Source organism: Oncorhynchus masou, chromosome 16, assembly GCF_036934945.1.
Source record: "Oncorhynchus masou masou isolate Uvic2021 chromosome 16, UVic_Omas_1.1, whole genome shotgun sequence".
In the NCBI taxonomy this organism is placed as follows: domain Eukaryota; kingdom Metazoa; phylum Chordata; class Actinopteri; order Salmoniformes; family Salmonidae; genus Oncorhynchus; species Oncorhynchus masou.
The window spans coordinates 34,493,442-34,565,530 of NC_088227.1; the positions used below are offsets into that span (position 1 = coordinate 34,493,442).

A 72,089-nucleotide genomic window follows, 5' to 3' on the forward strand; every position below is an offset into this window, starting at 1 on the left:
AAAAGTTCATTTGTGGAATTCCGTTCCTTCTTAATGCGTTTGAAACAATCAGCTGTGTTGTGACAAGGTAAGGTTGTTATACAGAAGATAGCCCTATTTGATAAAAGACCAAGTCCATTTTATGGCAAGAACAGCTCAAATAAGCAAAGAGAAACAACAGTCCATCATTACTTTTAAGATACAAACATCAGTCAATACGGAAAATTTCAAGAACTTTGAAAGTTTCTTCAGGTGCAGTCGCCACAGGAAAGGAAGACCAAGAGTCACCTCTGTTGCAGAGGATGAGTTCATTAGCATTACCAGCCTCAGCAATTGCAGCCCAAATGAATGCTTCACATAGTTTAAGTAACAGACACATCTCAACATCAACTGTTCAGAGTAGACTGTGTGAATCAGGCCTTCATGGTTGAATTGCTTTAAGGAAATTACTACTAAAGGACACCAGTATTAAGAAGAGACTTGCTTGGACCAAGAAACACGAGCAATGGACATCAGACTGGTGGAAATCTGTCCTTTGGTCTGATGAGTCCAAATTAGAGATTTTTGGTTCCAACCGCCGTGTCTTTGTGAGATGTGGGTGAACGGATGATCTCTGCATGTGTATTTCCCACCATGAAGTATGGAGGAGGAGGTGTTATGGTGTGGAGATGCTTTGCTGGTGACACTGTCTGGGATTTATTTAGAATTCAAGGCACACTTAACCAGCAAGGCTACCATAGCATTCTGCAGCAATACGCCATCCCATCTGGTTTGAGCTTAATTGGACAATCATTTGTTTTTCAACAGGACAATGACCCAACACACCTCCAGGCTGTGTAAGGGCTATTTGACAAAGAAGAGTGATGGAGTGCTGCATCAGATGACCTGGCCTCCACAATCCCCCAACCTTAACCAAATTGAGATGGTTTGGGATGAGACGGACTGCAGAGTCAAGAAAAAGCAGCCAGCAAGTGCTCAGCATATGTGGGAACTCCTTCAAGACCGTTTGAAAAGCATTCCAGGTGAAGCTGGTTGAAAGAATGCTAAGAGTGTGCAAAGCGGACATCAAGGCAAAGGGTGGCTATTAAAGAATCTCAATTATATTTTTTTTTTCTTTTGTTCAACACTTGTTTTGGTTACTACATGATTTCATATGTGCAATTTCATAGTTTTGATGTCTTCACAATTGTAGGAAAATATAGTACAAATAAAGAAAAATCCTTGAGTGAGTATTCTAAAACTTTTGACCGGTAGTGTATATTTCAGCAATTACAATTACTTTTGACATTTAAGTATATTTAAACCAAGTACTTTTAGACTTTTACTCAAGTAGTATTTTACTGGGTGACTTTCACTTTTACTTGAGGCATTTTCTATTAAGGAATCTTAACTTTCACTCTGTATGACGATTGGGTACTTTTTCCTTTGATTCATTATTATGTAACTGGCAGTTAACATAAAACAAGTACATCATAACCTTCCAAAGATACCCAAGGCTTCAATTGTGAATGCAGTGATTCAGCACACACACAAAGTACACACACAAAGTACACACACAAAGCCACGCTGCAGAGGCAGTTGTGTGAACCATCTTTTTTATACTCCTGTGTGAATTAATGTGCTTTTAGCCACAGGCAGGAATTAGTTGCTCTTTTCAACAGTTGGTCTTTTTATAATCTGGTTTGGAGGCAGACAGTGGAGAAAAAAACGTTCTCATTCGCATGGCTAAACTCTAAATGACGCTCAACTTTGACCCAGGAGTGAGTGAGTTGGGGGGGGGGCTGATCTGCGGCAGACAATGTCAACTTCAACGTATACTGGTGTCATGGGTATAGTAGGATTTGGCTGAGCTCATAAATTATATTCTATAATACGTTTGAGTCGTCTCTGTGTTACATTAAACCTACTGTGGGTCTGGTGGATTGTAATGAAGTTGTTTCTATGTATTTGGTTAGTAATGCTAAAATGTTACATTTGGCTCTATAGTTTGGTCAAAAGCCTGGGTTTTCATTCATTGATAATAATACTGTTCATTCAGTTTTAGAAATTCCTCCAACGTCAAGATGTCACCTCATATAAAACATTTGATCTCAAATCCAAAATGCTGGAGTACACAGCCACATTTGACATTTTAGGGCCACTGCCAAAATACATACATAGGGGAGTGTGCGTGTGCGTGTCTGTTTCTTTTTTTAATCTGTCAAATAGCTTTTAAACCCTTGACAGCTTTCAAATATTTTACCACAAGAAACCAAAACATCAACATTTCATTAGCACCTTCTTTAATATACCTGACCACCATCCCTGTCTCTTACTCTGACCACCTCCCATCTTAGGCCATCTGCACTGCTCCAATATTCCACTGTTGTCAGGGATAATATTCTATCAACTGTCATGTCAATGATATGACACGGGCATCTCTGCCTGGCAGCTTTGAGCCACAGGCCCTGATCTCTCCGTTCTCCTATTTAAATGACTGCAGTGTATTCCTCAGCCCTTCTTCTCATCGGAACACTTGATTCTTTTTTATTTGAATCCCTTTCTTGGTCCAACTGTAAAAGGACCCATGGTATTAGTATTCATAGCTGACACATCACAACATCTATTTCTCTTTCAGGTGGAAAGTGTTAGTTTTCAATTTGAATAGAGATAGCTAAGACACTTGTGCAGAAATATAGCAAAAATAAAAACCCTCTTTTGAGTCAAGAAGAAAATAATGTATTGTAATGAATAATGTAATGAAAAAAGAAATGAATGAGTGAAACAGCTTGCCACTACCTGCCTTAAAAACTCATCCCAATAAACCAAATGACACATAACAATACACTCTTTTTAAAATGTATTTCCTGGGTGAAAAGTAAGGTTTGAGAATACGGTTTATAATGCAGTGTGTCACCCCATGAAAATATACTGACAAAATATGTTTATGGTAGGCGTGTAATTCAGTGGGGATGTTAACTGAAATAAGCTTGTGTGTCACGTTCTACTTCTAACACTTCTATGTGTAACACTGTGGTTGGTTTCATATCAGTGGTACATGGTGACATGTTGAAAAGGAATGTCTCTTTTATGGTGCCATAATCATAACATGCTTTATAAAGTTCCAGATCATGTTAATGCCAACCTTACTGTATGAAAGTATTATGACAAAACATTCACATTTGTAGTGGTTCCCTTTCAAAGACTTGTTTTGACGTACAGTATCACATTTATACTGTATTTTTTTCACTCTTTATGTGATGCGTAATGCAGAGATTGCGGGAAAAATAATGATCATGTCACGGCTTTCGTTGTGGGAAGGAGGAGCAGACCAATATGCAGCGTAGTTGTGATTCATATTATTTAATAAGGAAACTATACACGATGAAACTAACAAAATAACAAACGTACGAAAACAGCCCTATCTGGTGCAAAACACAGAGACAGGAACAATCACCCACAAACACACAGTGAAACCCAGGCTACCTAAATATGGTTCCCAATCAGAGACAATGACTAACACCTGCCTCTGATTGAGAGCCATATCAGGCCAGACATAGAAATAGACAAACAAGACGTCCAACATAGAATGCCCACTCAGATCACACCCTGACCAACCAAAACATAGGAACATACAAATAAACTATGGTCAGGGTGTGACAGATCATTTAATTACCATAGTGAATTATTGTAATGTTTGTTAATGTGCCAATTAATCCCATAAGGTATGGGTTGCCAATTGGCGATTTGACATGAAAATGCAATCTCATTCATTCATTCATTCATGCACAGAGATGAGTTCGGATTGGTCTGCCGTGTAGGACGCTTCTGTCCATTAGAGCTGGTCAGTATGTGTAGGTAATCCTGTTTAACACAGCTTGTATTTCAAAATATATATATATTTCACGCAGTAGAATTGCATAGGTGTTGCTCTCCACTTTCTGGAGGACCGAGTTTTGAAATCAGTGGAATTAGAGTATGATAGCTAAGGAGAACAAAAAACATCAATTTCAACATGCAACAATTTCCACAGAAAAATCTCAAAAACTAAATTAGTGGAGGAACTGTGCAGAAGCAAACTTTGGTAAGGAATTACATTAAAATTTCCCTCTGGTTTTTATACAACCATGTTTTCCCAAAAACGCTCATAAATATCTGCTCCCAATGAAGACTCAAAGATGTCTGCAGAAAGAATGGGGTGTCAGCTATGACATGACATCTTGAATTTGAAAAAAAATGATTTTGGCTGTTCAACTACAGAAAGGGAATAGGATTTACACCCGGTAATGGAATCACGATAACAAAATTACATCATGGATTCCTGATCTGTACTACAAAAAAATGCACAATTATGGATATGAATATCATTCTCATGTTTCACAAGTTTGGACATCGCAGTAGAGTACAGTAGCGTACTGTATAGTACAGTACAATATATTGTACTTTACTATACTTTTTTTTACTGTACTCTACTCACTTTACAGTACTGTACAATCCGAACTTGTGAAACATACATCTATGATAGGTTAAGATTTGGTCCCGTCCGGTCTGTGGATGTTAACATCAAGGCCAGGGTGGACTAACCACATTTCAACTACTGTTCAACGTCCATGGACATCCGGTGTTGGTTGGTGCTCAGTGAGCAATGATGCTGGTTAGAGTAAATGGAGGGAGCGAGGGAGAGCGAGAGCGAGAGAGAGAGAGAGAGAGAGAGAGAGAGAGAGAGAGAGAGAGAGAGAGAGAAAACAGTAATGAGCTGAACATAACAGTATGACAGTATCTGTTTGATTTAGATTTTTAGGACCCATTTAGGTATAAAATATATAAATAATTATTTGGTAAAATATTGAATTTGGCCTTTACCACTATAGCCCATAGAAACACATTGAGTAACATTCATAAATGGCAAAACAGACAATCCAAAACATAAACCATAAGGAATAAGGTTTTGAAGTGTGTCCTATATCTAGGAGATATACTGTTAGAAAGTTTGTTTGAGGGGGACACATTCAACCCCTTATTTTTGTTGGCACAAAACTACCTCCGTACATCCATTCATTTGTATGGGATACCTTCAGACAAGTCTTGTGACACTTGTAGGGGTCATAGACCAAAACAGAGAACACCATCGTGATTTTGAGTCTCCCCTTTCTACAATTTGTAGCCCAAACGGTTCGGACGCTACAGACAGAAGTTGGCACATCAGCATTACTGACTTCAGATGAGTCCCACCGCAAATGCGGAAGGCCGAAAGAGGTGGATGTGGTGGATTGGGATGCAGCCCATGCAAACAATGGATGTCTCTAACTGATGGATTTCATTACTATGTTACTTAGACTGATGTTCCAGGGTTTCAATAGACTCTTAATGATTATGATTTCCCATCGTAGCCAATTCAGTTGCAGGAATTCAGAAAGAAATTAGAAAATATCTTCAAGATATGCGGGTTTTTGGTAACGGAATTACAGGGCAATGATTTTTAAACTTACTGAATGTAAACCCGTTCTCCAAAACCAAATGAGTGTTGATATTAGTTGGCAGGGGTCTTTACATCAACATTATTATGTTTTGATGTATTTATGATCCTTTTTAAGACTTTTTCCGTTTGATGTTTCCATCTGTTCATCCAGATATCAAAGCCTATATTTATGCCGAATTTATAAGATAAAAAATGGTTGAAAAATGTATCTATGCCTTAATTTCACAAAGAATATAGACTCCTAGCTTACATTTGACACCAAATTTGATATGCTCCTATGGACTTCACATGTTGGTGCTCATGGGTCCTTTTTACATGGAAATGCCCAGAACTACATGCACTAAAGTACAATGGCAATTCATGGCTAATTTATGGAATACTCAATTTGACCTCAAAGCATTACCAAAGTTGTCTGAATTGATTAGAAGGGCCCAGAGGTTATCTTGGCAAGGTAATTATATCAAAGTGGACCAAAATGACCTTCATCTATTATTTTGACAGTACTAGAGAAGACTGCAAAACCTATTGCGACGTTTTTATACTCACACAATTGCAGACAACTGATGAAATTGAATTATACTGACAGTGACATTAGTCCATTGTTGCAGTCTGTTTTTCCTCGATGGCCCCTTCAGTTAGTTCCTCTGTTAGAGATTATAGGAGTCCATGTTGCTTTGATGACAGTGAATCCATGCTGCTTTAATGCAAGTGTAATGCCAGTCTAATGACTGCCTCCTTGTTGATTAATACATCTGAATATGATATTTAATCTTGAGCTTGAGAAGCACAGGTAGGCCGTTAATGAGGTTTGAGACTTGAACGTTTCTGCATCTCTGCTATAAACACAATGTTCATGTTTATATGGTCAAATAACCTCTTACATTTTGAGTACAAAAAGAATCAGAAATGTCAGTCAGAAAAGATATATCTGACCGACTGACTCAAAAGCCAAACATTTGTGGCCAAAGAGTAGACATTTTAGATCAACCCATAAAATAGAAATGCAATTCTGCAAGTCAATGAAACAGTAAAAAGCTTAGCTCATATCAAATATCACAGTCAAATTTAAGATTATGCAAACTTCATTGCCAACTTCATTCACAGCCCTCTTCCAACTGTTTGGAGACAGGGATGACAGTTGGGTTCATAGCAGTGACACATTGGTGGGAAAGGAATAATTCAAACGACTTTCGTGTTCATAAGCGCTGCCAGCTGCCATCACCGAATGATGAACGATGGTGGTTTAATTGACAGGGCAACCACCACTCTCCTAAGTTGAACTTGACAGATGTGAGTGAGGCCTACTTATTTCAATGCAATCCAGTTTCCAACCTCTGTCTGGCGCTTCTGTTACAGAAGACGTGTAATGGTAAAAATGTATGACAACAATGATCAATTTATCAAACTTTTTGTAATCAATCATTTGGACAAGTATCAGCTGCTGAAAGCTCTTTGTTTTTGTACCAATACTGCACAATGCGAATGAATTACAGTACTAGGTATAACAAATAAAACCAGTTAACAATAAGAATTATTTTATAGTGCTCGCCCTGGATTAGTTTCTGATTACTGTACAAGTAAGTGACAAGAATAGTGGATTATACATTTCTGTATCATTGCCTTGTATCGCCCTCCCGTATGACTGGACTGACACGTATGACTGGGATGACACGTATGACTGGACTGACACGTATGACTGGACTGACACGTATGACTGGGCTGACACAAATGACTGGGATGACACGTATGACTGGGATGACACGTATGACTGGGATGACACGTATGACTGGGATGACACGTATGACTGGACTGACACGTATGACTGGGATGACACGTATGACTGGACTGACACGTATGACTGGACTGACACGTATGACTGGACTGACACGTATGACTGGGATGACACGTATGACTGGGATGACACGTATGACTGGGATGACACGCATGACTGGACTGACACGTATGACTGGGATGACACGTATGACTGGGATGACACGTATGACTGGACTGACACGTATGACTGGACTGACACGTATGACTGGGATGACACGTATGACTGGGATGACACGTATGACTGGACTGACACGTATGACTGGACTGACACGTATGACTGGGCTGACTGACACGTATGACTGGACTGACACGTATGACTGGACTGACACGTATGACTGGGATGACACCTATGACTTGGCTGACACGTATGACTGGGATGACACGTATGACTGGACTGACACGTATGACTGGGATGACACGTATGACTGGACTGACACGTATGACTGGACTGACACGTATGACTGGACTGACACGTATGACTGGGATGACACGTATGACTGGACTGACACATATGACTGGGCTGACTGACACGTATGACTGGACTGACACATATGACTGGGCTGACTGACACGTATGACTGGACTGACACGTATGACTGGGATGACACGTATGACTGGACTGACACGTATGACTGGACTGACACGTATGACTGGCCTGACAAGTATGACTGGACTGACTGACACGTATGACTGGACTGACACGTATGACTGGGATGACACGTATGACTGGGATGACACGTATGACTGGACTGACACGTATGACTGGACTGACACGTATGACTGGGCTGACTGACACGTATGACTGGACTGACACGTATGACTGGACTGACACGTATGACTGGGATGACACCTATGACTTGGCTGACACGTATGACTGGGATGACACGTATGACTGGACTGACACGTATGACTGGGATGACACGTATGACTGGACTGACACGTATGACTGGACTGACACGTATGACTGGACTGACACATATGACTGGGCTGACTGACACGTATGACTGGACTGACACGTATGACTGGACTGACACGTATGACTGGACTGACACGTATGAATGGGCTGACATGTATGACTGGCCTGACACTAGGTGTGTGAGTGACAAGGAATTTTGCTGAACAGAACAATTACTCAATGTTAATTAACTTCCGTGTGGAAAGCCATCTCCTTATCCCGTGCTAATGGGATGATAAATGGAATCCCTGGTGGCGGAGCGGGGGCACCTCTCGGGCTACTGTACCGCGAGACACTACTGTACTCCCCTGAGGATGACCTTTTCAACCTTTCACCAACTAATCCCCTTTTGCAGCTTTGAAGGAGGTTAGAATAATCCTGGGAAACCCACTGGGCCTAGGTGCAGGATTATCTACATCCCCATCTTCAACACTTTAATCCCACCCAGATGAAACAAAAACATACTTCAGAAAGAACTGGTCTTTTCACGCTGGCGGCAGCCTGTGTCAAATCACCGTGTCAAAACGTGCATGAGTGTTGGGCACGCACAGACGCACGTACATACACATGTACACATAAACGCGCACACCCACACAAGCTGTGTAGAGAGGCCAGCGTTGGCTCCTTAGGAGGACTCTGCTGACAGTGGACTGGATTTGAGATATCGATTTCGAGAGTAGAGAACCCAGACTGATTGGCACTGACTAAAGCTATTGTTCTCAAATGATGTGAACCTGTTCTCTCCTAAAATTTGTAGATGACGGACTGTAATGATTTTGTTTGTTTGCCTGTATTTGCATTATCTAACAGTGTCACCATAATGTTTTCACCAAACAGAGCACTTCTTTGTATAAACAGAGGAGTCACTCTGCTACAACTAACGGTGTTGTATAGACAGATTCTCCTGTAGGGATGGTATGTCACTCTGCTACAACTAACGGTGTTGTATAGACAGATTCTCCTGTAGGGATGGTAAGTCACTCTGCTACAACTAACGGTGTTGTATAGACAGATTCTCCTGTAGGGATGGTGAGTCACTCTGCTACAACTAACGGTGTTATACAGACAGATTCTCCTGTAGGGATGGTATGTCACTCTGCTACAACTAACGGTGTTATACAGACAGATTCTCCTGTAGGGATGGTATGTCACTCTGCTACAACTAACGGTGTTGTACAGACAGATTCTCCTGTAGGGATGGTGAGTCACTCTGCTACAACTAACGGTGTTGTATAGACAGATTCTCCTGTAGGGATGGTATGTCACTCTGCTACAACTAACGGTGTTATACAGACAGATTCTCCTGTAGGGATGGTATGTCACTCTGCTACAACTAACGGTGTTGTATAGACAGATTCTCCTGTAGGGATGGTATGTCACTCTGCTACAACTAACGGTGTTGTACAGACAGATTCTCCTGTAGGGATGGTAAGTCACTCTGCTACAACTAACGGTGTTGTATAGACAGATTCTCCTGTAGGGATGGTATGTCACTCTGCTACAACTAACGGTGTTGTACAGACAGATTCTCCTGTAGGGATGGTAAGTCACTCTGCTACAACTAACGGTGTTGTATAGACAGATTCTCCTGTAGGGATGGTATGTCACTCTGCTACAACTAACGGTGTTGTACAGACAGATTCTCCTGTAGGGATGGTAAGTCACTCTGCTACAACTAACGGTGTTGTATAGACAGATTCTCCTGTAGGGATGGTATGTCACTCTGCTACAACTAACAGTGTTATACAGACAGATTCTCCTGTAGGGATGGTATGTCACTCTGCTACAACTAACGGTGTTGTACAGACAGATTCTCCTGTAGGGATGGTAAGTCACTCTGCTACAACTAACGGTGTTGTAAAGACAGATTCTCCTGTAGGGATGGTAAGTCACTCTGCTACAACTAACGGTGTTGTACAGACAGATTCTCCTGTAGGGATGGTGAGTCACTCTGCTACAACTAACAGTGTTGTACAGACAGATTCTCCTGTAGGGATGGTAAGTCACTCTGCTACAACTAACGGTGTTGTACAGACAGATTCTCCTGTAGGGATGAGGAGTCATGCTAGCTGACTCCAGATCTGTCAAATCTCTGGGCTCTCTTTATCCAACTGTAAATACACTAAACACTGGCTCTGCCCACTACAATACACTCAAGTTTGTTTCGGATATAGAAATCATGATGTACTTTAAACTTGTACAGTAGACTTACTTACTAAATTAAAAAAAAATCTGTTCTCATTTTCACAGTTCACACCTCTTAGAAATATTCAGTCCCTTCAAATAATACACCTGCAAAGAATTCAGTTTGTCTCTACAAAAGCTTTTCTACCAATGCACATTTCAACCATTTTTTTTCAGCATTGTCTGCTGTTGAATATATTATCACAATTTATTAAAAATATTGTCCTTTCTTTTCATCCACAAAAACAAGATATGTAGAATTGGTTAATTGCTTGATCACAGCTGTGCCTTCATTGTAACGCCATCGTGTTAACACATTTGTAACGCAGTGGGGCAGAATGATACTCGGCTCCAATACCCCTTTCAAACAGAGTGCTTGTTGTTGCCGTGTCTATCTGTGCAGTGCCGACCCAGAGTGCTGTTGGGTCTACAATGTTCACCAGGAGGATGAGTTCTAACAGAAAGTACATCGCTGCCTGTGGAGAATATAGTCTCAAGATGTTTGATGCTCTTGTTTCAGCGTATGCTCTGGATCTGACAACTTATTTGTGAATAAATAAACAAATAAAAAGAAGAAACTTTACCTTGAGAAAGTTGTCTATTTAGAATGCTAAAATAAAGATATTCAGAGAAACAACTGGCCTCGATACGTCTTTAGTCTCCATATTTGAAAAGAGCTACAGATGGTTAGGTGTGTGTGTGTGTGTTGCGTGTGTGCGTCCGTGCATGCGGTGTGTGTTTTGTGCAGAGAAAATGCCAAAAGAAAGACAAAGTTAGATTTCTCCGAAACAGCTCTTTGAAGAGTTCTACTACCTTCAATCTGTTACTCATAGTTTGCCTGTTGTGAAGAACTAATGAACTGAGTGGAGAATCAGAACTTGGCTCCAGCTCTAGCTCCGATGGTCAACGGTCAAATGTTTTTACAACAATAAATCAACAATATTCATGACCCCAAGGTCAGTGTCAGAGGAAGTCCCAAAAAATGTGCAAAGACTCCACTCACCCAAGTCATAGACTGTTCTCTCTGCTACTGTATGACAAGCGGTACTGGAGAACCAAGTCTATGTCCAAACGGTTTCTTAACCGATTCTACCCCCCCCCCTTTGTTTTTACACTGCTGCTACTCACTGTTTATTATCTATGCAGTCACTTTACCCCTACCTACATGTACAAATTACCTCAACTAACCTGTATCCACACACACTGACTTGGTACAGGTACCCCCTGTATAAAGCCTGGTTATTTTATTGTGTTACTTTTTATTTTATTGTTTACTTTAGTTTATATTTTCTTAACTCTATTTATTGAAATGCATTGTTGGTTAAGGCCTTGTAAGTAAGCATTTCACAGTAAGGTCTACACCTGTTGTATTCGGCGCATGTGACAAATAAAATGTGATTTTGATTTGAGTACTGAGCTTGACAATATTGTTCAAAAGTAAAATGTTTCTCCACACATCCACAATAACCCTCATCCACTCTTCCAAGATCTTAGTCGATAACAATCATTGAGTACAAAGTACTGTGGCCTACAGAGTTTCCATCTCATCTTTTCCAGACCCATGCTAAAACAAAAAAGGCCCATCATCATCATCATCTCTGTCATTGGACTGCTGTTACTGATGGTAGGATAGTCATTTAATCTTAAGCATCTGCGTTAACATCACTCCACAAGTAGAGTATGTTTCTCTATAGTCACTCATTTTGATCAGGTGGAGAGTGTATGACTGAATTATCGTAGTTGAACCCCAACAGGTTGTCTAAAGCAGTGGTTCTCAAAACTCTACTCAGGGACCCCCAGACGTTTCACAATTTTGCTGTATTCCTCAAGTAGCTCACCTGATGCAAGTAGTCAAGGGTAGTCGAAGACTTGATGATTACTTGACAAGGTGAATCAGGTGAGCTACTTCTGTCTGGAATAGATCAGACACACATGGCATGGGTGGGGCTCCTCCAGGAGAGCTCTGAGAACCACTGCTCTCATCAACTCTAGCACAATACCTACTGTATTTGGAAAATGGGAAAACCATGTTTGCATAATGGTGGCACTTACAACTGAAACCTGTCTTGTATTTGAGTCAAAAACAGAGTTCAAGAAGGTAAAGCTAAAAATATGACACCAGGTTAGGATTCATTATCCGTGGCCCTTTTTTCATTCAAACAATCCGTGGCCCTCTTTTCATTCATCGCCAGTGGATAATAGAAGGCAGCATTCTACAGAGCCAGACCAACAGTAATCTCCCTCAACCTGACCTACAGCACAGAGCCAGACCAACAGTAATCTCCCTCAACCTGACCTACAGCACAGAGCCAGACCAACAGTAACCTCCCTCAACCTGACCTACAGAACAGAGCCAGACCAACAGTAACCTCCCTCAACCTGACCTACAGCACAGAGCCAGACCAACAGTAACCTCCCTCAACCTGACCTACAACACAGAGCCAGACCAACAGTAACCTCCCTCAACCTGACCTGCAGCACAGAGCCAGACCAACAGTAACCTCCCTCAACCTGACCTACAGCACAGAGCCAGACCAACAGTAACCTCCCTCAACCTGACCTACAACACAGAGCCAGACCAACAGTAACCTCCCTCAACCTGACCTAGAGTAGAGAGCCAGACCAACAGTAACCTCCCTCAACCTGACCTACAACACAGAGCCAGACCAACAGTAACCTCCCTCAACCTGACCTAGAGTACAGAGCCAGACCAACAGTAACCTCCCTCAACCTGACCTACAACACAGAGCCAGACCAACAGTAACCTCCCTCAACCTGACCTACAACACAGAGCCAGACCAACAGTAACCTCCCTCAACCTGACCTAGAGTACAGAGCCAGACCAACAGTAACCTCCCTCAACCTGACCTACAACACAGAGCCAGACCAACAGTAACCTCCCTCAACCTGACCTACAACACAGAGCCAGACCAACAGTAACCTCCCTCAACCTGACCTAGAGTACAGAGCCAGACCAACAGTAACCTCCCTCAACCTGACCTACAACACAGAGCCAGACCAACAGTAACCTCCCTCAACCTGACCTACAACACAGAGCCAGACCAACAGTAACCTCTCTCAACCTGACCTACAACACAGAGCCAGACCAACAGTAACCTCTCTCAACCTGACCTACAACACAGAGCCAGACCAACAGTAACCTCTCTCAACCTGACCTACAACACAGAGCCAGACCAACAGTAACCTCTCTCAACCTGACCTAGAGTACAGAGCCAGACCAACAGTAACCTCTCTCAACCTGACCTAGAGTACAGAGCCAGACCAACAGTAACCTCTCTCAACCTGACCTAGAGTACAGAGCCAGACCAACAGTAACCTCTCTCAACCTGACCTACAACACAGAGCCAGACCAACAGTAACCTCCCTCAACCTGACCTACAACACAGAGCCAGACCAACAGTAACCTCTCTCAACCTGACCTAGAGTAGAGAGCCAGACCAACAGTAACCTCTCTCAACCTGACCTACAACACAGAGCCAGACCAACAGTAACCTCTCTCAACCTGACCTACAACACAGAGCCAGACCAACAGTAACCTCTCTCAACCTGACCTAGAGTACAGAGCCAGACCAACAGTAACCTCTCTCAACCTGACCTAGAGTACAGAGCCAGACCAACAGTAACCTCCCTCAACCTGACCTAGAGTACAGAGCCAGACCAACAGTAACCTCTCTCAACCTGACCTACAACACAGAGCCAGACCAACAGTAACCTCTCTCAACCTGACCTAGAGTACAGAGCCAGACCAACAGTAACCTCTCTCAACCTGACCTAGAGTACAGAGCCAGACCAACAGTAACCTCTCTCAACCTGACCTACAACACAGAGCCAGACCAACAGTAACCTCTCTCAACCTGACCTAGAGTACAGAGCCAGACCAACAGTAACCTCTCTCAACCTGACCTACAGCACAGAGCCAGACCAACAGTAACCTCTCTCAACCTGACCTACAATACAGAGCCAGACCAACAGTAACCTCTCTCAACCTGACCTAGAGTACAGAGCCAGACCAACAGTAACCTCCCTCAACCTGACCTACAGCACAGAGCCAGACCAACAGTAACCTCTCTCAACCTGACCTACAACACAGAGCCAGACCAACAGTAACCTCTCTCAACCTGACCTAGAGTACAGAGCCAAATCAGGCAAAGAAGCACAGACAGTATTTGAAGGGAGCAAATTGTAACATAGCTACGTTGCTCTGTAATCCAACACCTCTCTCCCTCTGTGCCAGCATCTTACTCACTCACTCACTCACTCACTCACTCACTCACTCACTCACTCACTCACTCACTCACTCACTCACTCACTCACTCACTCACTCACTCACTCACTCACTCACTCACTCACTCACTCACTCACTCACATGTAGGTTTACCATGTAGGTTTACCTTGTCCTACCCTACCTTCCTCCTTCCCCCTGTTTTGGATTTAGTCTAAAACAGACTGTGTGCTAATCCTTGCTCCCACACAATCAACCTTATTTGTATGATCTCATTGCATTAGTGTCCCATAATGCCTTGCAGATGCCTCATTCTGGTGTGGCGCCCAGCATGTCGCCAATCAAAACGGTCGACCCTCCCCTTAATCAGCTGTCGTGTCTTGTGTTCGTTTGCAAACATCCCAAGGTCTTTAGGAGCAATGTATCAGACAAAACGTTTTTGCACCTCATTATAGACGACGGGTTGATTCACCCACCCTGTTCACTCTCAGGGTCACAAGCACCGAATTAATCGACATTCAACAGGCTTATGTTTCAGTCCACTTAAAAAATAACAAGATCCAAGCACAATGTTTTCTCTGGACACTTACAAAAGAAAATAACATTAGAAAGAATAAACTTTGCATAAACGTCCGCCATACTTTACCTCAATGTTAACCTATAGAGGCATCTGCTACTGGACCGGGGTTCAGGGATGGATAACTATGGAGATCCCGTCGATCTCCATGGAGTTGGGGAGATCTGCTTTTAGTTTTTCTGCACCTTACGGGTGAAATGATCTGCAATACATAATAATAATAACATAATAATTTTGCACGCCCAATTTTTCAGTTTTTGATTTGTTAAAAAAGTTTGAAATATCCAATAAATGTCGTTCCACTTCATGATTGTGTCCCACTTGTTGTTGATTCTTCACAAAAAAATACAGTTTTATATCTTTATGTTTGAAGCCTGAAATGTGGCAAAAGGTTGCAAAGTTCAAGGGGGCCGAATACTTTTGCAAGGCACTGTACATACACATACCTATATAGATATACATGCTTTTTTCAGAATATACCTTTACTATTCCCCTATTATCCCCAAACCCCACCACCCTTCCCCCAATCGGAGTAAACTAGTAAACAATAACACTCAGGCTTCTACCTTCAGTTTATACATCTTATACACATTTTACAGACAATCTATTTTACAATAGTTATTTTGTTTGTTTTAAGTCCTTCCTCTATTTCTGATGTCCATCCAGTTTGATTTCTATTTGTAACTGTGCTATTTCACAATATTTCTGAACCTATATACATTTTACAGACCCCGTATGTTTTACATTGGTTACCTTGTTATTAGTCCCACCCTTCAGCTCCATTCAATCACTCCCATCTATTTTGTTTTGCCATATATTTTTCAACTGTGCTGTGATGCTTCACAAAAGTGCTGGACCTTTCTATTCTCATAGTTACTTCAGATTCTAAATTAAAAATAAATATTATATTATTGATGATGGTTTTTCAAATCACGCAGTATTGCTATCTGCAGTGTTAGTTCTAGGCAAAAGTTGCAATTCTTCAGCCATTCCTAGGCCTCTGAACAAAAACGAGCTACATATGGACAATACTAAAATAAATGATCTAATGACTCTGCCTCCTCACAGCAAAATCTGCAGAGCTGGGAAGATTGTATCCGCCATATTTATAATATTCTATTGGTTGCAATAATTTTGTACATTCATTTTAATTAAAAAAATTGACGTTTTTAATCCGGTGTTGTTTTGCATATCATTTCATTAACCATGCGCATTGGAATGGGTACATCAAATATCTTTCCAACTATTTTGCAATTTATATGGCACAGCTGTCAGTTTTTTGGTCCTTAAATTAAATTGGTATATGCTTTAATTTATCACATTTTTCCATAACCATTTATGTTCTTTAATGCAGGGCCAACATACAAGTTCCTTACCTTTTTCCCCTTCTACTTGCCTCTTCCATTTTTGTGGTAATGCTGCAATTAGTTGGTTGTAATTTTGATTATATTAGACATTTCCATATGTCTGTGAGCTGCAAGTGTGACATAACTCCACCAGTCGTATTTATGATATCATTCACTAAATTATACCTCTTTCACAAATTTCTTACAAAAATGCTTTTTTTTAAAATCAAGTAGTATATTTGAGTTTAACCACAATATTTGTTCTGTCTTTTCAGGTAGATTAAACTGAAATTACAACCAACATTCTTAGGCTTGTTTAAAAAATAATGACATTTTGGAGATTATTTCCTTTTCAAACAACCGAAAGTGAGCTGTTGTAATCTGAATAATGAGAAAAGGCCCATTCTTGAACATAGGATGAGACACTCCTTCCAATTTACTAGAGAACCAGTTTGAATTTAAGTATACATTTTGTATGGCTGATGGCTTTAGTGAGAGGTCTAATGCTTTAATATTTAATCATTTCTGCCCTCCGAATTCATATTCGTTATATAAATAGGCCTTTTTTAGTTTTGTCTGGTTTGCCATTCAAAATAAAATGGAATATTTTGTGTTCATATAATTTAAAAAGCAGGTCACTAGGTGTAGGCAAAACCATAAGCCAATAGGTCAACTGTGATATGAGTTAATCCGGGTGATTCTTCCACAAATACACAGGTATTTTCCTTTCCATGGTAGCAAGATCTTTTTTTGCTAACTTTCTATAAAAATGTATTGGAGTGAGAACATTTCTTTCTTTTGGGATTTGTATACTGATTATGTCCACATCTTCGTCAGACCATTTAATTGGTAAACTACACGGTAATGTAAAATTTGCAATTCTTAGTAATCCAATACATATAGTACATATATATAATTTGGCTTTAATCCAGAGAGGATAGAAAAGTATCTAGATCACCTATGAGACCGTGGAGAGATTATAACTGTGGTTTAAAAAGAAAACATGAATCATCAGTGTAAAATGACACCTTAGTTTTTAAGCCACGGATTTCCAATCCCTTAATATTATTGTTGGATCTAATTTTAACAGCTAACATTTTGATGTCAATAATAAATTTATATGCCGATAGTGGACAACCTTGTTTTACTCCTCTAGATAATTTAAACTTTCTGAGATGTAGCCATTATTTACTATTTTACACCTAGGGTTACTATACATAACTTTAACCCATTTTAAAAGAGATTCCCAATAATTGAAATATTCTAGACATTTATATATAAACTCCGGTCATAATTTATCAAAAGCATTTTCAAATTCAGCTATGAAAACCAGGCTTGGTGTCCCGAAAATTTCATGGTATTCCATTGTTTCCCTTACTTGTCATATTATCTCCAATGTAAAAAAAACCTGTCTGATTAGGATGAATAATATCTAACAATACTTATATATTTTAATTCTATGCGCTAAGAATTTTGCTAGGAATTTTTGCATCACAACACTGAAGTGTAAGAGGCCTCCAATTTTTTTAAATGGACTGGATCTTTATATATACCACTTAGGTCTTAGCATTGATTCCCTTTCACAATAAAGAGACCATGGTCTTATCATTGGCTCCCTGTCAAAATAAAGAGACCATGGTCTTATCATTGACTCCCTGTCTGTCACGCCCTGACCTTAGAGATCCTTTTAATTCTATATTTGGTTAGGTCAGGGTGTGACTAGGGTGGGCAATCTATGTTTTCCATTTCTTTGTTGGCCGGGTATGGTTCCCAATCAGAGTCTATCGTTGTCTCTGATTGGGGATTGTACTTGGGCAGCTTTTTCCCACCTGTAGTTTGGGGGATCTTGTTTTGGTACTGTGCTGTTTAGCCCTACTAAACTTTACGTTTTGTTTGTATTTTTTTTTGTTCAGTATTCATTGAATAAAGTAAGATGTATGCCTACCTTGGTCTGATCCTTCCATCAACGAGCGTAACACTGTCAAAATAAAGAGACCATGGTTTTATCATTGACTCCCTGTCAAAAGAATAAAGTAGGAGTGAAAGGTTAAATGTTTTCATCTTATTTTCAGCCACGGATTGAGAAGAATTTTTCTTTTGGATTATACAACAACAACCTTGATACTTTAGTGTTATCGACAAAACTGTAAAAACAAGCAATTTATAATATCAAATGTTTATTTTGAGATTAATGTTAAGAGACCTGATTCCCTTGATCATTCTCTACACAACAGACATACAATGTGCAGATGCTCTTATTAAGATTTGATAACAGAATGGATTCACGAGTTAGAACTATAATATTTTTTTATACAATCAAGGTTTACCTTTCACTGAATATTCTGTACTGAAAGTTGTTCCAATGTCCGGATGTTGGTGACAACATATTTGAAGGTCCTCACTAGCATATATATCAGTGACTTTGGATGATTCTGTAGGATGCATATATTTGGGAGGAAATTCAATCAGTTTGTAGGAAAACATAGCTGGATTATGACATGGTTCAAAAATCCTATACAGTATAGAGAAAATATAGTTTACAATCTGTATTATTTTTTTTTTTTTTTCTATAGCTCTTTGTTATTGTATTGATTGATTAATTTGGGTAATTTCTCTTGATTGGTATTCAATTATGGAGAATAAACCTCATGAATGCCATCTGCTTCTCTCTGCTATCTTAAGGATATCCAGTGTGTATCCAGGGGTTACTGTTGTGAAACCCCACAGGTAGAGCCTTCCTTCATTATAGAAGGTATCTGTTCCTGTGATGAAGTCAAAGCCACCAACACAATAGCCACCACACACATCAACACCTGGAGATCCGCTGTCAAATCAATGTTGTCGTGACAACCCATTCGCTGTGCCATGGCAAGACAACAACAGCCCACTTTTTGCTATTCTTCTCGACCTCAGCCACCATATAATCTACTGATCCATAGTGGAGTTTACTTGACAGGTATTTTTGTTTTCAGTTCCATTGGTTGCTCTCTATCATCTCTGGTCAGACTCAGTCATTATTGCCTACCATGTCTGGAATTGATAGGGATAATTTTGATGTGCTTCAACTAGAAAATGGGAAATTAGATGTTGTTTTGAATGATTATTTAGAGCAGGGATGAACAACATTGATGGGGCTGGGGGCTGCAAAAAAATCTGAACTCATCATGAGGGGCCACAGTGACTTGTGGGTCTGCGTACCCACTCCCATACCCACACATGCAGGCAGAGCCGGAACTAGCCTTTTGGTGGCCCTAGGTGACACTGGTGGCCACCACTGTGAAAAGGCGGGTGGAGGAAGCAGAGTGAGGCTGGTGGAAAATACGAGACAGGCAGAGCAGTGACTGTATGCTAGCAGGATAGTTCATATCTCCAATCCTCTTTGCTGATAGCGATGCTGTGCTTTCATAAGTGGATAAATTGGTCTAATTTAGCATGTGTGGTAAAGCCACAACCCTTAGCTACCTCTTCCAATTCAAATGAGCTTGAAAAAAAGTGAATAATTACAAAACATGTATTGTTTTGTGTGACGACAGCGGCAGCGTTAAAATGCATAAATTGTGTCACGGTCTAATTGAGCGAGGCGTCAAAATGTACAACCTGCCCGGGCCTTAATGTTTGGTCATCATAATTCAAAACAATGCATTCTAAAATAAATCACACACGCCTTGCAGTGTACGGTGGTACAGGTTAGTTAGGTAATTTGTACATGTAGGTGAAGTGACTATGCATAGATAATAAACAGCGAGTAGCAGCAGCGTACAAAACAAATGGAGAGGGGGTGTCAATGTAAATAGTCCGGTGGCCATTTGATTAGATGGGGGTAGAAGCTGTTAAGGAGCCTTTTGGTCCTAGACTTGGCGCTCCAGTACCGCTTGCAATGCGGTAGCAGAGAAAACAATCTTTGACTTGTGACTGGAGTCTGACAAATTTATGGGCTTTCCTCTGACACCATCTATAATATAGGTCCTAGGTGGCAGGAAGCTTGGCCCCAGTGATGTACTGGGCCGCTGGCATTACCCTCTTTAGCGCCTTACGGTCAGATGCCGAGCAGTTGCCATACTGGGCGGTGATGCAACTGGTCAGAATAGACTTGATGGTGCAGCTGTAGAAATTTTTAAGGATCTGGGAACCCATGCCAAATCTTTTCAGTCGACAGAGTGGGAAAATGTTTTGTTGTGCCTTCTTCACAACTGTCTTAGTGTTTTGGACCATGATAGTTCGTTGGTGATGTGGACATCAAAGAACTTAAAACTCTCAACCCGCTCCACTACATACCTGTCAATGTTAATGGGGGCCTGTTTGGCCCGCCTTTTCTTGGAGTCCACGATCAGCTCCTTTGTCTAGCACACATTGAGGGAGAGGTTGCTGTCCTGGCACCACACTAGCAGTTCTCTGACCTCCTCGCTATAGGCTGTCTCATCGTTATTGGTGATCAGGTCTACCACTGTTGTGTCTTCAGCAAGCTTAATGATGGTGTTGGAGTCGTGTTTGGCCACGCAGTTGTGGGTGAACAAGGAATACAGGAGGGGACTAAGTATACACCCCTGAGGGGCCCCAGTGTGAAGGATTAGGGTGGCAGACATGCTGTTGCCTACCCTTACCACCTGGGAGCAGCCCATCAGGAAGTCCAGGATCCAGTTGCAGTTTTAGGTGTTTAGTCCCAGGGTCTATGCTTAGTGATGAGTTTTGTGTGCACTATGGTGATGAACGCTGAGCTGTAGTCAATGAATAGCTTTCTCACATAGGTGTTCCTTTTGTCCAGGTGGGAAGGGCAGTGTGGAGTGGAATTGAGATTGTGTCATCTTTGGATCTGTTGGGGCGGTGTGCGAATTTGAGTGGGTCTAGGGTATCCGGAAGGATGCTGTTGATGTGAGCCATGTCCAGCCTTTCAAAGCACTTCATGGCTACCGACGTGAGTGCTACGGGGTGGTAATCATTTAGGCAGGTTACCTTCACTTCCTTGGGCACAGGGACTATGGTGGTCTGCTTGAAACAGGTTCCACGCATGCTTTGAGTACAAGTCCTGGTAATCTGTCTGGCCCAGCGGCTTTGTGAATGTTGACCTGTTCAAATGTCTTGCTCACATAGGCTACCAAGAGTGATATCACACAGTCATCCAGAACAGCTGGAGCTCTCATGCATGCTTCAGTGTTCCTTGCCTCGAAGCGAGCATAATACTATAATAATAATCTTCTGGTATGCTTGTGTCACTGGGCAGCCCTTTGTGGTCTGTAATAGTTTTCAATCCCTCCCACATCCTATGAGCGTCAGAGCCGGTGTAGTAGCATTCAATCCTAATCCTGTATTGACGCTTTGGTTGTTTGATGGTTCGTCTGAGGGCAGAGTGGGATTTCTTATAACCGTCCGGATTAGTCTCCTGCTCCTTAAAAGCGGCGGTCTAGCCTTTAGCTCGATGTGGATGTTTCCTGTAATCCATGGCTTCTGGTTGGGATATGTACGTACAGTCACTGTGGGGACAACGTTGTTGATGCACTTTTTGATGAAGCCGATGACTGAGGTGGTATACTCCTCAATGCCAGTCTGTGCTAGCAAAACAGTCCTGTAGCGTATCTGCATTATCTGACCACTTCCGTATTGAGCTAGTCACTGGTACTTCCTGCTTTAGGTTTTGCTTGTAAGCAGGAATCAGGAGGATAGAATTATGGTCAGATTTGCCAAATGGAGAGCTTTGTACGCATCTCTATGTGTAGAGAAAAGGTGGTCTCGAATTTTTTTCCCCTCTGGTTGTGACATGCTGGTAAAAAAATGGTAAAACTTATTTAAGTGTTCCTGCATTAATTCCCTGACCACTAGGAGCGCCACTTCTGGATGAGCATTTTCTTGTTTGCTAATGGCCTTATAGAGTTGGTTGAGTGCAGTTTTAGTGCCAGCATCGGTCTGTGGTGGAAAATAGGTGGCTACGAATAATATAGATGAGAACTCTCTTGGTAGATAGTGTGGTCTACAGCTTATCATAAGGTACTCTATCTCAGGCGAGCAATACCTCGAGACTTATTTAAACCTCACTAGACTAGGGGGCGGTAAACTGCCTGCTACTCAGGCCCAGAAGCTAGGATATGCATATTATTAGTATTTGGATAGAAAAACACTCTGAAGTTTCTAAAACTGTTTGAATAATGTCTGTGAGTATTACAGAATTTATTTGGCAGGCGCAACCCTGAGGACAAACCATCCAGGAAAAAATATTTTTGAGGTCACTCTCTTTTCAATGAGATTTCTATGGGGATCTAGATTTCTAAGGCACATGCTTGCAGTTACTATTGCTTCCACTAGATGTCGACAGTCTTTAGAAATTGGTTGATGTTTTTCCTTTTAGAAATGAAGAAGTAGGGTTGTTCAGAACGAGGGTCGAGTCTAGTGTACTGTTTGTTAGGGGGACACGACCTGAAAGCTTGCTCCACTTTGTTTTTATCCGCTATTGAATGCAGTTTATCTTAAATTTGATTGATTAATTGCGTTAAAAAAATACCTAAAGTTGTATTAGGAAAGTTGTTTGAAGTGTTTGGACAAGATTACAGGTAATTTATTAGATATTTTGTAATCATGTTGTGCGAGTTGGAACTGGTGTTTTTCTGGATCAAACACGTCAAATAAATGGACATTTTGGAGCTTTAACAACGGAATTAATCGAACAAAATGACCATTTGTGATGTTTATGGGACATATTGGAGTGCCAACAGAAGAAGCTTGTTAAAGGTAAGGCATGAATTATATCGTTATTTCTGAGTTTTGTGTCGCGCCTGGCGGGATGAAATTTGATTGTCTGTGTTTGTTTGATGGGGTGCTGTCCTCAGATAATAGCATGGTATGCTTTCGCCGTAAAGCCTTTTTTAAATCTGACATGGTGGCCGGATTAACAAGAAGTAAAGCTTTAATTTGTGTATTGCACTTGTGATTGTATGACAGTTAAATATTTCTAATAATTTAATTTGAATTTGGCGCTTTGCCATTTCACCGGATGTTGTCAAATCGATCCCGTCAACGGGATTTGATCCCTAAGAAGTTTTAATATTAGACATCGCGCACCAGCTGTTATTGACAAATAGACACACACCCCCACCCTTCGTCTTACCAGACTGTTCTGCCGGTGCATGGAAAATCCCGCCAGCTCTATATTATTTGTGTCGTTGTTCAGCCACGACTCGGAGAAACATAAGATATTACAGTTTTAATGTCCCGTTGATAGAATAATCATAATCGTAGGCCATCAATTTTATTTTCCAATGATTGTATGTTAGTCAGTAGAACAGATGGCAGTGGGAGTTAACTTGCTTGCCTAAAAATTCTCAGGAGGAAGCCTGACCTGAGCCTCCTTTTCCTCTGTCTTTTCTTCATGCAATGACAGGGATTTGGGCCTGTTCCCGGGAAAGCAGTATATCCTTCTCGTCAGACTCGTTAAAGGAAAAAGATTCTTCCAGTTCGTGGTGAGTAATCGCTGTTCTGATGTCCAGAGGTTATTTTTGGTCATAAGAGACGGTAGCAGCAACATTGTGTAAGTTACAAACAACGCAAAAAAAAATAAAAATAGCACAGTTGGTTAGGAGCCCGTAAAACGTCAGCCATCCTCTTCAGCGCCATCTTAAAAAACTGATTGACTGTAGGCTACTGCTAGAGCTAACCACTCAAGGCTGTTGAGTCCCCATATTGATTGAATGTAGGCTACTGCTAGGGCTAACCACTCAAGGCTGATGAGTCTATGTATTGATTGACTGTAGGCTACTGCTAGGGCTAACCACTCAAGGCTGAGGAGTCTCCCTATTGATTGACTGTAGGCTACTGCTAGTGCTAACCACTCAAGGCTGATGAGTCTATGTATTGATTGACTGTAGGCTACTGCTAGGGCTAACCACTCAAGACTGAGGAGTCTCCCTATTGATTGACTGTAGGCTACTGCTAGTGCTAACCACTCAAGGCTGATGAGTCTATGTATTGATTGACTGTAGGCTACTGCTAGGGCTAACCACTCAAGGCTGATGAGTCTATGTATTGATTGACTGTAGGCTACTGCTAGGGCTAACCACTCAAGGCTGATGAGTCTCCATATTGATTGACTGTAGGCTACTGCTAGTGCTATACACTCAAGGCTGATGAGTCTCCTTATTGATTGACTGTAGGCTACTGCTAGGGCTAACCACTCAAGGCTGAGGAGTCTCCCTATTGATTGACTGTAGGCTACTGCTAGGGCTAACCACTCAAGGCTGATGAGTCTATGTATTGATTGACTGTAGGCTACTGCTAGGGCTAACCACTCAAGGCTGATGAGTCTCCATATTGATTGACTGTAGGCTACTGCTAGGGCTATACACTCAAGGCTGATGAGTCTCCATATTGATTGACTGTAGGCTACTGCTAGGGCTAACCACTCAAGGCTGATGAATCTCCTTATTGATTGACTGTAGGCTACTGCTAGGGCTAACCACTCAAGGCTGATGAGTCTATGTATTGAATGACTGTAGGCTACTGCTAGGGCTAACCACTCAAGGCTGATGAGTCTCCATATTGATTGACTGTAGGCTTCTGCTAGGGCTAACCACTCAAGGCTGATGAGTCTATGTATTGATTGACTGTAGGCTACTGCTAGGGCTAACCACTCAAGGCTGATGAGTCTCCATATTGATTGACTGTAGGCTACTGCTAGTGCTATACACTCAAGGCTGATGAGTCTCCATATTGATTGACTGTAGGCTTCTGCTAGGGCTAACCACTCAAGGCTGATGAGTCTCCATATTGATTGACTGTAGGCTACTGCTAGGGCTAACCACTCAAGGCTGATGAGTCTCCAAATTGATTGACTGTAGGCTACTGCTAGTGCTATACACTCAAGGCTGATGAGTCTCCTTATTGATTGACTGTAGGCTACTGCTAGGGCTATACACTCAGGGCTGATGAGTCTCCATATTGATTGACTGTAGGCTTCTGCTAGGGCTAACCACTCAAGGCTGATGAGTCTCCATATTGATTGACTGTAGGCTACTGCTAGGGCTAACCACTCAAGGCTGATGAGTCTCCATATTGATTGACTGTAGGCTACTGCTAGGGCTAACCACTCAAGGTTGATGAGTCTCCATATTGATTGACTGTAGGCTACTGCTAGTGCTATACACTCAAGGCTGATGAGTCTCCATATTGATTGACTGTAGGCTTCTGCTAGGGCTAACCACTCAAGGCTGATGAGTCTCCATATTGATTGACTATAGGCTACTGCTAGGGCTAACCACTCAAGGCTGATGAGTCTCCATATTGATTGACTGTAGGCTACTGCTAGTGCTATACACTCAAGGCTGATGAGTCTCCATATTGATTGACTGTAGGCTTCTGCTAGGGCTAACCACTCAAGGCTGATGAGTCTCCATATTGATTGACTGTAGGCTACTGCTAGGGCTAACCACTCAAGGCTGATGAGTCTCCATATTGATTGACTGTAGGCTTCTGCTAGGGCTAACCACTCAAGGCTGATGAGTCTCCATATTGATTGACTTTAGGCTACTGCTAGGGCTAACCACTCAAGGCTGATGAGTCTCCATATTGATTGACTGTAGGCTACTGCTAGGGCTAACCACTCAAGGCTGATGAGTCTCCATATTGATTGACTGTAGGCTTCTGCTAGGGCTAACCACTCAAGGCTGATGAGTCTCCATATTGATTGACTGTAGGCTTCTGCTAGGGCTAACCACTCAAGGCTGATGAGTCTTCGTTTTGATTGAATGCTGTAAGTATTCCCTTGCATCTTTTCATCATTCTTAGCATTAAATAAAGTCTAGCAGTCATTTCACAAAATTCATAGACACACAGTTCACATACAATATTGGTGTGTAGATATAATTTTTGGACATGGAATGGCAGGTACAGTGGGGAGAACAAGTATTTGATACACCGCCGATTTTGCAGGTTTTCCTACTTACAAAACATGTAGAGGTCTGTAAGTTTTATCATAGAGACAGAATCAAATACAAAAATCCAGAAAATCACATTGTATGATATGATTTTTAAGTAATTAATTTGCATTTTATTGCATGACATAAGTATTTGATCACCTACCAACCAGTAAGAATTCCATCTCTCACAGACCTGTTAGTTTTTCTTTAAGAAGCCCTCCTGTTCTCCACTCATTACCTGTATTAACTGCACCTGTTTGAACTCGTTACCTGTATAAAAGACACCTGTCCACACACTCAATCAAACAGACTCCAACCTCTCCACAATGGCCAAGACCAGAGAGCTGTGTAAGGACATCAGGGATAAAATTGTAGACCTGCACAAGGCTGGGATGGGCTACAGGACAATAGGCAAGCAGCTTGGCGAGAAGGCAAAAACTGTTGGCACAATTATTAGAAAATGGAGGAAGTTCAAGATGACGGTTAATCACCCTCGGTCAGGGGCTCCATGCAAGATCTCACCTCGTGGGGCATCAATGATCATGAGAAAGGTGAGGGATCAGCCCAGATCTACACGGCAGAACCTGGTCAATGATCTGAAGAGAGCTGGGACCACAGTCTCAAAGAAAACCATTAGTAACACACTACGCCGTCATGGATTAAAATCCTGCAGCGCACGCAAGGTCCCCCTATTCAAGCCAGCGCATGTCCAGGCCCGTCTGAAGTTTGCCAATGACCATCTGGATGATCCAGAAGGGGAATGGAAGAAGGTCATGTGGTCTGATGAGACAAAAATAGAGCTTTTTGGTCTAAACTCCACTCGACCGTGTTTGGAGGAAGAAGAAGGATGTGTACAACCCCAAGAACACCATCCCAACCGTGAAGCATGGAGGTGGAAACATCATTCTTTGGGGATGCTTTTCTGCAAAGGGGACAGGACGACTGCACCGTATTGAGGGGAGGATGGATGGGGCCGTGTATCGCAAGATCTTGGCCAACAACCTCCTTCCCTCAGTAAGAGCATTGAAGATGGGTCGTGACTGAGTCTTCCAGCATGACAACGACCCGAAACACACAGCCAGAGCAACTAAGGAGTGGCTCAGTAAGAAGCATCTCAAGGTCCTGGAGTTGCCTAGCCAGTCTCCAGACCTGAACCCAATAGAAAATCTTTGGAGGGAGCTGAAAGTCTGTATTGCCCAGCGATAGCCCCGAAACCTGAAGGATCTGGAGAAGGTCTGTATGTAGGAGTGGGCCAAAATCCCTGCTGCAGTGTGTGCAAACCTGGTCAAGAACTACAGGAAACATATGATCTCTGTAATTGCAAACAAAGGTTTCTGTACCAAATATTAAGTTCTGCTTTTCTGATGTATCAAATACTTATGTCATGCAATAAAATGCTAATGAATTACTTAAAAATCATACAATGTGATTTTCTGGATTTTTGTTTTCGATTCTCTCACAGTTGAAGTGCACCTATGATAAAAATGTCAGACCTCCACATGCTTTGTAAGTAGGAAAACCTGCAAAATCGGCAGTGTATCAAATACTTGTCCTCCCCACTGTGTCAATTGACTCTGCCTATTTCTTTTGATTTGATTCCATTCGGTTTGGGTCACCGCAGAGCCAAATAGATTTTTTTTCTATGGAGGTTGGAATGCCCTGTGATGATTGCCAAGTCCAACTTCCCGTTAGAGCTGTAACATTTAACTAAATCTGACATCAAACACTCTGAACTCTGTCTCCCCCCCTCCACCCAGATCAACTGGACACTGCACTTTGCATCAATGGGGCCTTGAAATGTGATTACAAGCACACCACTGCCATAGGATACTATAGATTACTGTGGTCTGTGGTCTAAGGCTTGAGACAGTCTTTTCACTAAACTCATCTCTCTCCCTCACTGCCCTACTGCTATACCTGGACATAGTAGGTAGTCTCAGCTCCAGGATATGAGTTCAGCACACAGGAAACAAGTCAGAAAGAGAATGGAGTATGTCAAAGGTATGTATATGTATCAAAATGAGATTATGAAAGCTGTAAAAACAAAATAAACGTGTACTTTGTCCTCAGAAGACGGTGGATGGGTTAATAAAATAATAATACCTGATTTTGTAAGTCTGAAAGCTATCATGACGTCAGCGAGCGAAATCGTCATATGAAATCTTGGATAACCGCTATCAAAGTGTAGGGAAGATGTTATAGTTCTATAAATGTCAGTGTTTCTAAACCCCATCACCCATGATCCTTAATTTGTAATCACCCCCAGCAACACAACTGACAATAGGCGAATGAATCATCCAGCTACAAGCCTCACAAAAAAAACATGTTTTTCATTTCAGGCATGTGTCCCTAACAGCGGCCCCAAATGTCCCAACAACACTTCATTCATTATTCATTCTCAGAGGCGTCACTCGTCTCTCCTCTCCACCGCCAGTACTTCAACGCTGGTGGCATGCTCATATGAAAATATTCCAACCTTAATTACTTTTTCCCCATTCATATCAAACGTTGTGGAACTAAGACAATACGTTAGACATCAGCTGTCACACACTGACTATGCATGTTTGTCTTCCTCTTAAGGCGTTTTGCTAATGGAGAGCAACAATGACTAATGGTGTACCACTCTGGGGTGCATTAACCAGTGTTTCACTCTTCGTTTAAAGAAAACACAACTGGGAGAATTTATTGCGTCTCTCTTCGATTAAAAACATATGGCAGTTGTAAATGAGAATTTGTTCTTAAACTGACTTGCCTAGTTAAATAAAGGTGAAATACATTTTCTTAATAAAAACAGAAACTGCAGACCCTTGAACAGAGTGCATTTAGCCTATTTGGGAGGGCACACAAATAAATACATACTGTTACGGCACAGTTGTCTTCTTCTCTGGCTCGGCCTGAGTTGTTCATTCTGCCTGCAGCATTACAATCACGTCAGATCCAACTGCCTGGTCCCCCGTATTGTCACTGTATCTAGGAGGCTGAATACAAATGTGATTGCTCTAGTCATTTCCACTGCTTCGGGGAGAGACCCAACCCCCCAATCCACGAGAAGATAAATCATTTGCAGCTGCAGCCAAGGTGATGTAAACCAAGCTGATGACATTTGAGGAAACACAAGTTTGTCTTGGGCAGGATTACAAAGCCACTTTTAATTTACCAAAGTTACTGTAATTTTCTGTAATTTTGGTAATTAACAGGTTGTCATTGTAAATGAAGGGTTACGTTGGTAATTCATACTTGAATTACTTTTACAAACGTTATTCATATAAAGTATTTTTCAATTTGAGTCCATGAGTTTCTACTACTACATTGAGCTCTAAAAGTATTGGGACATTTTGTTGTTGTTTTTCCTCTGTACTCAATCACTTTGGATTTGAAATGGTACAGTGCCTTGCGAAAGTATTCGGCCCGCTTGAACTTTGCGACCTTTTGCCACATTTCAGGCTTCAAACATAAAGATATAAAACTGTATTTTTTTGTGAAGAATCAACAACAAGTGGGACACAATCATGAAGTGGCTTGGGGTATGTCTCTATCAGTTTTGCACATCGACAGACTGAATTTTTTTTCCGATTCCTCCTTGCAAAACAGCTCGAGCTCAGTGAGGTTGGATGGAGAGCATTTGTGAACAGCAGTTTTCAGTTCTTTCCACAGATTCTCGATTGGATTCAGGTCTGGACTTTGACTTGGCCATTCTAACACCTGGATATGTTTATTTTTGAACCATTCCATTGTAGATTTTGCTTTATGTTTTGGATCATTGTCTTGTTGGAAGACAAATCTCCGTCCCAGTCTCAGGTCTTTTGCAGACTCCATCAGGTTTTCTTCCAGAATGGTCCTGTATTTGGCTCCATCCATCTTCCCATCAATTTTAACCATCTTCCCTGTCCCTGCTGAAGAAAAGCAGGCCCAAACCATGATGCTGCCACCACCATGTTTGACAGTGGGGATGGTATGTTCAGGGTTATGAGCTGTGTTGCTTTTACGCCAAACATAACGTTTTGCATTGTTGCCAAAAAGTTCAATTTTGGTTTCATCTGACCAGAGCACCTTCTTCCACATGTTTGGTGTGTCTCCCAGTTGGCTTGTGGCAAACTTTAAACAACACTTTTTATGGATATCTTTAAGAAATGGCTTTCTTCTTGCCACTCTTCCATAAAGGCCAGATTTGTGCAATATACGACTGATTGTTGTCCTATGGACAGAGTCTCCCACCTCAGCTGTAGATCTCTGCAGTTCATCCAGACTGATCATGGGCCTCTTGGCTGCATCTCTGATCAGTCTTCTCCTTGTATGAGCTGAAAGTTTAGAGGGACGGCCAGGTCTTGGTAGATTTGCAGTGGTCTGATACTCCTTCCATTTCAATATTATCGCTTGCACAGTGCTCCTTGGGATGTTTAAAGCTTGGGAAATCTTTTTTGTATCCAAATCCGGCTTTAAACTTCTTCACAACAGTATCTCGGACCTGCCTGGTGTGTTCCTTGTTCTTCATGATGCTCTCTGCGCTTTTAACGGACCTCTGAGACTATCACAGTGCAGGTGCATTTATACGGAGACTTGATTACACACAGGTGGATTGTATTTATCATCATTAGTCATTTAGGTCAACATTGGATCATTCAGAGATCCTCACTGAACTTCTGGAGAGAGTTTGCTGCACTGAAAGTAAAGGGGCTGAATAATTTTGCACGCCCAATTTTTCAGTTTTTGATTTGTTAAAAAAGTTTGAAATATCCAATAAATGTTGTTCCACTTCATGATTGTGTCCCACTTGTTGTTGATTCTTCACAAAAAAATACAGTTTTATATCTTTATGTTTGAAGCCTGAAATGTGGCAAAAGATCGCAAAGTTCAAGGGGGCCGAATACTTTCGCAAGGCACTGTACATTGACTGTGAGGTTAAAGTGCAGACTATCAGCTTTAATTTTCATCCATATCGTGTGAACGTTTAGATATTACAACACTTTTTGTACATAGACCCCCGATTTTAGGGGACCTTAAGTTTTGGGACAAATTCACTTAAACCAGAATTAATCATGAATAATGGTGAGTGAGAAAGTTAGACGCACAAATATCATACCCCCCCCCCCCCATAAAAATGCCTAATTAATGTAAAACCATGTCATCAACAATGGCATTATTTTCAATTAAATCTGCAATCATTCCAACTGTTGACCTTTTTCACAACTGCACCAAAACATTGACATATTGATATTTCATGCAGAAACCCTTGTATTAAACACTAAGTGAATGGTTTATATTTAGGATCGTGTTTTATAGCTTTATCATTATATATATATTGAAATCATCTTATTTTATAATGTTTAGATACTATAGAACTACAGACATCTGTGATGATCTGAAGTACAACCCCCCCCCCCAAAAAAAAGAAATTAACAAAATAATGGTAAAAAAGTTTCCAGTAACATACCCGTCATTGCAACCCTAGTCTTGAGACAGCGAGGAAGGAATAATAACATCCCTGAGCCTTTTACCGCTAATCAAGAGATAGCTTGTAATGTGTTTGTTTACATAAACAAGAGCATCTTGGGTTACGGATTAATCAGTGGAGAGAAGCAACAGAAGCACGCCAGATCCATGTAGAGAATCTACTGATCTACTAATTGCAGCTCTCCAATGTTCTAAACCGAGTGATGAAGACAGATTGGTGAATTAGAGATGACATGTCAGTAACCTACCTGAGGAGAACAACAGCAGGTGTAAAGGCTTTCAGACAAAACCATCAGGGGAACAGATGGATAACATGATGGATAACATGATAGTTTAGCTAACTCTCTAAAGCTGATGTGGTTTATCTTATCTACGACCATTCCATTTGCCTGGATTAGAAAGGGAAAAACAAAATAAACAACATCAGGCTGATTTTTGAGTATAATTTCAGATGTGTAGGTTAGTCGTTCCTGATTTCATATTGAATGGGAAACATATGACTTGTTTAAAGCAATCTGAGAACACACAATGAATAATGCAAGTGATGCAGCTATAGAGATACAGGCTCAGCATGCAAACAACTAACAACTGTTCCTGCTGTCCTTCCCTGACAACTAAACCTTATGGTACACCGCTTTAATTCTGACGGTGCAGCTGGGAGATAGAGGCAAACAGGAGAGTGTTTACCATTACCAACAGCAAAACCAAAAGAGTCGTCCGTGAGATCTGTAATGTATATTCAATTGCAACCCACTTCAATGCGACCGTTTTCCGTCAGCTACACAGGGCATGTGTGTTTAGGCCTCCCAGATAATAGAATACCCTCGGATACAACACAATGATGAATAATTGCCTTTGACATGAACAGTTTGTTATGACCTTCATTCTTTGTGTGCTCTCTAATTTCTTTGTTTCCCTCTGCTGTTTCTCCGCAGTGTCACAATTACTTGTGTTTAATTCTTGCCCTTTGAAAGTAGGATATTGAACAGTGGTCCCTTGAAATGTGAATCACTGATTAAAGAATCTCTCTGAATAATCAGACATTCGTTCTACGTGCGACCATCATGCATTAACCAGTGCAAAACGTGAACATAATCACTGAAATTGCTGGAATAATTCTGCTGGCCCAGGGTCCAGATAGACACAGCAGTGTATTTGGGACCCCAGAGGAGTGGAGGCTGAGCTCACCACACCAGCCCCACCATCTGGTACTGCGGAAGAGGAAACCAGGGCCTCTGGTACTCTCCTCTACTGTACACTGCTGCACTAAAAATGTGTCTGATTGTGAGAGACCACACAGCTGTGAGCCCAATGGACAGATGTTCCTCCATTTTTGCACCTATCTCAGAAGAGACAAAAATACACACAATTGCAGATGAGCTGTAACACCAACATGCTTTCAGTGATGATTTATCATACACAGATGTGCCATTGTGTACTAAACCTGGACCCCCGATTTGGAAACACTTAACGATTAGAAACACAGTGGCCTCATATATTTATACAGCCTATAGATGTCCTGCCTCTTTAGTTTATCAGCTTCGTAGGGGATTAAAAACAAGTTTATAGTGAAGATGGGCGGCATTTCAATACAGAGGGAGTCAGTAGAAATATTGTACAGCAGAGAGAGAGAGAGAGAACCAACCAGCTGTATATGCTCTCATGTTGCTGGCAAACGGCAGATGCTGAACAAAGAACATGGTCAGGACAAATGGACAGTGAACTGTTTCCTACTGCTTATGTATCCTGGGGGTGTTCATTGAGGCACGCAACGTACAACGTTTTACAACGTTTTGCGACAGAAACCGAAAATGAGCGTTTCTTATTGAACAAGCCCAGATTATCACTCCTTGTTTCATTTTGTTTTCTTCCGTTTTGTGCCTAAGGAAAACAACCCTGACTTACTGGTCACCTGCTTTTTTGCAAGCATGACTTGCTGGTGTTCAGTGGTCGGGGCTCAGTCATGGATTCACTGGCTCAGTCATGATGCTAAATTATAGTTATTTACAATACCACAGGCCAAACACAACTGAGTGAGAGAGTGATATTTCCATGGAAAAGGACCCATGAGCACCAACATGTAGGAGCATAGATAAATATTTCAACCATTTTCCATCTTAAAAATTAGGCATAATTAAAGGCTTTGATTTCTGGATTAACAGATGGAAAAGGGGTCTTACAAAACATCTACCAGAAAAAGTCTTCATAGGTTTCAGAAACATAACAAAACAGAAGTACATCAAACATTTAGTGTTTACCTTCAGTAAGTTTTACAAATACTACTGTAATTCCATAACCAAAACCCCACAAACAGATACTGCCTTGTGCCTTGTAATTCCATAACCAAAACAACACAAACAGATACTGCCTTGTGCCTTGTAATTCCATAACCAAAACCCCACAAACAGATACTGCTGTGTGCCTTGTAATTCCGTAACCAAAAACAGATACTGCCTTGTGCCTTGTAATTCCATAACCAAAACACCACAAACAGATACTGCCTTGTGCCTTGTAATTCCATAACCAAAACCCCACAAACAGATACTGCCTTGTGCCTTGTAATTCCATAACCAAAACCCCACAAACAGATACTGCCTTGTGCCTTGTAATTCCATAACCAAAACCCCACAAACAGATACTGCCTTGTGCCTTGTAATTCCATAACCAAAACCCCACAAACAGATACTGCTGTGTGCCTTGTAATTCCGTAACCAAAAACAGATACTGCCTTGTGCCTTGTAATTCCATAACCAAAACACCACAAACAGATACTGCCTTGTGCCTTGTAATTCCATAACCAAAACCCCACAAACAGATACTGCCTTGTGCCTTGTAATTCCATAACCAAAACCCCACAAACAGATACTGCTGTGTGCCTTGTAATTCCGTAACCAAAAACAGATACTGCCTTGTGCTTTGTAATTCCATAACCAAAACCCCACAAACAGATACTGCCTTGTGCCTTGTAATTCCATGACCAAAACCCCACAAACAGATACTGCCTTGTGCCTTGTAATTCCATAACCAAAAACAGATACTGCCTTGTGCCTTGTAATTCCATAACCAAAACCCCACAAACAGATACTGCCTTGTCCCTTGTATTTCCATAACCAAAACCCCACAAACAGATACTGCTGTGTGCCTTGTAATTCCATAACCAAAACCCCACAAACAGATACTGCCTTGTGCCTTGTAATTCCATAACCAAAACCCCACAAACAGATACTGCCTTGTCCCTTGTAATTCCATAACCAAAACCCCACAAACAGATACTGCCTTGTGCCTTGTAATTCCATAACCAAAAACGCACAAACAGTGTGTTCGGAAAGCACTCATTCCCTTGGACTTTTTCCACATTTTGTTACAGCATTATTCTTAAATTGATTAAATAGTTTTTTTCCCTCATCAATCTGCATGCAATACCCCATAATGACAAAACAAAAAATGTTAAATAGACATTTTTGCAAATTTATATAAAACAAAAACTGAAATATTGCATTTACCTAAGTATTCAGACCCTTTACTCAGTACTATGTTGAATCACCTTTGTCAGCGATTACAGCCTTTAGTCTTCTTGGGTACGACACAATTGGTATGACTCTACAACATTTACATTTACATTTAAGTCATTTAGCAGACGCTCTTATCCAGAGCGACTTACAAATTGGTGAATTCACCTTCTGACATCCAGTGGAACAGCCACTTAACAATAGTGCATCTAAATCATTTAAGGGGGGTGAGAAGGATTACTTTATCCTATCCTAGGTATTCCTTGAAGAGGTGGGGTTTCAGGTGTCTCCGGAAGGTGGTGATTGACTCCGCTGTCCTGGCGTCGTGAGGGAGTTTGTTCCACCATTGGGGGCCAGAGCAGCGAACAGTTTTGACTGGGCTGAGCGGGAACTGTACTTCCTCAGTGGTAGGGAAGCGAGCAGGCCAGAGGTGGATGAACGCAGTGCCCTTGTTTGGGTGTAGGGCCTGATCAGAGCCTGGAGGTACTGCGGTGCCGTTCCCCTCACAGCTCCGTAGGCAAGCACCATGGTCTTGTAGCGGATGCGAGCTTCAACTGGAAGCCAGTGGAGAGAGCGGAGGAGCGGGGTGACGTGAGAGAACTTGGGAAGGTTGAACACCAGACGGGCTGCGGCGTTCTGGATGAGTTGTAGGGGTTTAATGGCACAGGCAGGGAGCCCAGCCAACGGCGAGTTGCAGTAATCCAGACGGGAGATGACAAGTGCCTGGATTAGGACCTGCGCCGCTTCCTGTGTGAGGCAGGGTCGTACTCTGCGGATGTTGTAGAGCATGAACCTACAGGAACGGGCCACCGCCTTGATGTTAGTTGAGAACGACAGGGTGTTGTCCAGGATCACGCCAAGGTTCTTAGCGCTCTGGGAGGAGGACACAATGGAGTTGTCGAGCCTGGCAGACCAATATTAGGGGAGTTTCTTCCATTATTCTCTGCAAATTGTGGGGCGGCAGGTAGCCAAGTGGTTAGAGCATTGGGCCAGTAACCGAAAATAACAATTTAAAATCCTCTCAAGCTCTGTCAGGTTGGATGGGGAGCGTCGCTGCACAGCTATTTTCAGGTCTCCAGAGATGTTAGATCGGGTTCAAGTCCGTGCTCTGGCTGGGCCACTCAAGGACATTGTCCCGAAACAACTCCTGCGTTGTCTTGGCAGTTTGCTTAAGTTTGTTGTCCCGATGGAAGGTTAACCTTCGCCCCAGTCTGAGGTCCTGAGCGCTCTGGAGTAGGTTTTCATCAAGGATCTCTCTGTACTTTGCTCCGTTCATCTTTCCCTTGACCCTGACAAGTTTCCCTGCCACTGAAAAACATCCCCACAGCATGATGCTGCCACGACCATGCTTCACCGTAGGGATGGTTTCATATTTCTTCTAGACTTGACGCTTGACATTCAGGACAAAGAGTTCAATCTTGGTTTCATCAGACCAGATAATCTTATTTCACATTGTCTGAGTCCTTTAGGTACCTTTTGGCTAACTCGGAGAGGGATGTCATGTGCATTTTACTGAGGAGTGACTTCCGTCTGGCCACTCTACCATAAACGTCTGATTGGTAGAGGGCTGCAGAGATGGTTGTCCTTCTGGAAGGTTCTCCCATCTCCACAGAGGAGCTCTGGAGCTCTGTCAGAGGGACCATTGTGTTCTTGGTCACCTCCCTGACCAAGGCCCTTCTCCCCCGATTGCTCAGTTTTTACGGGCAGCCAGGAGTCTAAGTGGATCCAAACTTCTTCCAGTAAAGAACGGTCAATTTAAAAACCAAAGGGAGATTTTAACATAATTCCGTTACCAAGGTTTGTATCTGCAAAGTTATTCTACGAAATTAGTTTCTGTACATTTTTAATTGGAAATTGTTAAAAGTAGTCATTTTGCATAAAGTTGTATGGTTTGTTAAACTTTGAAATCAATTGTTTTTGCTTGGCACACATTTTGTTTGGCATACCATGGAATTGCCCAGAGACAGAGAGAGGGAGCAAAGAGGAGAGAGTAAAGCTGAACAATCATGAGAGACGAGAAGTTGGACATAAGTTGTATAGCCAGCTAAGTTTCCATTTAAAGCTGAGATCATCAACTAGATTCAGCCGGAACATAATGAAAAATGTAACTTCAAACTGACCCCAAGAAGCCCAAACAGATATAATTTTTGACAAAGATAATAATTTTAAAAACATGGCACATTTGTAAACAATCATGTCTCTATATTATGTGTTTGAATACATGGGAACAGATTTTTAAAATGAAAATCACTTGGAGCTGATTTCCTGGTGTTTGTACAGCCTTTTATGTCCAACAATGATTAAAAAAGTTTTTTTTTAAACAGACAATAAATAAGTGTTTTTTTGCTTAGAAAACTTGGGGGTGGGGCAAATAAAACCACCGGCAATTGGGGAAGAGTGTTATTAATTCATAGAAAGGTTATTGGAATAGACATGATGTGTCTCTGTGCAGCGGCATGGCTGACTGGCAGGCTGTGCGCATGCTGCTCTCCTCATATGGACTCTAAGAATTTGTCCCAAATGGCACCCTATTCCCTATAGTGCCCTTATTTTAACCAGAGCCTTAAAGGCCCTGGTCAAAAGTAGTGCACTATATAGGGAATATGGTGCCCTTTTGGATGCAAACCTTAACACTAATGACTGGATCTTGGCTAAAAAGGCCCATTCCCCAGGCTCACTGACTGGCCACTGGGCTCATTAAGAAGCCTTTGTCATTCAAGCATTGAGTGATTAGGCTAATGCAAATACACTGCCAGCAGTCCTGCAGAGTAGGGCGCAGCCATTGACTTTATGTCTTAATTCACTTCACAATTAAAACCACTTAGAGCAAGTGTGCCAAGAGCAGATGTCTCTCAAATTGCTGGCATTTGACCTTATAGTTATTATGAGCTGCTACAGCATGTGGATCATGCCTTCATGGGTGTTTTCTCCCTAATTTATGGACACCTTTGTTGTTAATGCACAATGTCTACTAATGTGACTAATAAAGAGCATGTTGTATTCATTAGTGGAAGAGTTCTCGGAAGGGAACTGCACTTTAATTACTGATAAACATCAGTTCAATCTACATCTTTAGGATGCTGAATGTTAGTGGTTGGCAGGGACGTTACCAGGGGTTGCAATTCATAACATATCATATATGAATTGTAATTTGTAACATATTATACGAAATGGATAATGGTCATCTACAAATTAATACATACCATACAAAACGTAATATATTATACTAATTGGAGTGTCCCGGATTTACATTTACTATGTATTATCAGGTTTCTTCCATGAAAATGCTCATAACGCTTTCATACATTCTCTCTCTCCCCTCCCTAAACAACATTACCTCCCTACCAAGTCAATTCTCTCTCTCCCCTCCCTAAACAACATTACCTCCCTACCAAGTCAATTCTCTCTCTCCCCTCCCTAAACAACATTACCTCCCTACCAAGTCAATTCTCTCTCTCCCCTCCCTAAACAACATTACCTCCCTACCAAGTCAATTCTCTCTCTCCCCTCCCTAAACAACATTACCTCCCTACCAAGTCAATTCTCTCTCTCCCCTCCCTAAACAACATTACCTCCCTACCAAGTCAATTCTCTCTCTCCCCTCCCTAAACAACATTACCTCCCAACCAAGTCAATTCTCTCTCTCCCTCCCTAAACAACATTACCTCCCTACCAAGTCAATTCTCTCTCTCCCCTCCCTAAACAACATTACCTCCCTACCAAGTCAATTCTCTCTCTCCCCTCCCTAAACAACATCAAATCAAATCAAAGTTTACTTGTCACGTGTGTGTCATGTCTTGTTATGTCTGTTCCTGTCCTTTCTCTTCACTCTCTCTCTCTGCTGGTCTTTTTAGGTTACCTTCTCTGTCTCTCATTCTTCAGCTGTTCTACATCTCCTCTAACTAGCTCATTCACTCTTTCACACCTGTTCTCTCTTCCCCCTCTGATTAGGTCTCTATTTCTTTCTCTGTTCCTGCTACTTTCAGTGTCTGATTCTTGTTTGTGTTTTTTGATGCCAGAAGCAAGCTGTCATCTCGTTTGCTTCCACCTTGTCCTGTCCTGTCGGAGTCTGCCTGGCAGGTGCATCCTGCACTATACTAACGTTCTTTTTGTTCCGCTGACAACGTTGGAAGAGGATTTATGCCATTCCTGTTTTTTCATTAAAGAACTCTGTTTTCTGTTAAAACCGCTTTTGGGTCTTCACTCAAGTTCATAACAGAAGAATCAGACCAAGAATGGACCCAGCGGCTCCGGACCCTTTTCACTCCGCCGTCGAGATCCAGGGAGCGATGCTAGGCAGACACGAGGAGGAATTGTCTGCTGCTCGACATGCCGTTGAGACCCTGGCCGTCCAAGTCTCCGACCTCACAAGACAGGTTCACCAACTCCACCTCGATCCACCGCCCACTTCCAGGGTTTCCGAGTCTCCGGAGCCCAGGATCAACAACCCGCCGTGTTACTCTGGGGAGCCCACTGAGTGCCGCTCATTCCTCACTCAGTGTGATGTGGTGTTCTCTCTCCAGCCCAACACTTACTCCAGGAGCGCAGCCCGCATCGCCTACGTCATTTCTCTCCTTACCGGACGGGCGCGTGAGTGGGGCACGGCAGTCTGGGAGGCGAGGGCTGAGTGTATTAACCAGTATCAAGACTTTAAGGAGGAGATGATACGGGTTTTTGACCGTTCTGTTTTTGGGGAGGAGGCTTCCAGGGCCCTGTCTTCCCTATGTCAGGGGAATCGATCCATAACGGATTATTCTATTGAGTTTCGCACTCTCGCTGCCTCAAGTGACTGGAACGAGCCGGCTTTGCTCGCTCGTTTTCTGGAGGGTCTCCTCGTCGAGGTTAAGGACGAGATCCTCTCCCGGGAGGTTCCTTCCAGTCTGGACTCCTTAATAGCTCTCGCTATTCGCATAGAGCGACGGTTTGATCTTCGTCGCCGAGCTCGAGGAAAGGAGCTCGCGTTCTCCGCTGCTCCCCTCTCCACATCACTGCCACCTGCCGCATCACTGCCACCCTCCTCCGCCGGCTCGGATGCTGAGCCTATGCAGCTGGGGGTATCCGCATCTCGGCCAAGGAGAAGGAACGGAGAATCACCAATCGCCTCTGTCTCTACTGCGGCTCCGCTGGTCATTTTGTCACCTCATGTCCAGTAAAAGCCAGAGCTCATCAGTAAGAGGAGGGCTACTGGTGAGCGCAACTACTCAGGCCTCTCCTTCTGGATCACGCACTACTTTTCCGGTCCATCTCCGCTGGCCCGGTTCATCTGCTTCCTGCAGTGCCTTGATAGACTCTGGGGCGGAGGGCTGTTTTATGGACGAGACCTGGGCTCGGGAACATGACATTCCTCTCAGACAGTTAGGGGAGCCCACGGCCTTGTTCGCTTTAGATGGTAGTTCTCTCCCCAAGATTCAGCGTGAGACGCTGCCTTTAACCCTCACTGTCTCTGGTAATCATAGCGAAACCATTTCTTTTTTAATTTTTCGTTCACCTTTTACACCTGTTGTTTTGGGTCATCCCTGGCTAGTGCGCCATAACCCTTCTATTAATTGGTCTAGTAATACTATCCTATCCTGGAATGTTTCTTGTCATGTAACCTGTTTAATGTCTGCTATCCCTCCTGTTTCCTCTGTCTCTACTTCACAGGAGGAGCCTGGCGATTTGACAGGGGTGCCGGAGGAGTATCACGATCTGCGCACGGTGTTCAGTCGTTCCAAGGCCACTTCTCTCCCTCCACACCGGTCGTATGACTGTAGTATTGATCTCCTTCCGGGAACTACTCCCCCGGGGTAGATTATACTCTCTGTCGGCTCCCGAACGTAAGGCTCTCGAGGATTATTTGTCGGTTTCGCTCAACGCCGGTACCATTGTCTCCTCCTCCTCTCCCGCCGGAGCGGGGTTTTTTTGTTCAGAAGAAGGACGGGTCCCTGCGCCCATGCGTGGATTATCGAGGGCTGAATGACATAACAGTTAAGAATCGTTATCCGCTTCCTCTTATGTCTTCAGCCTTCGAGATCCTGCAGGGAGCCAGGTTTTTCACCAAATTGGACCTTCGTAACGCCTACCATCTCGTGCGCATCAGGGAGGGGGACGAGTGGAAGACGGCGTTTAACACTCCGTTAGGGCACTTTGAATACCGGGTTCTTCCTTTCGGCCTCGTTAACGCTCCAGCTGTCTTTCAGGCACTAGTTAACGACGTCCTGAGAGACATGCTGAACATTTTTGTTTTCGTTTACATGGATGATATCCTGATTTTTCTCCGTCTCTCTCGATTCATGTTCAGCACGTGCGACGCGTCCTCCAGCGCCTTTTGGAGAACTGTCTTTATGTGAAGGCTGAGAAGTGCATTTTTCATGCCGCCTCTGTCCCTTTTCTCAGTTCCGTTATTTCCGCTGAGGGCATTAAGATGGATCCCGCTAAGGTCCAGGCTGTCATTGATTGGCCCGTTCCTAAGTCACGCATCGAGCTGCAGCGCTTTCTGGGCTTCGCTAATTTCTATCGTCGTTTCATCCGTAATTTCGGTCAGGTGGCAGCTCCCCTCACAGCCCTTACTTCTGTTAAGACGTGCTTTAAGTGGTCCGTTTCCGCCCAGGGAGCTTTTGATCTTCTTAAGAATCGTTTTACATCCGCTCCTATTCTTGTTACACCTGACATCTCTAGCCAGTTTGTTGTTGAGGTTGACGCGTCAGAGGTGGGCGTGGGAGCCATTCTTTCTCAGCGCTCTCTCTCTGACGGCAAGGTCCATCCTTGCGCGTTTTTCTCTCATCGCTTATCGCCGTCAGAACGTAACTATGATGTTGGTAATCGCGAACTGCTCGCCATCCGCTTAGCCCTAGGCGAATGGCGACAGTGGTTGGAGGGGGCGACCGTTCCTTTTGTCGTTTGGACTGACCATAGGAACCTTGAGTACATCCGTTCAGCCAAACGACTTAATGCGCGTCAGGCTCGTTGGGCTCTGTTTTTCGCTCGTTTCGAGTTTGTTATTTCTTATCGTCCGGGCTCAAAAAACACCAAGCCTGATGCTTTATCTCGTCTCTTCAGTTCTTCTGAGGTCTCCACCGACCCCGAGGGGATTCTCCCTGACGGGCGTGTTGTCGGGTTGACTGTCTGGGGAATTGAGAGGCAGGTAAAGCAAGCACTCGCTCACACTCCGTCGCCGCGAGCTTGTCCTAGGAACCTTCTGTTCGTTCCCGTTCCTACTCGTCCGGCCGTTCTTCAGTGGGCCCACTCTGCCAAGTTAGCCGGCCACCCCGGCGTTCGGGGTACGCTCGCTTCCATTCGCCAGCGTTTCTGGTGGCCCACTCGGGAACGTGACGCGCGTCGATTTGTCGCCGCTTGTTCGGTCTGCGCGCAGACTAAATCTGGGAACTCTCCTCCTGCCGGCCGTCTCAGACCGCTTCCCATTCCCTCTCGACCGTGGTCTCACATCGCTTTAGATTTTATCACCGGACTGCCTTCATCAGCGGGGAAGACAGTTATTCTTACGGTTGTCGATAGATTCTCTAAGGCGGCTCATTTCATTCCTCTCGATAAGCTCCCTTCTGCTAAGGAGACGGCTCAGATCATTATCGAGAATGTTTTCCGAATTCATGGCCTTCCGTCTGACGTCGTTTCCGACAGAGGCCCGCAGTTCACGTCTCAATTTTGGAGGGAGTTTTGCCGTTTGATTGGGGCTTCCGTCAGTCTCTCGTCCGGCTTTCATCCCCAGTCTAACGGTCAAGCCGAATGGGCCAATCAGACTGTTGGTCGCATTTTACGCAGTCTTTCTTTTCGTAACCCTGCGTCTTGGTCAGAACAGCTCCCCTGGGCAGAGTACGCCCACAACTCGCTTCCCTCGTCTGCTACCGGTCTATCCCCTTTTCAGTGTAGCCTCGGGTACCAGCCTCCGCTGTTCTCATCTCAGCTCGCCGAGTCCTGCGTCCCCTCCGCTCAGGCTTTTGTCCAGCGTTGCGAGCGCACCTGGAAGGGGGTCAGGTCGGCACTTTGCCGTAATAGGGCGCAGACTGTGAGGGCCGCTAATAAGCGTAGGACCAAGAGTCCTAGATATTGTTGCGGTCAGAGAGTATGGCTCTCCACTCAGAACCTTCCCCTTAAGACAGCTTCTCGCAAGTTGGCCCCGCGGTTCATTGGTCCGTTCCGTATTTCCCAGGTCATTAATCCTGTCGCAGTGCGACTTCTTCTCCCGCGCTATCTTCGTCGCGTTCACCCGGTCTTCCATGTCTCCTGTGTTAAGCCCGTTCTTCGCGCCCCCGCTCGTCCCTCCCCCCATCCTTGTCGAGGCGCACCCATCTACAGGGTTCGTAAGATTTTGGACATGCGCCCTCGGGGCCGTGGTCATCAGTACCTAGTGGATTGGGAGGGTACGGTCCTGAGGAGAGGAGTTGGGTTCCCTCTCGGGACGTGCTGGACCGTTCGCTGATCGATGATTTCCTCCGTTGCCGCCAGGTTTCCTCCTCGAGTGCGCCAGGAGGCGCTCGGTGAGTGGGGGGGGTACTGTCATGTCTTGTTATGTCTGTTCCTGTCCTTTCTCTTCACTCTCTCTCTCTGCTGGTCTTTTTAGGTTACCTTCTCTGTCTCTCATTCTTCAGCTGTTCTACATCTCCTCTAACTAGCTCATTCACTCTTTCACACCTGTTCTCTCTTCCCCCTCTGATTAGGTCTCTATTTCTTTCTCTGTTCCTGCTACTTTCAGTGTCTGATTCTTGTTTGTGTTTTTTGATGCCAGAAGCAAGCTGTCGTCTCGTTTGCTTCCACCTTGTCCTGTCCTGTCGGAGTCTGCCTGGCAGGTGCATCCTGCACTATACTAACGTTCTTTTTGTTCCGCTGACAACGTTGGAAGAGGATTTATGCCATTCCTGTTTTTTCATTAAAGAACTCTGTTTTCTGTTAAAACCGCTTTTGGGTCTTCACTCAAGTTCATAACAGTGTGCTGAATACAACAGGTGTAGACCTTACAGTGAAATGCTTACTTACAGGCTCTAGCCGATAATGCAAAAAAGGTATTAGGTGAACAATAGGTAGGTAAAGAAATAAAACAACAGTAAATAGACAGGCTATATACAGTAGCGGGGCTATAAAAGTAAGGAGGCTACATACAGACACCGGTTAGTCAGGCTGATTGAGGTAGTATGTAGATGTGGTTAAAGTGACTATGCATATATGATGAACAGAGAGTAGCAGCAGTGTAAAAGAGAGGTTGGCGGGTGGTGGGTGGGACACAATGTAGATAGCCCGGTTAGCCAATGTTCGGGAGCAATGGTTGATCGGCAAAATTGAGGTAGTATGTTCATGAATGTATAGTTAAAGTTACTATTCTTATATGATAAACAGAGAGTAGCAGCAGCGTAAAAGGAGGGTTTGGGGGGGGGGTTGGGGGGAGGCACACAATGCAAATTGTCCAGGTAGCCATTTGTCTACCTTTTCAGGAGTCTTATGGCTTGGGGGTAAAAACTGTTGAGAAGCCTTTTTGTCCTAGACTTGGCACTCTGGTACTGCTTGCCAAGTGGTAGTAGAGAGAACAGTCTATGACTGGGGTGCCAGGGGTCTTTGACAATTTTTCGAGCCTTCCTCTGACACCGTCAGGTGTAGAGGTCCCGGATGGCAGGCAGCTTAGCCCCAGTGATGTACTGGGCCGTACGCACTACCCTCTGTAGTGCCTCGCGGTCGGAGGCCGAGCAGTTGCCGTACCAGGCAGTGATGCAACCAGTCAGGATGCTCTCGAAGTTGCAGCTGTAGAACCTTTTGAGGATCTCAGGACCCATGCCAAATCTTTTTAGTTTCCTGAGGGGGAATAGGCTTTGTCCTGCCCTCTTCACAACTTTCTTGGTGTGTTTAGACCGTTCTGGTTTGTTGTTGATGTTGACACCAAGGAACTTGAAGCTCTCAACCTGCTCCACTACAGTCCCGTCGATAAGAATGGGGGCGTGCTCGGTCCTCCTTTTCCTGTAGTTCACAATCATCTCCTTAGTCTTGGTTACGTTGAGTGATAGGTTGTTATTCTGGCACCACCCGGCCAGGTCTCTGACCTCCTCCCTATAGGCTGTCTCGTCGTTGTCGGTGATCAGACACTGTTGTGTCGTCTTAATGATGGTGTTGGAGTCGTGCCTGGCCATGCAGTCGTGGGTGAACAGGGAGTACAGGAGGGGACTCTTCACGCACCCCTGGGGAGCTCCAGTGTTGAGGATCAGTGTGGCAGATGTGTTGCTACCTACCCTCACCACCTGGGGGCGGCCCGTCAGGAAGTCCAGGATCCAGTTGCAGAGGGAGGTGTTTAGTCCCAGAGTCCTTAGCTTAGTGATGAGCTTTGACGGTACTATGGTGTTGAACGCTAAGCTGTACTCAATGAATAGCATTCTCACATAAGTGTTTATTTTGTCCAGATGGACAAGTCCATTTTCTCTCTCCCCTCCCAAAACAACATTACCCCCCTAAACAGTCCATTCTCTTTCTCCCCTCCCTAATCAACATTACCTCCATACCGAGTCCATTCTCTCTCTCCCCTCCCTAATCAACATTACCTCCATACCGAGTCCATTCTCTCTCTCCCCTCCCTAATCAACATTACCTCTATACCGAGTCCATTCTCTCTCTCCCCTCCCTAAAAAACATTAACTCCCAACTGGGGCAGAATATTTTAGTCAAAACAACCTGTCCACATTACAGCTTTTGGGCACCTCTGTTGTGTTGCAAAGCCATATCAAGTTTTTGCATCAGTGTGAAGCTACAGTACATAAGGTGGCAGATATGACACTTCGTTGACCTCCGACTCCATGTGGCCCCCCACATACTAATAACACTATGGCTGCTGACAGAAGAGAGTGGTCACTAGAAACCAGCTCACAGCACTCGTCATCTGGCTGACTCAATACCGATTTCTCTGATTTATATCAGTTTAAATCCCTTCACATCTGGAGCCATGCACTCAACTCAACAAGCTTAATCTGAAACAAATGCATTAACCATCTGGCCAGTTGTAGTGTATTGATTAGCATTGGGAAAAGCAAGCATTTCAACAGTGAATATCTATCTTAAAAAAAGCAGTATGGCAAAGTGCCAGATACAATATAAATAATGAACTGTGAGAAATTCTGATTTTTCTGTCAAGGGAAGAGACACCATCAACCCTCAGAGGTTCAAACAAAGAACAGTCTGACACTATCCTTCTGGCATATAAATAGTAATTGTGATATTCCCTGAAAGTTTGTGCTGAGTTCAGGAAGCCATTTGGGGATACATATTGCAGAGTGAGCAGTTCGGTTTTAAACGCGTTTGGAAATTCTTGTCTTCACAGATATTGCAGTATTATTTGCTCTCTTTAATGCCCTTTGCTGAACTGCACTGGATTGGACAAAGACACTCAATTTTCTCAGCGATGTGTGCTTTTCTCTGTTTGAACACTGCTTCAGTGCTTTCCACAAAAATGCTATTAAGTGCAGCAATCCATATTAATCATACAAATAAAGGTTAAGAGACTAAAGGGAAAATATATCAATGCAACTTTGTCAGGCAGTCAAATATCTCACCTAATGAATATAGATAATGCATATTTGTGTGTTTATGTTGAAGGTGATAATAAAGTGAGATAGGTAGTGGGCTACCAGTACAACTGCCGTGCAAAGCCCTACTTCACTTTTGGCTACTGATGTTGGCTGATGTTTCCTTTCAGCGAAATCAAGATGAACACTAATTGGACGTCTAAACAAGCATGTGTGCTAATACACACATGCAGGACTGGAGGAAAATTGTAATGGACATTTCTAATGGATACAACGGATACATGAGGATACGGATACATGAGTTAGTCTTTAAAAAACAAATTGATTCTGTCCCTCCAGTCTTTACACTCCAAACACTTTTTGCCAAGCTGGCATGATTCCAAGCAAGTTGTTTCAAGGGTAACGACCTAAACTGTCCTCTTCAGCAAACTTAACATGTGTAAATATTTGTATGAACATAACAAGATTCAACATCTGAGACATAAACTGAACAAGTTCCACAGACATGTGACTAACATAAATTGAATAATGTGTCCCAGAACAAAGGGGGGGTCAAATTTAAAGGAACAATCAGTATCTGGTGTGGCCACCAGCTGCATTAAGTGTTGCAGTGCATCGCCTCATAGACTGCGCCAGATTTGCCAGTTCTTGCTGTGAGATGTTACCCCACTCTTCCACCAAGGCACCTGCAAGTTCCCAGACATTTCTGGGGGGAATGGCCCTAGCCCTCTCCCTCCAATCCAAAAGGTCCCAGACATTCGAAATGGAATTGAGATCAGGGCTCTTCACGGGCCATGGCAGAACGCTGACATCCCTGTCTTGCAGGAAGTCACACACAGAATGAGCAGTATGGGTACCACATGAGGGAGGAGGATGTCTTCCCTGTAACGCACAGCGTTGAGGTTGCCTGCAATGACAACAAGCTCAGTCCGATGATGCTGTGACACATCGCCCCAGACCCTGATGGACCCTCCACCTCCAAATTGATCCCGCTCCAGAGTACTGTCCTCGGGGTAACGCTCATTCCTTCGACAATAAACGCGAATCGGACCATCAGCCCTGGTGAGACAAAACCGCGACTTGTCAGTGAAGAGCACTTTGTCTGGTCTGGTCCAGCGACGGTGGGTTTGTGCCCATGGGCGATGATGTTGCCAGTGATGTCTGGTGAGGACCTGCCTTACAACAGGCCTACAAGCCTGCAGTCCAGCCTCTCTCAGCCTATCGCGGACAGTCTGAGCACTGATGGGGGGATTGTGTGTTCCTGGTGTAACTCGGGCAGTTGTTGTTGCCATCCTGTACCTGTCCGGCAGGTGTGATATTCAGATGTACCGTTCCTGTGCAGGTGTTGTTACACATCGTCTGCCACTGCAAGGACGATCAGCTGTCCGTCCTGTCTCCCTGTAGCACTGTCTTAGGCCTCTCACAGTTCGGACATTGCAATTTATTGCCTGGCCACATTGGCAGTGTGCCTCCTTGCAGCATGCCTAAGGCACGTTCACGCAAATGAGCAGGGACCTTGGGCATCTTTCGTTTGGTGTTTTTCAGAGTCCGTAGAAAGGCCTCTTTAGTGTCCTACGTTTTCATAACTGTGACCTTAAATGACTAATGCCTGTAAGCTGTTAGTGTCTTAAAGACCGTTCAACAGGTGCATGTTTACTAATTGTTTATGGTTCATTAAACAAGCATGGGAAACAGTGTTTAAACCCTTTACAAGGAAGGTCTTTTAAATTATTTGGATTTTTACAAATTATCTGTGAAAGACAGGGTCCTGAAAAAGGGACGCTTAATTTTTTGTGAGTTTATATACAATACAACTTCATTAATCCCTGATGGGCAATTTTGTTAAGGGCTGACAGGGTGCTTCAGATAGGACACACACACACATCAGAATAAAAAAAATACTTCAGGCATCATTTCAAATTGCATGGTACAATTTAAGAAACTAAATGTCCATGGTATCCACAGTTTTTAATTAATGTCAGGGCTAAACTATCTCTAGAATAGTCCCTATAGAGGTCTTCGTTAATGGTCCTGTTAACCAGGCAGATGGCCTCGGGCACAAACGAGTACCTGCACCTATTGGGCCACAAACTGTGGTTTGAGAACATGGGTGCTGTGGGTTGAGGACATGGGTGCTGTGGGTTGAGGACATGGGTGCTGTGGGTTGAGGACATGGGTGCTGTGGGTTGAGGACATGGGTGCTGTCCCTTAGCATGACATAGGCCTATATTCTGGCCTGCATATATGAAAGTTATTAATCTACTACTGAAATAAGTCATTTCTACTGTGCTACTTTCTGCTTGAGTGAGTGGACAAGAAATCACTCTTAAGAGAAGTCTAATAACATGGTAATAAAATAAATCAGTGTTATAGTATTGTAATTATCGAATTAAAAGCATGCGCTGTTTCAAACCTAGAGACAATTATGTAGTGTAGTAATTTATTGGGCAAAACACCATCGTTACGGCATCACTGTCTCTTCTTTAGTGTGATGTGACATTGGTGTTTTACCCAATAAATTACTGGGAATTTATATACAGTGCCTTGCGAAAGTATTCGGCCCCCTTGAACTTTGCGACCTTTTGCCACATTTCAAGCTTCAAACATAAAGATATAAAACTGTATTTTTTGTGAAGAATCAACAACAAGTGGGACACAATCATGAAGTGGAACAACATTTATTGGATATTTCAAACTTTTTTAACAAATCAAAAACTGAAAAATTGGGCGTGCAAAATTATTCAGCCCCCTTAAGTTAATACTTTGTAGCGCCACCTTTTGCTGCGATCTGTTTGAGTTACTACATGTACCAGCCAAACTGAAACATTTTTAACAAAATACCAAAGCAATAAGTTCCTATCATCATGTCAATGAGCAAATAAATTGAGGTCAGTCTTACCATTCTGCCATGACAGCCCCGACTCCCAAAACCTTTTCAACCTTTTTCTAAAACTTTAAAATTATTAAACCTACGTCCATCTTTATCAATCTTTTTTGGATTACATTTAAAACAACTACCAGACAAAAGAGAATACTCATACTTTTAGTTCATTCGAAACCAATTCAACTAAAATATTAAGCATTAACTAAACTGTTTTTATCTATGTTGAATATATGTGCCAGTGCTTCCTAGCTTCTACCTTGCCAATAAAGGCTGCAAGTTATACCATCAACACCCTACCTGACCTTATACATGTACTTGCTTGGCATTCGAGTGTACTCGAGCTCGCCGTCCGATGATCTGGGGACATAGCCCATTTTCTGAGGTCTACACCGCCTCATCACCTTGTTTCATCATGGTTCTAGTTCAACAGAATTCACATCCCCTCCTAAAAAGGGATCACCACAAACTCCAATTATTGGGGGGCTGGTTCATCCCTAATCAGACATCCTCCTCTCCAATTGAGTGAGAGAGAGAGAAAGCGAGCGAGTGCTGTTGTACTGTGTCTGTCCTTCAAAGCCCCATAGATAAATGGATGGTGACAGCGGCAGAACAAGTGTCAACTGACTGTCGATCTAGGAGATAATCTCTCAGGGGCAATGGTGCTTAAAGTTTGGAGCTCATTTCTATGTACAACGACACTGTTCTCGAATCATCATTATTGTTACTTACTAGCAATACAGCATTTCTATCAATGAATGCAAGGTTGGAGATCAATAAACACGTGCAGAAGAGAGAATAACAAACTCAGGAATGTATTCCTTCCTGTTTTTTTGAATAGTTTATGCCTTTGCTATTCCAACTACTATCCCCTTAGAGTAACAGTTAAGATGTTTTCAAAACTGTCCCCAAGGCATAGGAAACTGAAAATACCAACAGTACATCCATTTCTTAGACATTCTGACAATGATGCTGACAAAAATCATTTACACCCACAGAAAGAGCAATCACTATTCCAGCTGTCAATTCTGTCTAAGAGAATATGTCTGACAACCAAGATAATCACGAGTCAGAGAACATAGATCTAAACCTGAATCTGAAAATGTCCTCCATCTATTTCCTATTATTTGTCAGGTCAAGGTGAACCCTGTTCATTGTTGAGACAGATGTTGTTTTCATTCTGGCTCTATTGAACACAACATGAACAAAAACAGAATGGTGGGAAACAAAGAATGGCTTGTAACACATTTATTCGACAACAGCATCCATTTTGCAGATTGGTTAGAAATGGTTCCAACCACTCATATGAAAACCAATTTGCATTTTAATACCTAAACTCTCCTCGTACATTTCTCATCTCACTGCAATTGCATATACTCTCAGTTGTAAACTTTAAACTTACATAGCGCTGTCTTCCAATACAGAATAATATAACTGGGATTGCAATAAATAAAATGTTATAGTCTATAGGTTCTCTTCCAAGTCTAGCCGAGCTATAACAGGTGAACCCACCCTTCCATTTTAATTACATTCGTTCAAGGGTCTTATCATCAGTTGTGACCGCTAGACAGGTAGAGGGATCAATGTCTGTTCTTTATGCTGCCTCCTCCATTGGAGGGCAGGTGGTACACCAGCCACCCCATCTGCTTATTGATTCAGATCTATTATGTCAACTCTGAGCGTGCGGATAAGGCCATTGGAGCAGTAACTAACTCAGGGTTTTTGTTCAGCCCTGCATGGAGAAGTAACTAACCCAGGGTTTTTGTTCAGTCCTGCATGGAGCAGTAACTAACCCAGGGTTTTTGTTCAGTCCTGCATGGAGAAGTAACTAACCCAGGGTTTTTGTTCAGTCCTGCATGGAGCAGTAACTAACCCAGGGTTTTTGTTCAGTCCTGCATGGAGCAGTAACTAACCCAGGGTTTTTGTTCAGTCCTGCATGGAGCAGTCACTAACCCAGGGTTTTTGTTCAGTCCTGCATGGAGCAGTAACTAACCCAGGGTTTTTGTTCAGTCCTGCATGGAGCAGTAACTAACCCAGGGTTTTTGTTCAGTCCTGCATGGAGCAGTAACTAACCCAGGGTTCTTTTTAAGCCCTGAATGACTGCCCTTCTCCATCTGAACTGATAAGGCTGCTACACTCGACGAGCCATCTGATTGTTGGCGAAACATTGTCATGAGGATATGAGCGAATTCAGATTTATTAGATTGAATCTTTCTCAGTTCACATGCCATTTTGATAATAACCTGTAATCATTTGGGGATGTTTATTTTATATAATTGAATGGTGGGAACTTTGGGTTTTGGAAAACAAGTTGACAGCACATACCCACTGGGCACAGAAGTCAGTTCAACGTCACTGTCACGCCCTGACCTTAGAACTTTTTATGTCTCTATTTTGGTTTCGTCAGGGTGTGATTTGGGCATTCTATGTTCATTTTTCTATGTTTAGTATTTCTTTGTTTTGGCCGGGTATGGTTCGCAATCAGGGACAGCTGTCTATCGTTGTCTCTGATTGGGAACCATACTTAGGCAGGCCTTTTCCCCACCTGTCTTTGTGGGTAGTTGTCTTTGTTTTGTTGGCACCAGAGCCTTTAGCTTCACGGTTGGTTTGGATGATTTATTGTTGGCGTCATATGAAATAAAGGAATATGTACGCTCACCACGCTGCTCCTTGGTCCAGTTCATTCTACAGCCGTGACAGTCATGTTTTGATTTATATTTGGTTGAGTTGTCAACTATTGGGTATTCAACATGAAATCAACCAAACATTTCACCCTGTAATTGAATTTAGGTTAAACGATGGGTGAAAAAAAGACACAGTTACAAATACAATCAGTTTTCCACGTTGATTCAAAGTCATCATATTGATTTTTTGGGGTTGAAATGACATGGAAACAACATTGATTCAACCAGTTTTTGCCCAGGTGGTAGTGACCGCACTACCAAATTTCAATTGGTTTTTGTCCAAATACAGATGAAGACAGTGGTGCTATTTGGTGAATGAAAGTGTTGTATATTTATTTTACATCACAAGTCTGTTTTACTCAAGCGCTGCTGAACTCTGACCTTCAGAAAACAATTAATTGCATAGATTACAACCCAAGGTTTATCGCAGCCATTCACAACAGGTCCTTCACTAGTCTATGACCTCACAAGGTCATTCAAAGTCCCCAAACAGCTACCTCAAGAGAATGGAGGAAGAATGAGTGTTCACTCTCACCACTCTCACACACATGTTCCCATTGCTTTTAATTCTGTGTATCAGCTATTGAGTTGTAATCTTTCTAGTTGGATTAATTGTTTTCATTCAGATTCTGTAGCTTCAGCTTTGTGTTTTCCATAGGTACTGTAGGTGAAAAGAGGGGTTACTTGTGACTAATTTCGCTCCATAACGTTGCTTTGACACATCTGTCACAATACCTCACCTTCTGCCCATTCTCTAATGGAAATAGCATGCCAATGTCACAATACCTCACCTTCTGCGCATTCTCTAAGGGAAATAGCATGCCAATGTCACAATACCTCACCTTCTGCCCATTCTCTAAGGGAAATAGCATGCCAATGTCACAATACCTCACCTTCTGCCCATTCTCTAAGGGAAATAGCATGCCAATGTCACAATACCTCACCTTCTGCCCATTCTCTAAGGGAAATAGCATGCCAATGTCACACTACCTCACCTTCTGCCCATTCTCTAAGGGAAATAGCATGCCAGTGTGACAATACCTCACCTTCTGCCCATTCTCTAAGGGAAATAGCATCCCAATGTCACAATACCTCACCTTCTGCCCATTCTCTAAGGGAAATAGCATGCCAATGTCACAATACCTCACCTTCTGCCCATTCTCTAAGGGAAATAGCATGCCAATGTCACAATACCTCACCTTCTGCCCATTCTCTAAGGGAAATAGCATGCCAATGTCACAATACCTCACCTTCTGCCCATTCTCTAAGGGAAATAGCATGCCAATGTCACAATACCTCACCTTCTGCCCATTCTCTAAGGGAAATAGCATGCCATTGTCACAAAAAGTATTTTGACTTGGATATTCTGCCGATTGGTCATTCGCGCTCTCGGTCCACCAAACTCATACATCAGATGACTAGATCTGAGAGAACATGCACGTGTCAAGAGGGACTTTTTGATCAAACAGATTGGATGACAAATCACCCTTGAAGACATTAGAATAGCGCAATGAATTACATTATGGTTTTGATTCAACGTCAACGATAATTTGCTTTTTAACATCTCCTTTATAATGGTCTTGATTTTGCAATAAAGTCCAATTATCTGATTACTCCATTTTTTTAAGTAAAGTGCATGAGGTAATCAGTCAATGCTTTTAAGTTAATAACGTTGGATAAATAAAGCTTTTAACTGCAATGTTGGAACTGTTTCCTTTTAATGAGATGCCATAATTAATCATTTGTGACCAGTTTTCTGTCAAAACAAGCCTTTTCTTTCCTCTTACCTTGCCCTGACTCTTGTGGTTTTTCTTTGTGGATGTACAATTTGAATATTTAATGGCCAACATTTGATAGTAAAAAGTATCTTTAAAAAAACATGCCTTGCCTTGGGTGATTTCTATCTCTATACAGAGTATGCTGCCGGTGTTACATAAGGCCACACTCAGTAATTGTTGATAAGTATGTATAGAAAGTCCATGTAGGAAGCCATGCACTTACCACGAACCCACTATTACAGCACATGCATCGGACTGGACATACAGTCAGATCCATCGTTATTGCCACCCTTGATAAAGACCGGCTCCAATCCAAGTGCCAATGGGGTGGTTCCATTTCATTTCAGCAAGCTGGGACATCCACCAACTCAGATTGTTTCTGAAATGGCTTCTGTAGTTAGAAACAGATAAGATAATCATTTTTGCAACGTTATTTTGTTGAATGACAATTTCAATTTAAAGTTAAAGATTGCACACAAAATGGGCATTTCAATGTATAGGATTTATGTAATATTCAACAAATACAATAGTACCCAAAGTACGATTTGTACCAAACCTCTTCTTAGCCACCATTTAAGACATGCGCAATCCACATAAATAGTCAAAAGCCGCCCACGGACAAAACATCCCCACATTAATATGAAGATGGCATAACGATTAAGAAAAGTTAAATTTAAAGAAACTGAGCTTGTGGTGTGTTTTGTTGACTTGTTTGGCAGAAATAAGACACTACTTGTTTGTATGCACTGTATTGAGCTGTAGACTGTAAATGTAAACTGTTGACTGTAGATGTAAGCTGTAGACTGTAGATGTAAGCTGCAGACTGTAGATGTAAGCTGTAGACTGTAGATGTTAGCTGTAAACTGTAGATGTAAGCTGTAGACTGTAGATGTGAACTGTAAACTGTAGATGTAAACTGTAGACTGTAGATGTAAACTGTAAACTGTAGATGTAAGCTGTAGACTGTAGATGTAAACTGTAAACTGTAGATGTAAGCTGTAGACTGTAGATGTAAACTGTAAACTGTAGATGTAAGCTGTAGACTGTAGATGTAAGCTGTAAACTGTAGATGTAAACTGTAGACTGTAGATGTACGCTGTAAACTGTAGATGTAAGCTGTAGACTGTAGATGTAAGCTGTAGACTGTAGATGTAAACTGTAGACTGTAGATGTACGCTGTAAACTGTAGATGTAAGTTGTAGACTGTAGAGGTAAGCTGTAGATGTAAGCTGTAGACTGTAGACGTAAACTGTAGATGTAAACTGTAGACTGTATATGTAAACTGTAAACTGTAGATGTAAGCTGTAGACTGTAGATGTAAGCTGTAGACTGTAGATGTAAACTGTAAACTGTAGATGTAAGCTGTAGACTGTAGATGTACGCTGTAAACTGTAGATGTAAGCTGTAGACTGTAGATGTAAACTGTAAACTGTAGATGTAAGCTGTAGACTGTAGATGTAAGCTGTAGACTGTAGATGTAGACTGTAGATGTAAACTGTAGATGTAAGCTGTTGACTGTAGATGTGAACTGTAGACTGTAGATGTGAGCTGTAGACTGTAGATGTAAGCTGTAGACTGTAGATGTGAGCTGTAGACTGTAGATGTAAGCTCTAGATGTAAACTGTAGATGTAAGCTGTTGACTGTAGATGTGAACTGTAGACTGTAGATGTAAGCTGTAGACTGTAGATGTGAGCTGTAGACTGTAGATATAAGCTGTAGACTATAGATGTGAGCTGTAGACTATAGATGTAATCTGCAGACGGTAGATGTAAGCTGTAGACTGTAGATGTAAGCTGTAAACTGTAGATGTTAGCTGTAGACTGTAGATGTAATCTGTAGCCTGTAGATATAAGCTGTAGACTGTAGATGTAAGCTGTAAACTGTATATGTAAGCCATAGATATAAACTGTAGACTGTAGATGTAAGCTGTAAATGTAAGCTCTAGATGTAAACTATAGACTGTAGATGTAAGCTCTAGATGTCAACTGTAGACTGTAGATGTAAGCCATAGATGTAAACTGTAAACTGTAGATGTAACCCGTAGTCTGTATATGTAGACTGTAGATGTAAGCTGTAGAATGTAGATGTGAACTGTAGATGTAAGCTCTAGATGTAAACTGTAGATGTAAGCTGTAAACTGTAGATGTGAGCTGTAGACTGTCGATGTAATCTGTAGACCGTAGATATAAGCTGTAGACTGTAGATGTAAGCTGTAAACTGTATATGTAAGCCATAGATATAAACTGTAGACTGTAGATGTAAACTGTAGATGTAAGCTGTAAACTGTAGATGTAAGCTGCAGACTGTAGATGTAAGCTGTAGTTTGTAGATGTAAGCTGTAAACTGTAGACTGTACATGTAAGCTGTAGACTGTAGATGTGAGCTGTAGACTGTATATGTAAACTGTAAACTGTAGATGTAAGCTGAGGACTGTAGATGTAAGCCATAGATATAAACTGTAAACTGTAGATGTAAGCTGTAGACTGTAGATGTGAGCTGTAGACTGTAGATGTAAGCCATAGATATAAACTGTAGACTGTAGATGTAAACTGTAGATGTAAGCTGTAAACTGTAGATGTAATCTGCAGACTGTAGATGTAAGCTGTAGTTTGTAGATGTAAGCTGTAAACTGTAGACTGTAGATGTAAGCTGTAGACTGTAGATGTGAGCTGTAGACTGTATATGTAAACTGTAAACTGTAGATGTAAGCTGTAGACTGTAGATGTAAACTGTATACTGTAGATGTAAGCTGTAGACTGTAGATGTAAGCCATAGATATAAACTGTAAACTGTAGATGTAAGCTGTAGACGTGAGCTGTAGACTGTAGATATAAGCTGTAGACTGTAGATGTAAGCTGCAGACTGTAGATGTAGACTGTAGATGTTAGCTCTAGATGTAAACTGTAAACTGTAGATGTAAGCTGTAGACTGTAGATGTGAGCTTTAGACTATAGATGTAATCTGCAGACTGTAGATGTAATCTGCAGACTGTAGATGTAAGCTGTAAACTGTAGATGTTAGCTGTAAACTGTAGATGTTAGCTGTAGACTGTAGATGTAATCTATAGACTGTAGATATAAGCTGTAGACTGTAGATGTAAGCTGTAAACTGTATATGTAAGCCATAGATATAAACTGTAGACTGTAGATGTAAGCTGTAGATGTAAGTTGTAGACTGTAGAGGTAAGCTGTAGATGTAAGCTGTAGACTGTAGACGTAAACTGTAGATGTAAACTGTAGACTGTATATGTAAACTGTAAACTGTAGATGTAAGCTGTAGACTGTAGATGTAAGCTGTAGACTGTAGATGTAAACTGTAAACTGTAGATGTAAGCTGTAGACTGTAGATGTACGCTGTAAACTGTAGATGTAAGCTGTAGACTGTAGATGTAAACTGTAAACTGTAGATGTAAGCTGTAGACTGTAGATGTAAGCTGTAGACTGTAGATGTAGACTGTAGATGTAAACTGTAGATGTAAGCTGTTGACTGTAGATGTGAACTGTAGACTGTAGATGTGAGCTGTAGACTGTAGATGTAAGCTGTAGACTGTAGATGTGAGCTGTAGACTGTAGATGTAAGCTCTAGATGTAAACTGTAGATGTAAGCTGTTGACTGTAGATGTGAACTGTAGACTGTAGATGTAAGCTGTAGACTGTAGATGTGAGCTGTAGACTGTAGATATAAGCTGTAGACTATAGATGTGAGCTGTAGACTATAGATGTAATCTGCAGACGGTAGATGTAAGCTGTAGACTGTAGATGTAAGCTGTAAACTGTAGATGTTAGCTGTAGACTGTAGATGTAATCTGTAGCCTGTAGATATAAGCTGTAGACTGTAGATGTAAGCTGTAAACTGTATATGTAAGCCATAGATATAAACTGTAGACTGTAGATGTAAGCTGTAAATGTAAGCTCTAGATGTAAACTATAGACTGTAGATGTAAGCTCTAGATGTCAACTGTAGACTGTAGATGTAAGCCATAGATGTAAACTGTAAACTGTAGATGTAACCCGTAGTCTGTATATGTAGACTGTAGATGTAAGCTGTAGAATGTAGATGTGAACTGTAGATGTAAGCTCTAGATGTAAACTGTAGATGTAAGCTGTAAACTGTAGATGTGAGCTGTAGACTGTCGATGTAATCTGTAGACCGTAGATATAAGCTGTAGACTGTAGATGTAAGCTGTAAACTGTATATGTAAGCCATAGATATAAACTGTAGACTGTAGATGTAAACTGTAGATGTAAGCTGTAAACTGTAGATGTAAGCTGCAGACTGTAGATGTAAGCTGTAGTTTGTAGATGTAAGCTGTAAACTGTAGACTGTACATGTAAGCTGTAGACTGTAGATGTGAGCTGTAGACTGTATATGTAAACTGTAAACTGTAGATGTAAGCTGAGGACTGTAGATGTAAGCCATAGATATAAACTGTAAACTGTAGATGTAAGCTGTAGACTGTAGATGTGAGCTGTAGACTGTAGATGTAAGCCATAGATATAAACTGTAGACTGTAGATGTAAACTGTAGATGTAAGCTGTAAACTGTAGATGTAATCTGCAGACTGTAGATGTAAGCTGTAGTTTGTAGATGTAAGCTGTAAACTGTAGACTGTAGATGTAAGCTGTAGACTGTAGATGTGAGCTGTAGACTGTATATGTAAACTGTAAACTGTAGATGTAAGCTGTAGACTGTAGATGTAAACTGTATACTGTAGATGTAAGCTGTAGACTGTAGATGTAAGCCATAGATATAAACTGTAAACTGTAGATGTAAGCTGTAGACGTGAGCTGTAGACTGTAGATATAAGCTGTAGACTGTAGATGTAAGCTGCAGACTGTAGATGTAGACTGTAGATGTTAGCTCTAGATGTAAACTGTAAACTGTAGATGTAAGCTGTAGACTGTAGATGTGAGCTTTAGACTATAGATGTAATCTGCAGACTGTAGATGTAATCTGCAGACTGTAGATGTAATCTGCAGACTGTAGATGTAAACTGTAAACTGTAGATGTTAGCTGTAAACTGTAGATGTTAGCTGTAGACTGTAGATGTAATCTATAGACTGTAGATATAAGCTGTAGACTGTAGATGTAAGCTGTAGAATGTAGATGTGAACTGTAGATGTAAGCTCTAGATGTAAACTGTAGATGTGAGCTGTAGACTGTAGATGTAATCTGTAGACTGTAGATGTAAGCTGTAGACTGTAGATGTAAGCTGTAAACTGTATATGTAAGCTGTAAACTGTATATGTAAGCTGTAAACTGTATATGTAAGCTGTAAACTGTATATGTAAGCTGTAAACTGTATATGTAAGCTGTAAACTGTATATGTAAGCTGTAAACTGTATATGTAAGCTGTCACGTAGTGTAGGCCAGAAGGCTTAACTGGATAACCTAACCTCTATCAAAATAAAAAGATGGCGGAACCGCAAAAGTTCTTCTGTGCAAAGGTGTTTATTTACAAGTGATTCCGGAACAAAAAACAACAGTACTGCAATCAACATCTACCTTATGGGACAGCTTAAAAACAATGCTGCCCCATCCACAGCTCAATCCAAACTGCCCCTCCATGACTGAAAGAGAGGCTCCTTTTGTAGGGCTAGCCCCTCCCCTCAGAACAATTAACCCTAATTAATTAACAATACAAACCTACATTTTCCATGAACTAAACATACTAAAGGATATACATTGCAACACGGTTTTAAACAATATCACAACATAACATTTACAACATTACATCACTACTGACAATATCTTTCAATATGCCCATATGCATTAATGAGCCATTTGGGACAGGCACTATAAAGCCAACCCAATTCCCTTAGCTCGGGTCCTTTTCCAGCATACCCGGAAGCTACAGGGAAGGAGAGAGAGGAACAGAACAAACAAACAAAGCGCTCATCCACAACATTGATAAGTATAATAATTATTGTATCTCTCAAATATGAACGTTGAAATGCATGCACCAAGACAGAAGTTAATTTGTGTGTCGACCCACATTGTTAACTTATCTTATAATGGCGCAGGGAGGAGTGATGAATATGTGTGTGCGTTAAAGAACCAACTGCTGCCCGCGGCCAGTGACGGACTTCTACGTCACATTACCTTCCTCCTCTCCTGAAGCGACCATGTTCGGGAGTCTTGATAGGTAGTCCGCAGTAACGTTCTCTTTTCCTGCCTTGTGACGGACACAGAACCTGAAGGGCTGGAGCTCCAGATACCACCTGGTCACACGAGAATTCCGGTCCTTCATGGTCTGGATCCAGGTCAGTGCTCTGTGGTCCGTGTGCAGGTCAAATTCCCTCCCAAGAAGGTAGTAACGGAGGCTATCTAGGGCCCACTTTATAGCCAGGCACTCCTTTTCGATTGTAGAATACCTGGTTTCCCTGGGCAACAGCTTCCGACTCAGGTACAGCACAGGAAGCTCTTCTCCTGGCTCCCCTTGGGCCAGTACAGCTCCAATTCCTACAGCCGAAGCGTCCACCTGCACGAGAAATCTCTTCTGAAAATCAGGGGCCTGGAGAACAGGGAATGAGCACAGTCGTTTTTTCAGTGTCATGAAGGCTTCCTCACACTCCTCAGTCCACTTCACAGGGTTGCTGGCCCCCTTCGAAGTGAGGTTGGTCAGAGGGACAGCGATGGTCGAAAACTGTGGAATGAATCTCCGGTACCACCCTGCCAGACCTAGGAAGGACTTCACCCTTACCCAGCTGGTAACCCAGGTACTTTGTCTCCTGTTTCGCCCACTCACACTTCAGGAGGTTAAGCGTGAGGCCTGCTTCATGGATCTTCCCCAGGACTCTGCTAAGATGCTGTATGTGCTCCTCCCAGGAGTGGCTGTAGATCACCACGTCGTCCAAGTAAGCAGCACAGTAATCGTCACAGTCCTGGAGGACCTTGTCCATCAGCCTCTGGAAAGTCGCAGGGGCCCCATGAAGGCCAAACGGCATGACCTTGAACTGGAACAGGCCCATTGGCGTCCGGAATGCAGTGTAGGCCTTGGATTGTTCATCCAGGGGCACCTGCCAGTACCCTTTGCAGAGATCCAATGTGGTGATGTAATGAGCTCTACCTATTCTCTCCAGTAAGTCGTCAATGCGGGGCATGGGATAGGCATCAAACTGGGAGATGGCATTCACCTTACGGAAGTCCATGCAGACGCGCAAAGAGCCATCCTTCTTTGGGACAATGACAATAGGGCTGCTCCATTCACTTGAAGATGGCTCGACAACATCCATCTCCATCATGGTGTGGACCTCTTCCTTGAGGGCTACCACCAGCCTCTCAGGCACACGGTAAGGATGCTGGCGGACAGGGTTCTGGCCAGGTTTCAAACGAATGATGTGTTCTAGGACTTTGGTTCTGGGTCGAGGGCTATTCCTGATGGACTCTACTTTCTCCACCTGAGGCCGAGAGAAGGTTCACATGGTAGGTTTGCTTCTTCTTACCCTTGTCCGGGTGCAGCACCTCGTAGGTCACTGGGCCCATCTTCCTCCCGATTAGGTACGGTCCTTGCCATTGCGCAAGGAGCTTGCTGGTAGACGAGGGAAGGAGGAGCAGGACTTTCTGTCCTGGCTCAAACTCTCTGTGGCGAGCGTGCTGGTCATAGCCTCTCTTCTGGGCCTTCTGGGCTTGCTGAAGGTTTGCTCTAGCTTCCTCTCGGTACCGTTCCAACCTGTCTCGCATCTGGAGGACATACTGGACAATCCCCTGTCCTGAGGTAGCTACTGGGGAACCATCCCACCACTTCCACCATATGTCACGTAGAGTAGGCCAGAAGGCTTAACTGGATAACCTAACCTCTATCAAAATAAAAAGATGGCGGAACCGCAAAAGTTCTTCTGTGCAAAGGTGTTTATTTACAAGTGATTCCGGAACAAAAAACAACAGTACTGCCATCAACATCTACCTTATGGGACAGCTTAAAAACAATGCTGCCCCATCCACAGCTCAATCCAAACTGCCCCTCCATGACTGAAAGAGAGGCTCCTTTTGTAGGGCTAGCCCCTCCCCTCAGAACAATTAACCCTAATTAATTAACAATACAAACCTACATTTTCCATGAACTAAACATACTAAAGGATATACATTGCAACACGGTTTTAAACAATATCACAACATAACATTTACAACATTACATCACTACTGACAATATCTTTCAATATGCCCATATGCATTAATGAGCCATTTGGGACAGGCACTATAAAGCCAACCCAATTCCCTTAGCTCGGGTCCTTTTCCAGCATACCCGGAAGCTACAGGGAAGGAGAGAGAGGAACAGAACAAACAAACAATGCGCTCATCCACAACATTGATAAGTATAATAATTATTGTATCTCTCAAATATGAACGTTGAAATGCATGCACCAAGACAGAAGTTAATTTGTGTGTCGACCCACATTGTTAACTTATCTTATAATGGCGCAGGGAGGAGTGATGAATATGCGTGTGCGTTAAAGAACCAACTGCTGCCCGCGGCCAGTGACGGACTTCTACGTCACATAAGCCATAGATATAAACTGTAGACTGTAGATGTAAACTGTCGATGTAAGCTGTAAACTGTAGATGTAAACTGCAGACTGTAGATGTAAGCTGTAGTTTGTAGATGTAAGCTGTAAACTGTAGACTGTAGATGTAAGCTGTAGACTGTAGATGTGAGCTGTAGACTGTATATGTAAACTGTAAACTGTAGATGTATGCTGTTGACTGTAGATGTGAACTGTAGACTGTAGATGTAAGCTGTAGACTGTAGATGTGAGCTGTAGACTGTAGATGTAAGCTGTAGACTGTAGATGAAAGCTGTAGACTGTAGATGTAAGCCATAGATATAAACTGTAAACTATAGATGTAAGCTGTAGACTGTAGATGTGAGCTGTGGACTGTAGATGTAATCTGTAGACTATAGATATAAGCTGTAGACTGTAGATGTAAGCTGTAAACTGTATATGTAAGCCATAGATATAAACTGTATACTGTAGATGTAAGCTGTAGATGTAAGCTCTAGATGTAAACTGTAGACTGTAGATGTAAGCTCTAGATGTCAACTGTAGACTGTAGATGTAAGCCATAGATGTAAACTGTAAACTGTAGATGTAATCTGTAGTCTGTAGATGTAGACTGTAGATGTAAGCTCTAGATGTAAACTATAAACTGTAGATGTAAGCATTAGACTATAGATGTAAGCTGTAGACTGTAGATGTAGACTGTAGATGTAAGCTCTAGATGTAAACTGTAGACTGTAGATGTAAGCTCTAGATGTAAACTGTAGACTGTAGATGTAAGCTGTAGATGTAAACTGTAAACTGTAGTTGTAAGCTGTAGATGTAAGCTCTAGATGTAAACTGTAGACTGTAGATGTAAGCTCTAGATGTAAACTGTAAACTGTAGTTGTAAGCTGTAGACTGTAGATGTAAGCTGTAGATGTAAACTGTAGTTGTAAGCTGTAGACTGTAGATGTAAACTGTAGTTGTAAGCTGTAGACAGTACTCAGTGATTGTGTTTTTGCTCCTTGTACTTGGATCACATTTATCACTCACATAAATGGACAAAATATAGAAATTGTCTCATAAAGCTCCAGTTTCTCTCAATAAAAACAACTGCTCTTAATAAAGACTGTTTAAAAAGACCAGTTCTGTACTGTCACAGATTCCCCCAGTACTGCTGCTCATTCAATGTACCAGTTCCGGAGGTCAATGTCACTGGCCCTTAGGCGTCACTGAACTGTCTCATTACACACACCTGATTCCAATTCCCCTGATTAGTAATTGTATATATGTGCCCTCTGTTCACCATTGTCTGGTTGTTTATTGTTCCCATGTCAGTTGGTCTGTGAGTACCTGTGCGTTGTTAATTCGGCGTTCATGCCGCTTGTATTGTGCACTAGTTATTATGGGTCTCTCCCTGTGTAGTGTATTGTGGGTCTCGTCCCATGTATTTATTAGAGGGTTTACCTCCCTCTTGTTTGGGTTACATCCCTGTGTTTTTGTATAAGTGTTTGTTTTGTGCTTTGTCTCCTTGCTTTTTCATGACATGCTGTATATTTTGGGAGGCGTATTAAACACCCCTATTACGAATTCCTACGCCTGTCTCCAATCATTTATACAAAGTGACATATGCGATATGAAAACCAATCATTTTGAGCTGATAGGAACTCCAGGTCCAATTCATTAAAGGTAAGCCTTTGAAGGCCTGAGAAGTCACTAGTTGTGGATCTCAAGGAGTCCAAAGTGTCCCAGTGTGGCTTTGTGTAAAGACGTTGACCTGAGTGCGTGTGTGCGGGTATGTGTGTATGGGGCTGACAGGTCCATGCGTCGCTAGGCTGGCTGGTCCAGGGAGTTCCATTTAGTGATTCACAACTTTATGCATATATTAGTGTGGCTCGCTTTGTATTTTATTGACTTTTTCATTTTATTCTTATTTTCACTCTATGCACACTCACAGGGCCCTACACACTACACACACTGACAATCACTCCATTTGTTCATACACGCATAATATGCACATACAGTACATTTACATTGACTCTACACACACAATTATCATATCACATCTGTTTGTCATATATGCTGTTACCTAGTCAACATACTCCTATAAATATCTAAATCAAATTTTATTGGTCACATGCAGATGTTATTGCGAGTGTAGCGAAATGATTGTGCTTCTAGTTTCGACAGTGGCGCAATATCTAACATGTAATCTAACAATTCCACAACAACTACCTAATATACACAAATCTAAGTATAGAAATGGAATAAGAATATATACATATAAATATTTGGATGAGCAATGACAGAGCGGCATAGGCAAAATGCAGTAGATGATATAAAATACAGTTTATACATATGAGATGAGTAATGCAAGATATGTAAACATTATTAAAGTGCTAGTGATCCATTTATTAAAGTTGCCAATGATTTCAAGACTGTAGACAGCAGCCTCTGTTAGTGATGGCTGTTTAACAATCAGATTCAGATAGAAGCTGTTTTTCAGTCTCGGTCCCAGCTTTGATGCACTTGTACTGACCTGGCCTTCTGGATGGTAACAGGGTGAACAAGCAGTGGCTCGGGTGGTTGTTATCCTTGATCTTTTTGTCCTTCGAGTGACATCTGGTGTGTTTGGTGTCCTGCAGGGCAGGTAGTTTGCCCCCGGTGATATGTTGCGCAGACAGCACCACCCTCTGGACAGCCTTGCTGTTGTGGGCGGTGCAGTTGCCGTACCAGGCGATTATGCAGCCAGACAGGATGCTCTCAATTGTGCATCTGTAAAGGTTTTAGGTGACAAGCCAAATTTCTACATGTCTCCTGAGGTTGAAGAGGCTCTGTTGCGCCTTCACCATGCTGTATGTGTGGGTGGACAATTTCAATTTGTCTGTGATTGGTACGCCGAGGAACTTAACTTTCCACCTTCTCCACTGCTGACTCGCGGATGTGGATAGGGGGGTGGTCCCTCGGCTGTTTCCTAAAGTCCACGATCATCTCCTTTGTTTTGTTGACATTGAGTGAGAGGTTGTTTTGCTGAACCACACTCCGAGTGCCCTCACGTCCCTGTAGGCTGTCTCGTCATTGTTGGTAATCAAGCTGACTATTGTTGTCTAAACGAGATGATTGAGTTGGAGGTGTGGAAATCAAATCAAATTGTTTTTGTCACATGCGCCGAATACAGCAAGTGTAGACCTTACAGTGAAATGCTTACAAGCCCTTAACCTACAATGAAGTTTCAAAAAAAGACCTAAAAGTAAGATAATAACAAATAATTAGTGGCAGAAAAATAACAATAGTGGGGCTATATACAGGGGGGACCAGTAAAGTCAACGTGCGGGGGCACCGGTGTCGAGGTAATATGTACATGTAGGTTGAGTTATTAAAATTAGTATGCATAGATAACAGAGTACAACAGTGTACAAAGGGGGGGGGGGGGGCAATGCAAATAGTCTGGGTAGCCATCTGATTAGATGTTCAGGAGTCTTATGGCTTGGGGGTGGGAGCTGTTAAGAAGCCTCTTGGACCTAGACGTGGGGCTCCGGTACCGATAGCCGTGCGGTAACAAAGAAGTCTATGACTAGGGTGGCTCTGACACCGCCTGGTGTAGAGGTCCTGGATGGCAGGAAGCTTGGGCCCGGTGATTTACTGGGCTGTACGCAATACCCTCTGTTGTGCCTTGCGGTCTGAGGCTGGGCAGTTGCCATAACAGGCAGTGATGCAACCCGCCAGGATTCACTCAACGGTGCAGCTGTAAAACCTTTGAGGATCTGAGGACCCATGCCAAGTCTATTCAGTCCCGCTCCATGAAAGCGGTAGCTATGACCTTTAGCTCAGTGCGGCTTTCGTGCCCTCTTCACGACTGTCTTGGTGTGCTTGGACCATGTTAGTTTGTTGGCGATGTGGACGCCACGGAACTTGAAGCCCTCAACCTGCTCCACGTTGAGATGTTGTCCTTGCACCACACGGTCTCTGACCTCCTCCCTATTGGCTCTCGTTGTTCTTGGGGATCAGGCCTACCACTGTTGTCATTGGCAAACTTAATGGTGTTGGAGTCTTGCCTGGCCATGCAGTGATGAGTAAACAGGGAGTACAGGAGGGGACTGGGCACGCACCCATGATGAGGATCAGCATGGCGGATGTGTTGTTCCTTACAACCTAGGGGCAGCACGTCAAGAAGTCCAGGATCCAGTTGCAGAGGGAGGTGTTTAGTCCCAGGGTCCTTAGCTTAGTTATGAGCTTTGAGGGCACTACGATGTTGAACGCTGAGCTGTAGTCGATGAATAGCATTTTCACATAAGTGTTCCTTTTATCCAGGTAGGAAAGGGCAGTGTGGAGTGCAATAGAGATTGCATCATCTGTGGATCTGTTGGGGCGGTATGCAAATTGGAGTGGGTCTAGGTGTTGGTGTTGATGTTGATGTGAGCCATGACCAGCCTTTCAAAGCACTTCATGGCTACAGATGTGAGTGCTACGGGTAGTCATTTGGCAGTTTACCTTAATGTTCTTCGGCACGGACTATGATGGTCTGCTTGAAACATGTTGGTATTCCAGACTCAGTCAGGGACAGGTTGAAAATGTCAGTGAAGACACGTGCCAGTTGGTCAGCGCATGTTCGAAGTATATGTTCCCGTAATCCGACTGGCCCTGCAGCGCTGTGAATGTTGACCTGTTTAAAGGTCTTACTTACACCGGCTACGGAGAGCGTGACCACACTGTTCTGGAACAGCTGGTGCTCTCATGCATGTTTAGTGTTAATTGCCTCGACGCGAGCATATAAGTAATTTAGCTTGTCTGGTAGGTTTGTGTCACTGGGCAGCTCGTGGCAGTGCTTCCCTTTTGCAGTCTGTAATAGTTTGCAAGCCCTGCCACATCCGACGAGCATCGGAGCCGGTGTAGTACGATACAATCTTAGCCCTGTATTGATGCTTTGAATGTTTGGTGGTTCATTGGAGGGCATAGTGGGATTTCTTAAGCTTCTGGGTTAGAGTCCAGGCTCCTTGAAAGCGGTAGCTATATGACCTTTAGCTCAGTGCGGCGTTTGCCTGTAATCCATGACTTCTGGTTGGGGTTTTGTACGTACCGACACTGTGGGGACAACGTCATCGATACAATTATTGATGAAGCCAGTGACTGATGTAGTGTACTCCTTAATGCCATCGGAAGAATCGTAGAACATATTCCAGTCTGTGCTTGCAAAACAGTACTGTAGCTTAGCATCTGCTTCATCTGTCCACTTTTTTATTGACCAAGTCACTGGTGCTTCCTGCTTTAGTTTTTGCTTGTAAGCAAGAATTAGGAGCATAGAATTGTGGTCAGATTTGCGAGAGCAAAAATCTGAAATGAGAGAAATGTACGTGTCTCTGTGTGTGTAATAAAGGTGGACTAGAGTTTTTTCCCCTCTGGTTGCACATTTAACAAGCTGATAAAAATGAGGTAAAACTGATTTGAGTCCCCGGCCACTAGGAGTGACGCCTCGAGATGCACGCTTTCCTGTTTTCTTATGGCTGTATACAGCTCATTGAGTGTGGTTTTAGTGCCCGCATTAGCCTGTGGTTGTATATAGACAGCTGCGAAAAATATAGATGTAATCTCTCTTGGTAAATAGTGCGTTCTACAACTTATCATGAGATACTCTACCTCAGGCGAGCAAATCCTTGAGACTTCCTTAGATTTTGTGCACCAGCTGTTTACAAATATACATAGGCCGACGCCCCTTGTCCTACCAAAGGTCACTGTTCTATCTTGCCGAAAAAGCTTAAAACCCGCCAGCTTTATGTTAATCATGTCATCGTTCAGCCACGACTGAACGATGACATACGTTTTTAATGTCCCATGGTAGGATATACGTGCACATAGTTCTATTTTATTATTGATTGATTGTACGTTGGCTAATAGGACCGATGGTAAAGGTAGATTATATAGTCTCAGCGATGGGATGGGATCCTTACAAGCCACCCTGACTGTCGTCCCCGTCTTCTACTCCTAGTTGAGAACAAGTTCTCATTTGCAACTGCGACCTGGCCAAGATAAAGTGTAGCAATTCGACACATACAACAACACAGAGTTACACATGGAATAAACAAAATATACAGTCAATAATACAGTAGAACAAAAGAAAACAGTCTATATACAGTGAGTGCAAATGAGGTAAGTTAAGGAAATGAATAAATGAATAGGCCATGGTGGCGAGGTAATTACAATATAGCAATTAAACACTGGAATGGTAGATCGGCAGAAGGTGAATGTGCAGGTAGAGATACTGGGGTGCAAAGGAGCAAAATAAATAAATACCAGTATGGGGATGAGGTAGGTAGATAGGCTAAGTACAGGTGCAGTGATCTGTAAACTGCTCTGACAGCTGGTGCTTAAAGCTAGTGAGGGAGATGTGAATCTCCAGCTTCAGGGATTATTGCAATTCGTTCCAGTCATAGGCAGCAGAGAACTGGAAGGAAAGACGACCAAAGGAGGAATTAGCTTTGGGGGTGACCAGTGAGATATACCTGCTGGAGCGCGTGCTACGAATTGGTGCTGCTATGGTGACCAGTGAGCTGAGAAGGCGGGGCTTTACCTAGCAGAGACTTGTAGATAACCTGTAGCCAGTGGGTTTGGCGACGAGTATGAAGCGAGGGCCAACCAACAAGAGCGTACAGGTCCCAATGGTGGGTAGTGTATGGGGCTTTTGTGACAAAACGGATGGCACTGTGATAGACTGCATCCAGTTTGTTGAGTAGAGTGTAGGAGGCTATTTTATAGATGACATCACCAAAGTCGAGGATCGGTAGGATGGTCAGTTTTACGAGGGTATGTTTGGCAGCATGAGCGAAGGATGGGGATGAGGGCCCTGTCGGGCGTCTGAAGTAAATCCTTCCTGTCCGATTCGAAGAAGAATTCCTCCAGTACCGGGTGAGTAATAGCTGCCCTGATATTAAGAAGCTCTATTCAATCATAAGACATGGTGGCAGAAACATTATGTACAAATTACGCAAAAAAAACATACACAGTAGCACAATTGATTATGGAATTGTTAAACGGCAGCCATCTCCTTCGGCGCCATTACTTCAGGATGTAGTACGCAGTCATGGGTGAACAGGGAGTACAGGAGGGGGCTGAGCATGCACCCTTGTGGGGCCCCAGTGTTGAGGATCACGGAAGTGGGGATGTTGTTTCCTACCTTCACATCACTTCAGTATCCCTGTATATTGTAAACATGGTACTGGACCTGAACCTGTATACAGTGGGGCAAAAAAGTATTTAGTCAGCCACCAATTGTGCAAGTTCTCCCACTTAAAAAAATGAGGCCTGTAATTTTCATCATAGGTACACTTCAACTATGACAGACAAAATTAGGAAACAAATCCAGAAAATCACATTGTAGGATTTTTAATGAATTTATTTGCAAATTATGGTGGAAAATAAGTATTTGGTCACCTACAAACAAGCAAGATTTCTGGCTCTCACAGACCTGTAACGAGTGGAGGACAGGCTCCCCTGTCCTCCACTCGTTACCTGTATTAATGGCACCTGTTTGAACTTGTTATCAGTATAAAAGACACCTGTCCACAACCTCAAACAGTCACACTCCAAACTCCACTATGGCCAAGACCAAAGAGCTGTCAAAGGACACCAGAAACAAAATTGTAGACCTGCACCAGGCTGGGAAGACTGAATCTGCAATAGGTAAGAAGCTTGGTTTGAAGAAATCAACTGTGGGAGCATTTCCTTTTTGGGGAGAACTTGCAAAATTGGTGGCTGACTAAATACTTTTTTGCCCCACTGTATAGTATGCTTACTGAACCTTGTTCTTATTATTTGTACATCTTATGAGTTTTTCTTATACCTTGTTATTTTTAGTATTACATTGTTATTGATTACTGCATTGTTGGGGTTTGAGCTGGCAAAAGTTGTTTCACTTGTGCACATGACATTAACACTTGAAACTTTGTGATTAACGTTATTTTGTTTTCTACATTCAAGCTTCAAACAGAAGAAACCAGCCCAAATGAGTTTTGTGTCCTGTGCTGGGTTTACATTTGCCAGCATACATATTAAACATGGTAAAGACTGATGGTAAAATACTGATACTCAATGACAGATCACATTAAACTAAACTCAGCAAAAAAAGTAGTTCAAGTATAATTCGTAAAAATCTAAATAACTTCACAGATCTTCATTGTAAAGGATTTAAACACTGTTTCCCATGCCTGTTCAATAAACCATCAAAAAATTAATGAACAAGCACCTGTTGAACGGTCTTTAAGACACTAACAGCTTGCAGACAGTTGGCAATTAAGGTCAGTTATGAAAACGAAGGACACTAAAGAGGCCTTTCTACTGACTCTGAAAAACACAAAAAGAATGATGCCCAGGGTCCCTGCTCATCTGCATGAACGTGCCTTAGGCATGCTGTAAGGAGGCATGAGGACTGCAGATGTTGCCAGGGCAATAAATTGCAATGTCCGTACTGTGAGACGCCTAAGACAGTGCTACAGGGAGACAGGACGGACAGCCGATCGTCCTCGCAGTGGCAGACCACGTGTAACAACTCCTGCATAGGATCGGTACATCTGAACATCACACCTGCCGGACAGGTACAGAATGGCACAACTGCCTGAGTTACACCAGGAACACACAATCCCTCCATCAGTGCTCAGACTGTCCACAATAGGCTGAGAGAGTCTGGACTGAGGGCTTGTTGGCCTGTTGTAAGGCAGGTCCTCACCAGACATCACCGGCAGCAATGTCACCTATGGGCACAAACCCACCGTCGCTGGACCAGACTGGACTAGCAAAAGGTGCTCTTCACTGACGAGTCACAGTTTTGTCTCACCAGGGGTGATGGTCGGATTCGCGTTTATTGTTGAAGGAATGAGCATTACACCTAGGCCTGTACTCTGGAGGGGGGTCAATTTGGGGTTGGAGGGTCCATCATGAATGTCAGTGTTCTGCCATGGCCAGCAAAGAGCCCAGATCTCAATCCCATTTTGCAGATCTGGGACCTGTTGGATCGGAGGGTGAAGGCAAGGGCCATTCCACCCAGAAATGTCTGGGAACTAGCAGGTGCCTTGGTGGAAAAGTGGGTTAACATTTCACAGCAAGAACTGACAAATCTGGTGCAGTCCATGAGGAGATGCACTGCAGTATTTAATGTAGCTGGTGGCCACACCAGATACTGACTGCTACTTTAATTTTGATTCCCCCCCCCCTTCTATCAGGGACACATTATTCCATTTATGTTAGTCACATGTTTGTGCAACTTGTTCTGTTTATGTCTGTTGTTGAATCTTGTTATGTTCATACATATATTTACACGTTAAGTTTGCTGGAAAATCAACGCAGTTGACAGTGG

The 72,089-nt window shown here is 42.7% G+C and overlaps 1 long non-coding RNA gene across 1 annotated transcript; it reads right to left on the bottom strand.

Annotated features, from left to right (window-relative positions):
* Positions 1–4,528: 4,528 nt before the first annotated feature.
* LOC135557238 (uncharacterized) lies at positions 4,529–29,420 on the bottom strand. The gene is made up of 3 exons (XR_010458199.1): positions 29,330–29,420; positions 15,298–15,430; positions 4,529–4,609 (listed from the first exon to the last, which is right to left on the bottom strand). It is a non-coding gene; the product is annotated as an uncharacterized LOC135557238 (long non-coding RNA).
* Positions 29,421–72,089: the final 42,669 nt, after the last annotated feature.